The sequence below is a fragment of the Lycium ferocissimum genome, chromosome 10, assembly GCF_029784015.1.
Source record: "Lycium ferocissimum isolate CSIRO_LF1 chromosome 10, AGI_CSIRO_Lferr_CH_V1, whole genome shotgun sequence".
Taxonomy (NCBI): domain Eukaryota; kingdom Viridiplantae; phylum Streptophyta; class Magnoliopsida; order Solanales; family Solanaceae; genus Lycium; species Lycium ferocissimum.
Genome location: NC_081351.1, coordinates 16,665,062 through 16,737,150, shown reverse-complemented (window position 1 = coordinate 16,737,150; position 72,089 = coordinate 16,665,062). Strand labels below are relative to the sequence as shown.

At 34.6% G+C, this 72,089-nt stretch overlaps 5 protein-coding genes and 1 non-coding gene across 12 annotated transcripts in view; 2 read left to right on the top strand and 4 right to left on the bottom strand.

Moving 5' to 3' along the window:
- The first annotated feature begins 11,654 nt into the window (after positions 1-11,654).
- On the top strand, positions 11,655-15,621 carry LOC132032622 (ACT domain-containing protein ACR4-like). Its single transcript, XM_059422275.1, has 7 exons — positions 11,655-11,879; positions 12,271-12,316; positions 12,442-12,556; positions 12,807-12,874; positions 13,328-13,930; positions 14,554-14,658; positions 15,030-15,621. The coding sequence occupies exons 1-7, from the start codon at positions 11,806-11,808 to the stop codon at positions 15,372-15,374; spliced, it is 1,356 nt and encodes a 451-aa protein (XP_059278258.1). The 5' UTR covers positions 11,655-11,805; the 3' UTR covers positions 15,375-15,621.
- Positions 15,622-28,531: 12,910 nt separating this feature from the next.
- Positions 28,532-33,407, bottom strand: LOC132032621 (photosynthetic NDH subunit of lumenal location 5, chloroplastic). 2 transcript variants are annotated; one of them, XM_059422273.1, is made up of 7 exons: positions 33,253-33,407; positions 31,893-32,081; positions 30,969-31,119; positions 30,665-30,753; positions 29,867-29,921; positions 29,633-29,718; positions 28,532-28,965 (listed from the first exon to the last, which is right to left on the bottom strand). In XM_059422273.1, exons 1-7 carry the CDS (start codon positions 33,274-33,276, stop codon positions 28,813-28,815), a joined length of 747 nt encoding a protein of 248 aa, XP_059278256.1. In that variant the 5' UTR covers positions 33,277-33,407; the 3' UTR covers positions 28,532-28,812. The 2 variants fall into 2 exon arrangements, with proteins under 2 accessions (XP_059278256.1, XP_059278257.1); XM_059422274.1 differs by lacking the exon at positions 31,893-32,081 and having other exon boundaries at positions 33,253-33,358.
- A 3,655-nt stretch (positions 33,408-37,062) lies between these two features.
- Positions 37,063-37,136, bottom strand: TRNAV-AAC (transfer RNA valine (anticodon AAC)). Its single transcript has one exon. It is a non-coding gene; the product is annotated as a tRNA-Val (tRNA).
- A 53-nt stretch (positions 37,137-37,189) lies between these two features.
- On the top strand, positions 37,190-42,479 carry LOC132032620 (uncharacterized). Of its 3 annotated transcripts, XM_059422270.1 has the most exons (10): positions 37,191-37,466; positions 37,980-38,051; positions 39,204-39,283; positions 39,593-39,692; positions 39,778-39,831; positions 40,447-40,524; positions 40,715-40,812; positions 40,905-40,962; positions 41,665-41,786; positions 41,897-42,479. In XM_059422270.1, the coding sequence occupies exons 1-10, from the start codon at positions 37,245-37,247 to the stop codon at positions 42,057-42,059; spliced, it is 1,047 nt and encodes a 348-aa protein (XP_059278253.1). In that variant the 5' UTR covers positions 37,191-37,244; the 3' UTR covers positions 42,060-42,479. The 3 variants fall into 3 exon arrangements, with proteins under 3 accessions (XP_059278255.1, XP_059278253.1, XP_059278254.1); XM_059422272.1 differs by lacking the exon at positions 37,980-38,051 and having other exon boundaries at positions 37,190-37,466; XM_059422271.1 differs by lacking the exon at positions 39,778-39,831.
- Positions 42,480-52,557: 10,078 nt separating this feature from the next.
- Positions 52,558-58,380, bottom strand: LOC132032618 (stearoyl-[acyl-carrier-protein] 9-desaturase 1, chloroplastic-like). Its single transcript, XM_059422269.1, has 3 exons — positions 58,188-58,380; positions 56,857-57,312; positions 52,558-53,210 (listed from the first exon to the last, which is right to left on the bottom strand). The coding sequence occupies exons 1-3, from the start codon at positions 58,329-58,331 to the stop codon at positions 52,656-52,658; spliced, it is 1,155 nt and encodes a 384-aa protein (XP_059278252.1). The 5' UTR covers positions 58,332-58,380; the 3' UTR covers positions 52,558-52,655.
- Positions 58,381-65,265: 6,885 nt separating this feature from the next.
- LOC132032617 (protein ESSENTIAL FOR POTEXVIRUS ACCUMULATION 1-like) overlaps positions 65,266-72,089 on the bottom strand; it is a 9,646-nt gene continuing 2,822 nt past the window's right edge. For 3 of the 4 annotated variants that reach the window (XM_059422265.1, XM_059422267.1, XM_059422268.1), the window contains 9 exons: positions 70,365-71,219; positions 70,180-70,273; positions 69,993-70,106; positions 69,146-69,892; positions 66,985-68,984; positions 66,797-66,905; positions 66,622-66,694; positions 66,108-66,253; positions 65,266-65,910 (listed from right to left, as the gene is read on the bottom strand). In XM_059422265.1, coding sequence (XP_059278248.1) covers positions 65,579-65,910; positions 66,108-66,253; positions 66,622-66,694; positions 66,797-66,905; positions 66,985-68,984; positions 69,146-69,892; positions 69,993-70,106; positions 70,180-70,273; positions 70,365-71,219 — 4,470 coding nt within the window. In that variant the 3' untranslated portion in view covers positions 65,266-65,578. The remainder of the gene's footprint in view (positions 65,911-66,107; positions 66,254-66,621; positions 66,695-66,796; positions 66,906-66,984; positions 68,985-69,145; positions 69,893-69,992; positions 70,107-70,179; positions 70,274-70,364; positions 71,220-72,089) is intronic. The other variant, XM_059422266.1, reaches the window with a different exon arrangement.

Here is a 72,089-nt window from a genome sequence, read left to right as displayed (position 1 = left end):
AAACATTGTTTCCAAGATTCATCCCACTATACCTATTTTCAGCCGAGCACAGTTAACAAAAGATAATAAGAGATAAAGAAAACTCGTTAGCTACTTTGTATTTCAGTTATACTTCTAAAACGCAAAATCAAGTAATATTTCATCGTTTAGTTTATCTCAAATGTTTATCAAAATATTGCACAAACCCGCATTTTCCTCTACTTATATGCAAATTATCATATTTTGCCAACTTTATTATTATACTTTCATTAGCAGCGTTTATAAGCTTTATTTTAAAACAACACTTTAAAATTTCCTCTATACAAATTATTAGTCTTATTTTAAAATGGCACTATTATATTTTCACTTAAACCCTTCTTTTACAAGTCTTGTTTTAAATAACATTCTTATTTGAAGCCTTAGTGTATTTTTACAGCGTTATTATATTTTCCTTTAAAATCTTAGTAATATTGTAAGTTCGTTTCTTAAAATTTAAACACTATATTTAGTCTTAATTAATTAACCTAAGTTTGACCGGTAAACCGTAGTTAACGGATTCTAAAGGATGCCTAATCCCTTCCCTTTAGGATAATTAGAACCCTTACCTAGAATTGAAATTAAGCAGACCATTAACAGAGGTTAGTTAGCTTTACCTTAGTCAATAATTAGGTGCCCTAATTCACCTTAAAATCAATTAGGTGGCGACTCCTAAAATAAAGCAAAAAAAATAAGAATCTCTAATATGTTGTACTCTAATCTAACCCGTTTAAATGGGGTATAACAGGTTATATATTTGATAACGACTGTTTTATATCCATTTAAATGTGTAATTTGAGGGACATCAATCCACAAGCAACATTCGATCATGGATGACTCACATGCTCTAAACTCGATCACTGGATCATGGCCAACCCACACGCCTATAACTCAATCTGTGTGGCCAACCCACACACCAAACTCCACATGCCAAGGTGATACACATATGCAAAATCAATATGCATATGTATAGTACATGATTAAATCTGTCCAAATATGTGATCTGACATAAATGTAAAATATATATGTCAAACTAGTATGTAATAAATGCCTATACATTATATTAGCATATATAAGATGTGTATTTAGTCATGTCATAGATTTAGTTAATAATGCACAATAAATAACAACAATATGTCTCACATATATACTCATCACCTTATTTATGCAGCATCCTCCATAGATGTAGTATATGTAAAACAAGCTCAATTTAGAAACTCCTCATTGAGATCAAAGTCTTAACTTACCTTGGTCCAAGCAAACCCATAACTTTCCAAAACTACCTTTCCATGCCTGTAACTCTTGATACGCCTAAATTACATCTTAAGATTGGTATAATACGGTCGTTATATCAAAATATGGAACCCAACAAGATTGGAGTCGAATCTCACAGAGTACAATAAAGAACCGTATTCGTTCAGTGTAAAACTCAACCTAAGGTCTTAATTTCTAAGGAAGGGGGGTAATAATTGATGATTGAATTGTCACACTTGAACTTGTATTAAACTTATATTACCAATTGCAATAAAGGAATTTGTATTGGTTCTATTAATCGATATGAGAAGGGACTAGGGTTGCGGTTCCCAAATAATAGTAATGCAAATAGGTATAATATTACACTCGTGTTGATGTCATGATGAAATGGACATTGATTTCGTAAATCTCAACAAGGTCTCTCAACTTGCTTGCTGAATTTCACTCTGAAGCTCTCTCGAGTCTTAATGTTTTTATTAATAACAACCAATTTACTCAAATAGGACTCTCCATATTTCTAGTTTGAGTCCATTAAATCAGGTGTAAAGTCCCAAGTCCTTGCTATTAACTCTTATAAAACCCCAACTCTCTTTCTCAAGTAGAAGTGTATAATGACATTGTTTAATGTTTGCAACCACTAAAGTTGAAATAATGCATAAAGAATTAATAGAATTCATTAATAACAACAAAGCAATGAGTTCTTTTTTCTTTTTCTTTTTAATATAAAATCAAACACATAACCACATCTTGATCCCACAACCCTAGCTAATAAACTTACTAGTCATAAATACTAAAAATAGAACAATAACTATGGTGGAAAACATAAGTAAGTACAAGAAGATGACAAAAGTATAAGGAATATTCTCCTCAAATATTTCGACAATGGAGTACTCCATGCTCCTTTCAAAGTGGGACAAGTATCCAATCTAAATAATGAATAAAAGCCCTAAAAGTGTATTTATAACATCAAAAATCATGTATCAAAACTGGACAAAAACATCCCTTCAGGCCCGTATGTCGTCGCATATCGACTAGCAGATTAAATATGCTGTCCGCATATCGTATTCTTCTTCTGCAGATCTAATTTTAACATCTTCGAGACTTCATCCGCATATATATCTTGTTAGCGGTCTGCATACTGCATCCTACAACTGCATATTGGTTCAGCATTTTGGATGCCAGAAATTCCAAGTTTCTGTCTTGAATCTTGATCTGCGGTTCAGTTGCAGCAGCATAGCATGAAACGCGATCGCAGTTTGAACGCAAACTGAGCTTGCTTCAGTTGTCTTTTGAGCTTCATACATGTAGTCCGCATATGGATCATGCATTCAGCATCTTCAATCTGCGGCCGCATATTGTCATTTTCAGCTTCTCTGGCAATGTTCTTCTCTGGCAATGTTTGTTCATTCTTGGCAGTTGGATTAAACAATTCTACAACAACATAAAACACATAAGAAACGACATAAAATGCACATAAGAAGTAGCAAAAGCTCATATAAATGATATCAAATGGGCCGTAATTTCTCGAGACATCAACCCTCCAAAACGGCTCAATCTATTCAAAACAATACTTGATGGCGTCAACTATTGTCATTGGGATAAACTCATAACTTAATATGTGGTCTAAGTCAAAATTAGCTAAAAGTCAACTCCGAGCCCACATGGTCATGATCAAACATCAAAATAAATTTCGCATCCGGGTCATTACCCCCACGGGTCCAAATCTATGCTTAGATGTTTATTTTACGTTCATCTACTAGCCCAAATCATTAATTTACTAATTCTATGGCTTAGACAAAAGACCTCAAATTCTACCATCAAATTCCATGCATTAAGGTTAAACCGTGAAGATAATCATGTATAATTATCATGGGTAAGTGTAGAATCATTACCTTAAGTTTTTATGATGATCCCGAATACCCATCAATCTCGTAACTAGTTCATCCAAAATTAATGAAAAATGACGAAATTCTCGAAAACCTTATATTTATACCAAATGTCCTTCGCTGTTGTAACAAAAGGGTGCTATCAGGGCTCAGGCAGCCTAATACGATCGCGCGGCTGCCAACGCTAGCGCTAAGGATCTAGGCGACTCACTTTCTTTTCACAATCGCACAATACATGTTATGATGGCATATTGACCAGATTTACTACACTACTATCACGCTAGGGAAGCCGCGATCACAACCATGTGCACCAACAAAAAAAAAATAAAAAAATTGCAGCATTTTCTTAAGGGAAAAGAGTCAAAAATGCCCCTCTACTTTGGGAAAATGGTTTAAAATATCCTCCGTTACACATTTGGGTCAAAAATACCCCTCCCGTTATTAAAGTTTTCAAATATATCCCTATCTTAACGGAAATTCCCAAATCCCCCAAAATAACCCAATTTCATTTTTAAACCCACTCCATTTAAACCCAACCCAACTACATAAAAACTCATATGCGACCAACTTGTTCCCGAGTCCTACATATGGAGCTACTAGGCACAGGACCGGGTAACCCATATGCGCTTTTATTTAGTTGGGTCGGGTTTAAATGGAGCTGGTTTAAAAATAAAATCGGGTTATGTTGGGATTTCCGTTACGACAGGGATAGATTTGAAAACTTTAATGACGGAAGGGGTATTTTTGACCCAAATTTGTAATGAAGGATATTAACCCCTTTTCCCAAAATAGAGAGGCATTTTTTACCCTTTTCCCTTTTTCTTAAAGTAATATGTGATGAAACACATCCGAGTCCCTTGGATCCCAGGTTGGGTTGTACCAAAAAGGATTTCTATGCTAAAATATGCAGATTCCACATATGGAAACTTGCGTAGACGTTAGGTGGGAACTTCAAATCTTTAAACAGTTATTCTAATACAATAATGTGGAATGTTAGAAAAAGTTGAAATCTAGTAAATCTCCAAGCATCTTTGAGGTCTGCGTTATCCCCCAAAATGTCAAATGACTATTATTCATCCTAGACCTACACCCTCTATCCACTTGTCCTTTCTCTCACACCAAAAACCAAGAGTCACATATATATGATATTGTAAGTTTGGAATTTTAATAAGTTGTTAACATTTGTCGTTCTGCTGTACTAATTCTTCAAATTTTTATTAACTAATTGACAATGAACACATCATTGAACAAATCTAGTTTGTTCGGATTAATTTTTCAAATCTTATTTGGATCAGTTTGAATAAGTTGATACTATATGTTTAATGCATTCTCAACTATTGTTTATGAATTTTAAATCAAGCGAGCTAGCGGTAGTGATTGTCAATACATATAAACTAAAAAAAAATTAGTAGGAAAAAAAGAACTCAATTGAAGGAGAAAATATTGCAGATACACTTAAACTAAAAAGTGCCTCTTCTAGGAGCAAAGATTCAAATTAAAAAGTGTGTCATAGACATGTATAAACAGATGGAACATATAAAGATATGTAGCAACAACAACACAATAAACTATGCAACAGGTACGACATATAGAGATATGCAACAAAACGCGACTTGACCTTTACCAATTAACACCGGTACTGCCAATGCAATAGTGCACACACTACTAAAAAATTCTATTTTTTCACTAAAAAATATTCAATAGCTATTTTGGAAAAAAAATTAAATAGTAGTGTTTTCACACACAAAAATTAAGAATTTTCCTAGCGTTTTAATGAGAACCTGTTTCCCACCATGCGTTTTTCCATTGAGCTGGTTCGATGAGAACGAGGTGGGAAAATCCTGTTTTATAACACAAATTTCCCACTGAATGTCGGTGAAAAAACTTCTATTTCTAGTAGTGCCACTGCCTGTGTGGCCTGGGTGATGTTTTGACTCATGAGGAACAAATCCATATCCACACGTTATACGGGCAACTCACGTGTTAAACCATATCTCACATGCATGGAGCATGCTATGAAATGATGAAATACTGAAAGTAGATTGATATTTTGATAGAGAATTGGCAATGCCAAAGTCTACTGTAAAAGACTGGATTCTCTGTGTGTTAATTGCTCACAGAAATAGTAATACTATTGTGCGACTGATGCTCATCTAGTATCCTTTATATTCATAGCTAAGAAAAAGTCACGTGGGAATCTGATTCCATTCGGCAAGTAGGCAATAGAATAAAGTACAGAAACAACTATATTTCCTCCTTTCCATTTTAGGCTATGAGGATTTGGTTAAATGAATCTTCGTAGCTTTTAAAGTACCTTTAAGTTCATCATCATATTATACATTAGGAAAGTCAAACCAACTCTCTTACGGACGAGTTCCCAATGATTTATTCACTCGATTATAAATTAGGATCACTTTTGATCTGTGATATATTTTATTTATCAATTACTTCAAATTCCTTAATTTCATCCTTATACGTAATACGATGATGACGATTATATTCCATAATAGTTCATTCCAGTTGAAGAGAGTTATATACATCCACTAATAATAGCATGGATCGAGAATTGATGTGCTTCCCACATGAGCTAGCTAGCATCGATATGCTCAAACGACATCCTTGTTGTGTGATTGAAAGAATACTTAATATGCCCTTAGAAAATTTTTAGTTTATGTATTAGCATGAGAGAAAATGAAAGAGTATACTAATATATTAACTGAAATTCAATATAATATAAAAATACCGCATTAAAGTTTGAAAGTTTGACAAGTATGTGAACTTGTAGTAACTTAAAAATTATTAATATTATATGATATAAATATTTATAAATGAAATTGTATAACTGGATGGGTACGTACGTGCTTGCACAACATGTCCACCAGTTGTCGCATCAAAGCCGGCTGTAGTGGACTCCACAACACTGTGGACCCAGTCAGTGTTTTCATTAAGCAAATCAAATGAACGGATTTTGAGGACTGCAATATTAGGATTTAGGCATCATTTTATTCACAAATTAATTATAAAAAAATATATAAAATACATGAAATATTGTACTAATTAGTTATGTAAGCACTGTTACGCAATAATTTGGTAAAATATTATAAAATATTTTCTTATATAAAGTGCATATTTTTTCGAAAAAAATCACTTTTAGTTGCTCATGTCACGTATTGTTTTTTATATTCTATTTTGCATAAAATATTCTAATTTCTAAATGTATGTAAGTACTAAAAATGATAAAAACTAGCACTAAAAATGATAAAAACTTACTCGCATTGAAATTATTATGCAATGATTTGGGTGAATGTTAATAAAACAAAATTTCTTACATATAGTACAAATTTAAAGGAATCTTACTCTTATAACATCTTGTTACTTTATATTCTATTTCGCATAAATATTTATTAAATTTTTGTATTGGGCTAAATTCGTTAAACATAACTGGACCAGTATCATGATGACACGTGGCAAAGGACAGGAATCATGCATGAGTCAGCATGTAGCTTTTTCGGAGAAGCTCTTTAATTACGGAGGCGTAGCTGGTTCCGGAAAATCGTTGGAATAGCTCCGGAAGAGAGACCAACGGTCTGCTATTACGAATAAGGTTCTACGCCTTCCGTGGAATGTTAATGGGTTTTACTGTCCTCTTTATTGCTTATCATTATTAAGGCATTAATTCTCATTATTAGCATAGGCACGATTCATGGAACGTGTACCCCAAATCTCATATATAAATAGGACTTGTCATTCCATTATAAAGGACACGAAATCCAAGAGGAATACGCAACATATAATACACATTTGCCTCATTTTAGACTCATTTTACTTTATTCGCTAATTCACCAAGGTCCTAAGTGCAAGCTTGACCGGAGACATAGGCATCAGGCTACGTCAAGGCCCAGGCCATTCTTAACTTTATTTTGCTTATATTTCGTTTATACTACTTATAGCTACATATTACTGATCATTTTAATCCACGTGTCCTTGACCACGAATACAAATTCAACTGAATCGTTTTCGAGGTAAACAATTCCCAAACGTATTTTAGTATTAGCAGTGTGAAATTTAATGTTATTAATCAAATTTTGCATAAATTTTGCAAAAAGATATTTTCTATTCGATTAAAAACAAAAAACAAAAAATGTATTCACCAAGAAATAAATATTTTTTAGAATAAGAAAAACACTCGTTACTCCCCCCGCCGCCGCCCCTAGCTAGGGCCTCACTAGAGAAGAAAAATAAAATCCTGTTAGATTTGGCATCCATGTGAGACTGTTAAAAATAATAAATAAACACTACCCTGCAATTTAAAAGCCAACAAAATCTCTGAAAAGCCAAGCTGAAATCTTGCTAGATTTTCAGTCCAAAAGGAAAAACAGTATTTGCATTTATTTTACTTTTCCTGAACTAAAGCTGGAAACATCAACTTTATTGTCTAGTAATATTATTGTTTGGAGGCATTAACTGAAACGATAGGGTAAAATTAAATGAACGGTTACAAAGGAATTGTTCATGATCTTAAATTGTCATTTATTCGAGTCAATCAATATAATTATATAAGTTAGGTCAAATATGAATTTAATTGCAGGTTGTAACGTAATTTTTCCAACTAAGGACTGGGGTGTAAATGGTCTTTCAAAAACCGACTTAATCGACTGAATCCAACCGATTTTTAGGTTTATTACGGTTTTATAAAAATTTATAACTGTACCAAATAATTTGGCAGGTTTTTAATTTAAAATAGTATACTGAAAAAATGCCGAATCGTACCGAATAAATATATATGTATAAATTTAACATATTTTATATATTTAGTTTAAAAATAGTGAACTATTAAAATTTTGCCGGGGTGATGAAATCGACTACAAGTCGGCACTCCTATTGAAACCAAATTCGTTCTAGCCTCTCGAATAGTAACTAATAAGCTACGCGTATTCCAACGATCTTGGGTAGCAAGTTACAAGGTATTAGATATATTTCTTCTCGCATGATTAAAATTTCTCTTATTGAATACTTATTCTTATTTCTTAGTTGAATCAGTTTTTGAATCTCCTCTAGATTGATTTCTTCCCGCTTGTGTGATCTAAATTATATTTTCTCGTCTTTGCTTAACATTGTACATTATCGTAAAATAGTGGGATGAATCTCTATTCTTGTCGTCCTTCATCTTTTCTTGATTCATCACCTTTTAGACAGTAAAAGTGTCTAGAGAGTTTTTGCAAAATCCTAAAGAAGTATGCATGGTATCGTGTTCTAACTTTTACTAGTGACTTTTACATGATGTTTCTAAAAATTCACCGAAAATTAACCGAACCGTACTGATACCAAAAAGAAATCGAGATGAAGAAACGCTATCGAAAAGTCTAATTTTTGTTATACAAAATAAGTAACTGAAAAATAAATGGGTATAAATTTTACAAAATAATCGTCTAAACCGTACCATTGACACCTACTAAGTACCACCTAAAATTTTTGTTGCAGTTTGATCACAAGAAAAATTAATTTTATATATTTATTTTGATCTTTTAAGGGGAGCATTAGAGCAGCGGGAGTTGTGGAATAAATCAATGATATTTGTTTGACAGAGTAGGTTAACTGTCATATTTCCTAAGGGGTTGGGGTATGATCCTTCTATGAACCCTGCATAAATGCAGAATATTTCGTACGAGTTAAACACATATCATGGTACTTATTGTGTTGAAAATTTAAAAAGAAAAAAATATTTGAAACTTATAATCTTAAATTGTGTGTCAAATATTTTTTTCTTTATAAACTTACAATCTTAAAAAATGCATTGGGAGGTAACTATAACTAATAATAAGCGTATAATTACTTATCCGCATTAGATGTTTACATCAAATAAATGGATGCATGACATGCATAGACGTATCTAGGTAGAGGAGTATCAGTTCACGTGAATTCGCTCTTCTCTCCCTAGACTATATATATCAATGGTATAATTTTACAAGCCTGCTTTAATATATACTCCTATTTAATTTTACTTGTCATGTATATATACTAAAAATAGTTGTCAAGTTTGTAAAACCAAGAGATAATTAACCCGTTTGTTTCTATTTTATTCTTATTATTATTTATTGAGTTGAAAACTTCAATAAATTGTTACTGGCAACACATCTTAAAAAATATATTTGATTGATTTAAATCATTAGATGACTTAGTAGTAATTAGAAGTGATACAGTAAATTTTTTATTTTATTTATGGCTCCTTAATGATGTACTAAGTCAATACAGGACAGGCTAAAAATGGACGGAGGGAGTACGTGTGTATTCAAGCTCAAAGTGTTCTATGGCGTAATAATTATTGGGTGCACCTCTAATTCGGCGGTCCAAATTCCATGTCTATCTTATTATTTTTTCCTTTATTTTTATAAAGGCTAAATCCGTACAATATAAATTGTAGATCTGCGTTTTTGTAATAGTGTATCCATCATTTGGATTGTTGGGTCCGCCTCTAACGACATGTGTTTGAAACACAACTATTACTTAACCTCGGTTAGTATATATATTTTTATTTTATTAAATTATATAAATTAGACTTATTTGATGTAAATATTCGATACGGGTAAATTTTCACTGTGTAAATGAAAGAACAGAAAGATGGGAAGACAAAATAAGCACACAGCCTTACGCGGTCAAAATTACATTCACATCCAATATACATATGAATATTAAAGTTAGTCGCAAACAAATGATTTTGACCGTGCAAGTGGCCTCAAATAATTAACTACAGAATCGAACCCTATGATTTGTTTATTAATTAATCATTAAACACTGTCGTGTTAAACGTGCTTAAATATGCACTTTTTTAAAATAGTTAATACTAAAGACATGAAGATTTAATCGAGAAATAGTGATTGGATTATGAGTTATTGCAATTTTGACTCTTTGGAATAGTTAATACTAAAGACTTGTGAAGATTTGATCGAGAAACAGTGATTAGATTACGTGCTATTGCAATTTTGACTCTTTGAAATAGTTAATACTACAGACTTGTGAAGATTTAATCGAGAAATAGTGATTAGATTACGAGCTATTGCAACTTTGACTCTTTGAAATAGTTAATACTACAGACTTGTGAAGATTTAATCGAGAAATAGTGATTAGATTACGAGCTATTGCAATTTTGACTCTTTGAAATAGCTAATACTAAAGACTTGTGAAGATTTAATCGAGAAATAGTGATTAGATTACGAGTTATTGCAATTTTGACTCTTTGAAAAAGTTAATACTAAAGACTTGTAAAGATCTAATCGAGAAATAATAATTAGATTACGAGTTAATGCAATTTTGACTCAAAATATTACATTGAAATTGTGATATTTTTTATCATTTCACATGACATCTAACTTGTTGCAAGCTAATATTCTCATTTTCATCTAAAACCAAGAATTTGTACATGGGAGTGCGCAGATGAAAAATGCTTGTTTACATCATGTTATTTAACAAAGTAATTTATTTTTAAGTTATATACGTCATTAGCTTAAAGAGTATTTTCCACTTTCATATCACCTCAAAAATATTTACAAATAATTTTTTTTTTTTTAAAACGTAAATTTGTGATTTAAGAAATAAGATGGTTTGACCTAAAGTAGTAAAATTTCATTTTATTTATGGTGTATATAACTTAAACTCTAACGTGAACTCAAAAGTTGATCTTGAATTTATAGTTCATAAGTTCCTACAGTGATATTAAGTTAATAATAATAATAATTATAACAATAATAATAATAATAAGAACAACAACAACAACAACAACAACAACAACAACAATAATAATAATAATAATAGGATCAATAGATTGCAAACTGAGCTAAATATTTTTATACATTTAATAAATTTCTTAATACAAATATAAAGTTAAAATAAAAAAGTTACGAAGTTAACGTAAACTCAAACCTAATACTATAGATCTGCCCTTGCGTGAACCCTAAAAAATATATCATGACTAAATGACACATATTTTGCGTTCATTATCTTTGACATAAAAAGTCATTCTCTCTATTTATTTTTACATGCCCACTGTACTAAAATAGATGTCCATTTTTACTTATTTAGTTTAAAAAATCAACAGAGTATCTAACAGTTAGTTCCTAATTTACCTTTATTATTAATTATAATTATTTATCAATACATTTCTCAAAACATTATATTTATTATACTCAAAGGGTGTGGGTGATATAAAAATTTATTATTTTATTAATTATTTTTCTATGGGACATGTGAAGTTAAATTATGGACAAGTAAAAATTGACTGAGTGTGTATTTTTTTTTTTTTTCGACAGTGCAGGGGTGGGCGGCTATTTTGTGATAGAGGGGTCCCAGATGAACCCTGACCAAGTGACCACTGACCAGCAATTTCTTTTTTATTTTTATTATTTATTTTTATGTAGATAAACTGTAATTAAATTGTAATGTCCAAACAAAGAATTATTTAAGCAAACTCTTGGTACATCTCAAGAGCCATCCAGTCACACCTTTTATATAATATAAATAATAATAACACCAGTAACAACTCAGATCCTTTATTTCCTACATATACACACACCAGGTGACACAACAAGCTCTTTCAAGAAAAATTTTGTGAGAGCTAAATCATTAAACAGAGCAAAGAAATTTTGATCCTTCATAAATGGATGATTGGTCTCATTCTTATACTGTTGATGATGAATTCAAGAAACTTGTTCTTAGAATGAACCCCCCAAGGTACCTTCTTTCCTTAGTTTTGTTTAAAATGGTGTGAATATAATTGGATATAGAGTCAGGATTTGAAGCTTAATTATGAGTTCTGAATTCTAATCCTTTTAAGTTGCTAAATTGTAAAATTAATAATCTGTAAACAAGACTGTTTTGAAAGGAGAGTCTTGGAGCAACGGTAAAGTTGTTTCCGGGGTTCGAGCTGTGAAAGCAGCATGTTTGCATTAGGTAGACTGTCTACATCACACACCCTTGGACGTGCGGTCCGTCCTGGACATTGCTGACGCGGGATGTTTTGTGTATCGGGCTGCCTTTTTTTGACCAAGATTGTTTTGCAGATAGTGAATGTTATGCATCCTTATGCTAATTCAATTGTCAATTTTTATTGTGGTGTTTATAGGGTTACTGTTGATAATGCTTCTGACAAGAAAACAACTTTGATCAAGGTATGGATGTGTTTTGTATTTGTTAAAAATCTTCTTTTTTCTTTTTGCTAAATGTATTGAATCAGTTTTACTCTTGGTACTATTGATTTGTAGAATTGACCGATAAAATGATTGGAATTTTGCAGGTTGATAGTGCAAATAAAAGAGGAAGCTTGTTAGAAGTGGTTCAGGTTCTTAATGATTTGAACCTTATAATCAAAAGAGCTTATATTTCTTCTGACGGGGAATGGTTTATGGATGGTGAGTTCTTTATTCTTCCTCAATTTGTTTTGGAGTATACCCTTTCACTACCACAAAAAAAAAATAAACTGGAATTAGCTACGAACTTCGTCACCAATTCGTGCTAAATTGCTCGTAGCTAACAAATTTTTTTGATAGTCCTTAGGATTAGCGATGGATTTTGATGTTTGGTGACGGATTTTGTCCATTTCTAATTCCTGATTTTTTTAGTAGTGTTTGTTCCTACTAATTGGTCTTTCCCTTGTTTCAGTATTTCATGTTACTGATCGATATGGAAATAAGCTCTCTGGAGATAATGTTGCTGAACGCATTCAGCAGGTATATCTAATTACGGATTGAGACGTGCTTAATTGATTGATTTATTAATTGAGCAGCGATGATTCGCCCCTTTTAAAGAAGTTTTTCAATCATCAGTTCATTTTTAGTATAACGCTCTTTAGGGTCAGTGTACTGACATAAGTAATTTTGAAACTTTGTCACCCTAATGAGTTCAACTTTTAATATTTTTAGTATTAAACTTGTTGTATTGTTAAGATTATGGGTTCATAACTAATATTGGTTGAGATTTTAGTAGGTTTTACATGTATATTTATACTCAGTGCCAAAAGTTATGGGTTCAGATGAATCCGTAGCCGAAAGACTACACCCACCCCTGGTAGGAAGTGGATATCACTGAATTAAAGAAGATGAAACAATAAATGTTTTAATACAGATACTGTTATGGTGTGAGATTGAGTAACACTAAAGAGCGAATATTTTCTTGTGTTGCAGTCATTGGGACCGAGGGGCCGCAGCTTCCGGTCTATGGAAAGATCTGTGGGCGTTCAATCTGCAGCAGAGCACACAACCATTGAACTGACGGGGCCAGACAGACCCGGATTGATTTCCGAGATCTTTGCTGTTCTCGCCGACCATAAATGTAACGTCGTAGCAGCAGAAGTATGGACTCATAATTCCAGAATGGCGTCGGTTGTTTACATAACCGAAGAACAAAGTGGATGGGCAATAACTGACCCCGATAGGCTTGCCACAATCAGGAAATTGTTGTTTTATGTTTTAAAAGGAGACAGAGATAGGCGAGGCGCCAATACAGCAGTTTCTGTTGGCTCGACTAATACTGAAAGGAGGCTACATCAAATGATGTATGCTGATCGTGATTATGATGAAGATGAGTATACAGGTTGCGTATCGGTTGACCAGAGGAAGAAGCCCTCGGTAACTGTAGAACGTTGTGCGGATAAAGGGTACACGGTTGTGACTTTGAGATGTCCGGACCGTCCGAAGCTGCTCTTCGATGCTGTGTGCACGTTAACGGATATGCAGTACGTAGTGTATCATGGTACCATTATTGCTGAAGGACCTGATGCTTATCAGGTATTCTTCTAAATGCTTGAAATTTTCCCAAAATCATTTTTTCCCGCGTTATACTACATGAACCTGCTGAGTCTTTTCTTTGCAAAAACCGTGACATGAACCTGGTGAAAACTTTTACTCCCTCCACAAAAACAATTGATGTTTTATCCACTATAAGTTGGTGAAAAAACAATTGATGATGTTCACAATATCAAGAAGGTATTTTAATCCTTTCTCCCAAATTTGCCTTTGACACATCCCTAATTTAATGATGTATACAACACGTTCTGTTATGTACTCAAAGCATTTGATATAAAATCTTTAATGCTTATTGTTTCACAGCATTTGAGAAGCATACAATTTAGGGTATTTTATTCAAAACCCCTCTTAACTTTTTTCAAAAAAATTGAATTCCTTAATTCATGTGCCAAAGCCTAAAATATCAATTATTTTGGACTGGAGGGAGTAAATCTAAGACTGCATTCTCAAAGTTCATAACTAGAATTTGTAGAGTAGAAGCTAGTCGCTAAGAAATGCCAAAATCCACTGTCTTGGTCCATCAGTAGCCTCAGACTATGAAAGAGTTGTTACTTTTTTCTCTTTGCTAAACTGCATTCGTGTTGCTTGCTTTGGTTTTCGGTTAGGAATATTACATTAGGCATATGGATGGGTGCCCCATTAGTTCTGAAGGGGAGAGACATCGTGTAATACACTGCTTGGAGGCAGCTATCAAGAGGAGAACTTCTACGGTAAAAACTCGTTCCAATGCAAATTAAGTAGGTGTTTGGCCATAGATTCCAAATATTTTTCACTTTACTTGTAATTTATGAAGTTGGAGTTGAAGATGGAGTTGTCTTTAGTTATACCTTTTGCAAAGGAGAGATAGCACTTTATTTGGAATTTAAGAAGATGGAGTTAAAAAAAAGGTTTGGAGCACTTTTCCAAATTTGGAATCAAACTCCAAGTTGGATTTGGAAATTTTATAACCAAACACTGATTTTGAAATAAAGTGAAAATTATTCTGGAAAAAAGTGAATAATTCTCATGGCCAAATGGGTCCTAAGTGCTCAATCTCCACACTTCTAAGCTTATATTCTTTCTTTTTGGTCATAATATGCAGGGAATAAGACTTGAATTATGTGGAGATGACAGAAGCGGGCTTCTATCTGATGTAACTCGCATATTCAGGGAGAACGGTCTTTCCGTTTCCCGAGCCGAGGTCATGACGAGGGGCTTACAAGCTATTAACGTCTTTTACGTGACTGATGTATCAGGCGGTATGGTTAAAACTGAAACCATCGAAGCAGTCCGGAAAGAAATAGGTCTGACCATTCTTCATGTCAAGGACGATCTCTACTTGAATTCACCGCCACAGCAAACTGGAAGGTTTTCTTTAGGTAACATACTTAGATCAAGATCGGAGAAATTTCTCTACAACTTAGGATTGACAAAGTCATATTCATAAGAAGTTCATAGATAGGCAGGGGCCTTGCCAGTTTCTGTAAATGCTTAGATATGTAGGTTGGCAGCAAAACAAAGCATTAGGTAGTGAACCCCTTGGTTGATCTCAGTCTTAGGCCAAAACTTTAGGTTCTATTTCAAACTTGTGAAGTTTCTTTCAGCCTAAACAAATGTACATTGCATGCTTTCACCTTCCCTTTCAGGGGGCATAGTAGATGACATACCATTTCTCCCTTTAACAGCAATGTTTATATGATCCTGTCTGTTTGTTTGTATTGTAAGTAATTACTAGTTCAAAGCAACCGCAGAAACTAAAGGGGAAAGAAAGAAATTTTTTGTTTTGTATCTCAGGTAACTGACATTAGTTGTGTGAGACTTCTTTTTGTCTCCCAAGTTAGTGGACTCTAAAGATTGTGGACCAAAAAATGTAAGATTTTGATTCACTTGTGAGACAAAAAAAAATGCCTCACACAACTAGTGTCAGCTATGTGAGGCACTGAATAAAACTTTTTTGGGTAGATAGGAGAAGTCACAAGAAGATATCAATACCCTATCAACAAGAGCGGAGCTAGAAACCCGGATATCGGTTCGGCCAAAGACAGTAGCTTTTGCTCAAAAAATATATGTATAGTAAGAAATTTAGTGTATATATATGTACACATATTAAATTTAGAACTCAGTTATCAGTACTTGAAGTCGTTGTTCTAAAATCGAGAACTCATAAAGTTGAAATTTCGGCTCTGGCTCTCCCCATCAAAGAAAGAATTATTATTCTTCTTAAGATGTTGAATTGACCAACATGTGAGAGCTGTATGAAAAATGCAGCATGAGCACTGACTGCGGGATGACAAGGACATGAAAGGCTTACTTTTTTCTAGCTTTTAGCTTGCAAAAATTCAACGGCACTATTTGTGATTCGTTTGCATGAAAACTGCTACCTGCTTCTTTATGGAGCACAATATATGAGAAATGATCTCTTGGTGATAGTGATCACTAGCCATTTGTGTAAAACGACTGCATTTCATTTGTTTGTACTTGATGAAGATTTTAACCTTAATTGTTCTAATCTCAATCATTAAATCGGCTTGCTTTTTAGGTTAGAATCTTAATCATTCACATCTAAATTATTATATGCGTTTTTTAAAATAAAGCTGAATTATTAAGATCTGTAACAAAATCTTAATATTATTAAAATGTCTATTCAAGGAATTCTACAAAAATGAAAGTTCCTTAATTCTATCTATTCACAGCTAATTGTCATCTTACAGTTATCAACTATCGTTGCCGCCGTTCACCATTATCAACTGCCACCACATCTGTTAATAACTATAATCAGCTATTATCATCACTAGCCACCTTGCATTCATCACTACCAACCACCAATCAATAGGACAACTACCACTGGTCATCACTATATAGGATCGTCATCATTTACCATCACCATTAGATATCAATATCATCCACCACAACTATCAGCTGCAATCACCAACTACCACAATTATCAGTCATCACAATCATCCAACACTATCCCCAATCAGCACCCACAACTACCAACTCTAATCGTCTTATAATATTTTAGTAATAAGTAGTATATAATTAGAACTGAGGTTATATGTGACAAGGTCGGAGTGGCCTTCGTGAAGAACAAGATGAGGGAAATGAGGCTGAGATGGTGTGGCATGTGAAGAGGAGGTGCGAGGATGCGCCAGTCATGGTGTATAGGTCGGCCATAGTAGGAGTTAGAAGAGGTAGAGATAGGCTGAAGAAGAATTGAGAGGAGGTGATTAGACAAGACATGACACAACTTCAGCTGATTGAGGACTTGAACTTAGATAGGAAGATTTGGAGGTCGAGGATTAGGGTAGAAGGTTAGTGAGTAGTTGAGGAGTTCCACACTTTGTGTAAGAGACGTAGGGGCTAGCCTCCTCATGCTCTCCTCTTCTCCTTTTCGGTAGCATTATTTCTGTATGGGATAGCTCATTATTTTTTAACGTGTATTATCATTTGTTGCTTCATTTGTTTTTAGTATTTTGTTGTCCTATTTTTCTTATCATCCTGCATCGATCACACTTCTTTTGAGCCGAGGGTCTATCAGAAACAACCTCTCTACCCCAACAAAGGTAGGGGTAAGGTTTGTGTACATCCTACCCTCCCCAGACCCCGCTTATGAGACTACACTGGGTATCTTTTTTGTTTGTTATTATTATTCTATTATATTAATTTAGTATTTTATCAAAATTTAATATTTTTAATTGTGGATAAAGACAAGCTTTATACATTGGAAAAAATAAATAGTCTTAATTATCTAATATTCATATTGTAATACAAATTTTTAATCTTTACGCGTCTATTCAAATTCAAATATCTAAATTTTAATACACATCTTAATATTCAAATATGTATTGAGATTCAATTTTTAAAATTTTAATGTAAACAAATCAGGCCTAAGTAAGGTGTGACCAATACTGAAAGGAACAAAGAAAGGTAATTTCAAAAGGTGTTATTTTGACAAATGATTAGAGTGTCTCCATGCAGAATAGAAATACGAATCAATGTCTCCAAGAGGTGGTGGCAAAGGATTAATTTTACAAAAATATTTAGTAGCTGTATACATTATTTCTTTATTAACCTTCATTCTACTTTATTTAACACTATTTCTTTGTTAATCTATTCGAAGAAAGAATGATATATATTATATTTTCTTAATGAGAAATTTTTATAGCCATATATTTGTTCTTTGTTAAATTTCATATTGAATCAAACTATGTTAAACAAATTGAAACGCAAGGAGTAACGATTATAGTGACTAATATAATAATTTAAATAAAATTGCGACTAATTAATTAAAACAATAACAGCGAGCATTAGAGCAATGGAGAATTTGATTGACAGCGAAATAACTCAGACCCAACAGTACTAACAGTCTTATCTTTGCCCGTCCAAGTGTCGAGAGCCGAAAACGTGACAAAATATTTTACACTAAAAAAGTAAATTAAATATAAATTAGTTTATATTCCTTCTGTCTCAATTTATGTTGGCACAATTTGAATTTCGAGAATCAAACATTTTAAATTTTGAACATGAATTCGGATGTGGAATTTTTAAGTTTTTTGAAATTAAATTTATATATTTGAAATTTACGTAAAACATTCTATAAGTCACATTGATTGATAACTCAAAATATTTAAAAAGTATTTAAAAGATATATGACAAAATTGAGGTTAAAGAAAAACTCATTTGAATCTCGAAATTTAAAAAGTATAGACATAAATTGTGATTGAGGGAATAAGAAACGAAATGTGAAATTGTTTATTGTGTGGGTAGTCTTTTTCTGGAATAAGAAATAAAATGTTTGGCCATGAGAATTATTCACTTTTTTACGGAAATTCTTTCACTTTATTTGAAAATCAGTGTTTGGCCAAGAAATTTCAAATACAACTTGACGTTGTATTTGGAATTTGAAAAAAAAAAAAAAAAAACTAGAATCACATTTTCACTTTTTATACGATTAAACAACCATATATTCTTTACAAAAACTTAACTAACATAGCTTCATTTTCAAATCTAACTTCAAGAATTCCTACTTATCTTTTGGGGTGCAAGTGGCCAATATGCCACCTATTTATTTGCCTTTGGAATGGGACCAAGTTGAAATGGGGCACTTAGTCCCCACCACAGAGTCACATGTCCAAGATTTTGTCAAATCCACATAGAAACAAGATCAAGGATGTGGCAGAAAAACTCTGACCAAAACCTTAAAAAGAGCCTTATCATTTTGTTGTTCAATCAATTTCATTTGAAAGGATAGAGTCTTGGCCTCAATTAGATCCTCTCATTCATCCATAATAATCATCAAGTTGTGTGAACTCATGGACCACCTCCAATAAGCCTTCTGTTTTACACACACACACACTCTGCATAATGGAGTAGTCCCTCTATCTTGTAATACAGTTCGAATTTTGAGAATTAAATTTTTTTTATTTTAATTATGACTTCGGACATACAATCTTTAAGTTTTTTGAAAAATGATTTAGATAGTTAGAAATTATATAAAAAGTAGTATACGTCACAACCATTAGGAATTTAAAATATTTAAAGGTCATAGGAATAAATCGCAGTCAAAGAATTTCTTATTTGACTATCGAAATCCGAACTATATCACATAAATTGGGACAAAGGGAGTATATTTTAACACTTTGCCATTCCAAATCCAAATCCAGATAACAGCCAAAAGGATGTATTCCTCCTTCACATATAATTTATCTGGAGCAACTTTAAAAATTTAGAAGGTTTAAATTAATTACACAATTATCCCTAATATTTGAGCTAGAAGAGTTCGTCTCAGGCAGTGGTATCAAACAAACGGACAAGTTGGGTTAAATTTAGGCGGGTTAAATTGAATTAAATTAATAATTAGGGGATTTCCCCTTTATGCTCACGAGGCTAAAAAAATTACCCGAAAAATACACATTTTGAAACTATTACACTGTATACCTATTTAGAAACAACATTTACAAAATACACACCAGGTATGTACGTTATATACTGTATACATATAACGTCGGGTCACACATTTCACATTTTGTATATCAAAATGGTATACAATGATGCAACAGTATATTATGATAGTATACAATATACTGCAACAGTAAACTTTAAGGGCATATTATAATTTCAGTGAAGCTATATCATTAATAGTGGAATAATCAAATTTTCAATGATTTCTTTTCCAAATTTGTTGCCTTCTCATAATATTTGCTACACCTTTTTCGAATTACTCTCAATTTGAATTTCTACTGAAAGCCTTGAAGTTATGTTCTTCCATAATAGTATAAATTGTCCAATACATTAACCTTTGGAACACAGTACACTAACTTAAACCATGACAATACTTGACACGAAACTTTCCTAGGACCTCATAGAAGACATAAATAGTAAACCAAAACCAAATGCTTCTTTTGAACTATTCATTATTTTGCAATGTACTTCAGATTAGCTTTACTGATTAGCAAATAATTAAAAGTAATTCTCCGAGTATAATTACCTCATCACCCTAGGACCCAAGTGAACAATAATAAAGTTGAATTCTCCTTTCTGGAACTAAGCAGGCGTTTGGCCATGAAACCAAATATTTTTCACTTTATTTGGAATTTTGGAGTTGGAGTTGAAGCAGTGGCGGAATTAGGATTTTTACTAAGGGGTGTCAAAATATAAAAGAATAAACATACGACGAAATTAAGGGGGTTCCATACATAGTATATATACATAAAAAAAAATTCCTTTTACGTATTTACAGGATTTAATCCACGGAGTTGAAGATAGAGTTGTGTATAGTTATAGTTTTTGCAAAGAATAATTGATTGGTTGAATGTATTGAAAGTGAAAACATGATTTTATGTGTTTTTTAAATTCCAAATACAACTCAGTTGTATTTGGAATTTTCATGGCGTACGATGATTTTCAAATAATGTGAAAAAAATTCAAGAAAAAGGTGAAAAAGTTTCATGGCCAAACCGGTCCCAAGACTCTTAACGCCCACACATTTCGGTGTAAACAAAGTAAATGGCCACAGTCGGGTAATAAAATTTAGCTGCATAGGTACTTAGTTTAAAAGTCCCATTATTCTTTGAAGTTCTTCGGGTAATTTCATTCCTCTAGGAACCTTCTATAAAGTGCACCAGGGCTTGTTAGCTGGAATTTTTATCAGTTGAAAGGTAAAAAAATTAACGTACAATTTGAAATGCAAAGAATACTTGGTGCTTCTAGCAGCTAACTTGGCACACAAAAGTTTACATGCAATAGGAAAAAATGATTTTGACTTTGAACTCTGCCGATAGACGATTGGATTCTACTCATTTGTGGAATGATAGTAACTTTTTTGAGAGTACGCACGGTTGGAAACTCAATGGATAATGAGTCCATCCCTCCACCCTTCTTCACTTAAATAGCAACTTTTATATGGCAAGATTTGAATCACGACATGCGCCTAACGCATGCATCACAAGTTGTGCTCTCACCACTAGACCTAAGTTGCACTGTCATCGCTAGACCAAAGCCCTAGGAGCAGTATGATTTGGAAACAACTCTTTTATCTTTTGGTAATTGAATATAGAAATACTCTATGCTGTGCTTATCAAGTTTGCAAACTTACCGAACATATAAACAAAACAAGTTTTCTAATCGTCCGAGTAGCAGAATTTTAAAATCTGTCACATGCCGTAAAAGTTTTGCTGTTGGGCAAGTAATGAAACTAGGTCTCAAACTACTTTCCCTCCGTCTGAAAAAAAACCCTTACCTCGAAGCAAGAATGCAATTGGATTTGCCACATTTCTTTAACAAAATGGAACCCTCTGGTATGTGCCCACTGCAGTCTGCTGTATAAGTTCTGATTGTTCGGGTACTGAACCAAAATGCCCTCAAAAAAAATAATTTCGACCAAAATACCCCAACAAAAAAAAATGTTACGAAAATGCCTTTAGCGCAGTAAATTACTGCGCTAAAGTGTTAACGGAGACGGCTCCGTTAACTCCTATAGCGCAGTAATTTACTGCGCTATAGTGTTTTTTCTTTTTTTAATTTCCCTGCTCTTTTGGTTAACCCTTCTTTCGTTACACTTTTTAACGTACTTTGACCATAGATTAATCATGCTTCGGGACCCCGAAATTTCAATATTTTATATAGAACCCTACTTATTTTTGTGCGTTTAATTAGGTAGGATCAACACATCAAGGATACACAAAAGTTCGGATGACCGTTTTAGAGGTTGAAAAGTGCTCGAACGCCATTTTCGTTCAAGGATCGGTGACATTAGCTTGAAGTTCTTTACGAATACTTAAATTTGTTCATTAATAATTAATCAAAATGGCAGCGTTCATGCAAAAAAAAAAAAAAAAAAAAAAACTTAATTAAATTGCATCATTCATAACCTTGAGTAGATGAAAATACTTAACACACTAATTCATTCATTAATAAGAAACCCATGATATGTTAAAAATACAACCACAACATTCTTGAAAAAAACTTAATACTTAATTTAATACATCAATTAATGCTCTTGAGTTGATCTTCCGCCACCACCGCGAGATGTGCCACCACCCACTAGAGGTACTTCCACCACTAAAGTTTCCTCCACCCCGAGAGGTACTTCCACCGCGAGATGTAGTTTGACCACTATGCCGTAAGGGACACTTGCGCTTATCATGACCAACATAATTGCAAAATGAGCATTTTCGAGTGTATCTCCCGGTGGAACATCCATTTCATTATGAATACGTGAGTATGCATTCTTTCGAATTTACGGATAAATGCTTTATTTGCAACCATTGAAAATGGATCGGTGGCCAATAATTCTCACTACCAAGTGGATAGAACCTTCAAAGCATACGTTTTTGCATAATTTTCAACCGTATATTCCTCAGCCATGTAAGAGGAGGCGTTCTTTCCCATTGTGATAAAACACTTGAAGGCGTGAGAACATGGCATGTGATATGATTGCCACTTGCCGCATGTGCACGTTCTTGGAATCTCACAAATTGTGTGAACGTTACCTCCTTTACCTTGGTGCACACTTGTTGTGAGTTCAAATATGCGCTCTGCAGGGTTGTACTCCATCCGATCATGTTTTTGAGCCTTATATTTGTGGTACTCGAATAGTTTTAACGGTTTTGGCATCCATCTTAGACCTTCTTGCATGTGCTTTGGCCTCTTTTGATCTCGACGAACCGCTCCACAACTCGCTTAAATGTCATTCTCACCATTGCGGTGACGGGTAGTCCCCGTGCGATTTCAACAAGCCATTGAATGACTCGTTTGTTTGTTGTCGGCATACCCCATCGTCTATCTTCATCCTTGTGTAATGTCCATTTGTCTTTATCAATTGCATTTAACCAGTGGAAGGCTTCCTCATTCGCCCGCCTAATAATGTCCATTTGCAGGTTAAACTTCTTCTCCTGATGCTCTGTTGCGGCCGCCCACATCCAATTGCAAAGTGCTGGGATTGGATATGCCTTTTGGAAGGTTGCCTTAAAATGCCTTAAACAATAACGATTGTAGGCAAAGGGTGGCTGCCACCCCTGCAAATTGAACATATTGTGCAATATGCCGGCATTTCTATACGATATCACACATATTCCCATGCGATCCTTAATAACGTGTTGCCTTAAGTAGTCCAAAAACATACCCACGTACTAATGCTCTCATTAGCTGCAATTGCAAAAACTAGAGCGAATATAGCTCCATTTGCATCCATTCCAAGCTGCTATTAGCAGCTTTATGTCATACTTCCCGTACACATGTGTTCCATCTATTGATATTACAGGCCGACAATGAGCAAACCCATCAATGCATGGTTTGAAGGCCCAAAATACAAAATCGAAAATATTACCGGGCACACCAGGCTTCGATTTGAGCTTCCATTCAACAACAGTACCATGATTGAAGTGTTGTAGAGCCGCCATGTATCTCGGCAACGTCTTGAAAGAGCCCTCCCAATTGCCGTAGACTATTTCATGTGCACGCCTACGCCCAAGATACGCCTTCCTCGTAGTGACAGTTTTGTTATATACTTTCAAGACGGCTCTAATACAGTCTTTAATAGGGTACACGAAAAATTTGAAATATCAGCATATAACAACGAGGAACATTATATTAACACAAAAAATAAAAGAAACTTAGGCGAAGGGGATACCTTGGGTTTTCTCTAATGTCGCCAACTAATACACGCGCAATCAAATTAGTATCTAGATTGCAATGATCATCGGGAGGTCACCCATCTCACAAGTGTGCTTTGTGTAGAACTTTGAAATAGTCCACATCTTTTCGGCGGTTTCTTACCACGGAGCATCCATTCGCGACCTTGATACTTTCGCTTGCAGACCAATCGCCAAAGTTTTCGTGTGGAATCGTCAACTTTAAACTCCCTCATCCCCTGGATGCAATAAATCTTAACAGCCCTTTGCAATGTTTTTTTCGAGATGAAAATCATCCCTTTTTCAATATGAGCCTTTTGTTTTACCGGATCCACCGGCTCTTTCCACAAATTTTGCCGAATATGATCATCATCCCTAGTAAAGACAAAGGCATACGGGCGATCTTGAAGATGATCAAGATATGGGATCTCATTGGAATGCCACCGAATCGGGGTCGACTCTTTCTTGTTGAAATTGGCTTTGCGGCCGAACCGGAGTCGATTATTCTTTGTTCAAATGGTTCTTTGTGAATTCGAGTTCCTCCTCGTGTGCTTGTGGACTTTTGTTCATCATGTCTTGCAACGTGAGTTCTACTTGATGTTGACGATTAGTTCCAACCTCAATCTCATCGTCACTTTGCTCATCGTCACTTTCCTCCGCATTAGGTATTTCCTCACTATATTTGGGTGATGTCACTATATAATTCGGATAATCTGGACCATCCATAGCACGCCTTTGCCTATAATTTGGTGCAACCACCATCTTCTCCCTGCACAAGAAATTAGGGTGTTTTAACTACTACACATCAAATAACACTATTGATGTAAAAAAAAAATAGACGTACCGATAGTAATCAATTGCACCGAAACTTGAGGAAGGACCATCGCTTTGAGTTGTTGGATAGGCTGAGGATGTTCCAACCTGATTCATCCATCCCGATTGAGGAGACCGTCCGATATGATCCATATCAGGTGTATAACCCCTAAATAATATAATCAACGTCATTAGTAGCATTCAAGTGCCATTACACATAATAATAATAATAATAATAATAATAATAATAATAATAATAATAATAATAATAATAATAATAACAACAACAATAACAATACTAATAATAATAATAATAATAATAATAATAATAATAATAATAATAAAAAATATACTATAATACTATAATAATAATAATAATAATAATAATAATAATAATAATAATAATAATAACAATAATAATAATAATAATAATAATAATAATAATAATAATAATAATAATAATAATAATAATAATAATAATAATAATAATAATAATAATAATAATAATAATAATAATAATAATAATAACAACAATAACAATACTAATAATAATAATAATAATAATAACAATACTACTACTACTACTACTACTACTACTACTAATAATAATAATAATAATAATAATAATAATAATAATAATAATAATAATAATAATAATAATAATACTAAAAAGAATGAATATTTAATAATAATAATCAAATTGATGACTTAAACTATCTTAAAGAGGCATTTGGCTAGTCAAAATGCTTTGATAGGTACTCATGTCAGGGTAATTGTGTTGATAAGTAGGTTCCGCTTGAGTGACTTCGGCCTGAATTATAGACGGGGCTTCGAGGAGCCCTAGCCATGAATTCAAGTCGATTAATGGGGACCTTCTCTATATACATTTCAAGGACGTTTAAAGTTATGCATTTCCTATAATCATAAGGCGCCTTCAAAAAATCGATCAACGATTCATCGTCTTGAATGTACCACGACCATAACTAGTTACACCTTGCGGCGTAAATGACGTTGGATATTTTCCAATTATATTTAGATCAAAATCACTTCTACTAATTTGTAATCTATTATACAAGGCTTGGAGTAGTTTTGAGAATTTTAAGTCAAGTGGAAACTTAACATGGTATTTTGGGGAAGAATCATAGCGCAAATTATTTTCCTCGAATATAATTTGTCCGTCCCAGAATAAAGAAACTTTAATTCTTGGAACATCTGCCATACTTTGAATAATTTAGGAGGAATACAAAACGCAAAAACTAGATGAAACTTTGAATTTTTTTACTTTTTTTGCGTTATGCGAACTCGGTATTTATAACCAACCAACGCATGCATGCAATTACAGTGTTACGTCTAATCAAATAAGTGTGGAGAGATGCATAACGCATTATTTTACGGCGTTATGCAAATTTTCAAAGTATAGCGCGATAAAATCATGCGTTATGACGGTATAGCGCAGTAAAATACTGCGCTATGATGCTATAGCGCAGTAAATTACTGCGTTATGCGGTATAACGCATAATTTTACTGCGCTATACGGCTCCTCCATTGTCACCTCACCTATCAAACAGAAAAACGTCATGATTCGAATCAAACTTTATATAACGTAATTTGACGAATAGTTGTTACCAACCACACAACATTTCACACAAAATTGAGCTACTATGTCATTTTTTGATCAATTTAGAGATATTAACCGTGTTATATCATTCACTCGACAAATATATTTGAAGCAATGGGTAGGACACGGGAACTAGATGATGATGATTTTCATTACTCAAATAACCCTAACGATAGATTCAATCGAGAATACAATAATAAAATGACAGAGGAGTGGGATTGGCGTGTTAGGGAGAATTGCAAGACCTCTGGAGCACAAGTTAGCGTCAGTAGGGCTTAAACGCCCAAAAAAACGTGCTATGTCAATGCCTCGCGGAACTCCACAAGAGTTTAATTTGGCTCTTAATCGTTTTCGCGAAGAGAACAATCGGATGCAAATACGTTACCATAGGGTAGAATATGGTATATATGGTAGCACAAGATTTAGATCCAAGTGGGATTCGGACTTTGTGAAATGTCCGATGAAGACTAACATTTTTCTTACAATAAGGTAAGTAGGTAGGGTCATAAAGACCCTTCCCCCCCCCCCCCCCGGGTACTTGGGGGTTTGCAACTATAAAAGTAGCCCTTTCTTTATTATTAGACTACACCATATTCAATGTCGAGTAGTAGAAACTCGGCTTGGTCTTTACTCCTTCCAAAAGAACCAAATAGCGATGACGATGAGAGTTCAAATCATAGCGAGTTTTCGAGCGATACTAGTGATTTCAAACTAGATGAGCTAAATCCCCACCTTCTTATAGAGCGTAATGATGATTTTGCGGTGTGAAATATTCGGATCCGCGGGAATATTATTGCGGTTTACGCCGAGAATGGTCACATCGGCTTGCCGAATCGAACGTCTTGTTCGTGACTTGGAAAATCTCAACGCTCCAATACCAACGAGGTACTCCTTAACCATGCCTCAAGTAGGTGCGAAACTTGCGAGCTTGCCGTGCAAAGGATTAGAAAAGAAAACAACGAGAATGCGGCAAGACGATGTAGATTTTACATGCTAAAGTTGGCCGAAGAACAAGCATCATCAACCGGTAGAGAACTAGCGCTACCGAAAAAGATGTGTCTTAAGAAACCGCCAATATTTTTCGAGGACGATATTGAGGACTTGTACTACGATGATGATTAAGAATGTTGTGATTTTAGTTTTAAGTTTAATATATCGTTATGCTCTTAGGTATTAAATTAAGTATTAAGTTTTTTTCAAGAATGTTGTGGTTGTATTTTTAACATATCATGGGTTTCTTATTAATGAATGAATTAGTGTGTTAAGTATTTTCATCTACTCAAGGTTATGAATGATGCAATTTAATTAAGTTTTTTTTTTTTTTTTTTTGCATGAACGCGCGCCATTTTGATTAACTTTTGATTAATTATTAATGAACAAATTTAAGTATTCGTAAAGAACTTCAAGCTAATGTCACCGATCCTTGAACGAAAATGGCGTTCGAGCACTTTTCAACCTCTAAAACGGTCATCCGAACTTTTGTGTATCCTTGATGTGTTGATCCTACCTAATTAATCGCACAAAAATAAGTAGGGTTCTATATAAAATATTGAAATTTCGGGGTCCCGAAGCATGATTAATCTATGGTCAAAGTACGTTAAAAAGTGTAACGAAAGAAGGGTTAACCAAAAGAGCCGGAAAAAAAAAAAAAAAAAAAACACTATAGCGCGATAAATTCTTGCGCTATAGGAGATTAACGGAGCCGTCTCCGTTAACACTTTAAGCGCTTGATAATTTACTGCGCTAAAGGCATTTTCGTAACATTTTTTTTTGTTGGGGTATTTTGGTCGAAATTATTTTTTTTGAGGGCATTTTGGTTCAGTACCCTGATTGTTCATACACAGGCACAATTATGCTGCGTAACAAGGACCAAATTCTTACTACTGTTATTTTCAATGTTATCTGCTCATCGTTGGCGCAGAAAATATAACCATGCACTTCCATTGTTTTCATGTTTTGTCAATTCTAAAACCTTACCTACTTAAAAATAAACTGAGATCCCCATTCTTACTTCAGCATTAATCAAGACAAATGTAATCCAAATTAGTGGTCATAAAGAATCAACAATAGTCTGTTACCTTCTATTGATATTCAATGTCAACTAAAATCGCATACCGCCAGGTTACACGAAAACAGCATACTCACTGCTAGCAAGAATTTTTGACCCTGTAATTCGAAATCCTACAGAGACCCAAAAAAGGAACAGGAAAAAAGCCTTGGGTTTGGATGAAAACTCACTACTGAGAATCCTCTATATATCTCGCGACGGGCCATTACATATGCATTGTATGCAAAGATAAAGTGCTAATATTTGTATTCTCGCCTTATGCTACGGGTAGCTCACCGCAGTCACTGATGACAACCCTCTTCCTTGGACGGTCACCCCTATCAGTCTCCTGGGACTCGATCAATTTCACAATGTCCATGCCTTCTAAAACTTGCCCGAACACAACATGCTTCTGATCCAGCCATGGGGTCTGCAATGCACCAAAATATAAATGCTTCCAAAATCATGTAAAGTCAAAAATTGACTAAATGTAGCTCCTTTTTCTACAATATGGCATATAGAACATACTAGGAATCAAATAGGATTTGCTCTAAAGAAGGATAATTTGTTGTCAGACAATAAGCACCTGAAGCGACCAACTATAATAGTTAAAATATGCTTCGCTAACCGAGTTATCCTGAAAATACCCAAATTCATATACTTCCATGCATATCTTTCCTTGGACAGGTAAGAATGAGAAAAACAAATAGTACATTTTTCTGACACAAGCAGGCGAAATTTGCTAATCCGATTTCCTTCTTCGTTTTTAGTTTTAAACATTCAAAGTATAAACAATTAGTGTTGCTCAAAACTAAATATTTACAAGCTCAAAACCATGGTTTTGCTGGCAGCTGAGAAAGAAAGAAAGGGAAAAAAAAAAAAAAGGAAGAAAGAGCAAATAACAAAGAAGTAAACAATTGGTTATTTGTTTCTAGGAATTAACTGCAGCTAAAATGATTTCTCAATGGTCGAAATACCACACATGAGCATATATAGTTCTCCTTCATTCATATACCCATTGCAATATGATAGGAGTACTACTTTAATCACGACTTTGCATCCGATATTCAGCTGATTGAGATTCCCACTCCACATACCTTTACAGTGCAAATGAAGAATTGGCTTCCATTGGTATTAGGGCCTGCATTAGCCATGCTAACAATTCCAGGTCCAGTATGAACCACTGCAATTAAACAAGGATTTTCATTACAAAAGAGCATTGTACACAATTTGAACCAAAGGAAGCCATTGCCCACAACAAGGAGCTAGAGGAAGCCATTGCCCACAACAAGGAGCTAGACGCAAATTTTTAAGAAGAAAACTCAACTTACAGTTGAAGTTTTCATCCTTAAAGGTACGACCATATATGCTTTTACCACCGGTTCCCTGCGAATAAAACATCCAATGCATGGGGGAAAGATTAAAATGTATGGAATTGCAAGTAAAATTTTCCAAATTATGAACTGCAAACGCTAGAACTCTGCAATCAATTTATGCATATTAAAAATTAGAACAGTCAAGTTGTGTGGCATAACACATTCCACTTTAACATAACCATCAAATATGCCAGAAGAACATATTCCACTGAGCATCTTGTCTCACAGACTTTTTCACGCATTTAACTAGTGATCAAAGGGAGACATCCTATTCCGAAAAATATAGAACAAGCAAAGCTTATATCATGAAAGTTCATTACTTATCAAAAAGGATAAGTTTATATCATCAAAGTTGATTATTTCAGGATACAAAGATCTTACGTTGCTATGATAATAGGGAAATCTCACAAATACAGAACAGAAACAAACTGGAAAAAACTGAAAAACAACCTTTTTGCATGGTACAATTGGAACCACTGAAGATCCAAAAGACAAAAGGATAAACCACCAAACAGAAAAAGAGAAACCCCTAGGCAAAGAAACCAATTCAAAATCTTGCATTTCTCTCATTGTTCAAAGAAAAAACAAGGAAAATAAAAAGTAAAAGATAAGCATCTCAAACCATACGTCATCCAATGTACTACGGAAAATAAAATGAACTGGGTGAAGGATATGTGTGTGTGTGTGTGTGTCAAGAAGAACGCAATTAGAGGACAAATAGAAAAAGAGCAAACCAAGTATTGAGACACCTACATTTCCCTTATCGAAATCACCCCCTTGAATCATGAAATCTTTAATAACACGATGAAATGCAGAATCCTTGAAGCCAAAGCCCTTTTCACCTGATTGGAAGAAATCAATCCAAACTATAAGCAAACCGTATATGATAGAGATTAACTTAAGCAAGAAGCTCAAGCAAGAAGGCAGAAGATGATAGCACTTATATCAAAAATGATAATGAGAAAAAAAATATGATAAAGGCGGTAGCGAAAGTAGTACTAATATAACAACATCAACGATAATAATAATAATAACATAAAAAAATTTACTACAGAACCTGTGCAGAGGGCACGGAAATTTTCTGCTGTCTGCGGCACATCATCACCATATAATCCAATTACAATTCGCCCAGCAAGCTTTCCAACAGGATTCCCAATGCTAATATCAAAGTAAACTTTGTGTGTCACTTTGGATTGCAATTCGGCCACCTGGAATATCAGACTGATTATCAGATTTTTGGATTGTAATTCAGACTGATTATCAACATCAACTAAGTAATGAACAAAATTATAGAACACGTCCCATACAAAAGGCAGCATAACACCATGTTTGTTGAAAACTGGACCACAAACACTTTAAACATGTTCTAGGTTTAATCCACTGTTGGAATTCACTTTGCTACTTAACGAACGAAAACATTGTATCATGTGACACTTTTCATTTTGGTACATGTCTGACATCATTTCATTTTATTCAAGAACTTTATATAAAAATTATTCAAAAAGCTTCTTCACGAAGGAGCTATTTTCTGATACTTTTCAAAGAAAAATCCTTGTTGCGCTTACAAATATTCATAAAAATTACAATTCCTTTTTTCAGAACCTTTTTAACAACTTCTTTTTCCAAAAATAGTTCAAATTGCTCATATTTTCTTCTATAGTATCAATAATACAATATATAAAAAATTCTAATTTAACATCTTAAAATCAGTGTCCAATCTATTATTGTCATATAAAATCAGATGAAGGATCAACACTCAGCACCACATGCCTTTTACAGCCTATGTATTTATCTACAACTACTACTTAATTCGTTTTACAGACGTTAAGCTATTTATAGAACTTAACCAGACAGGCTATTCCTTACAGAAACCTTAGAAAGCATATTAATATTGATTCAATCGTCAAATTTTGTGGGGAAAAACAAGAAATGCATAAACAATAAAGCAACTAATAAATTAGCTCGGTGAGTGAGCACAGACCTGCACAGAGGCTTGAATGGAGCCAGATAAACCACCAGTTTTCCTGCGAACCAAACTGTTCGATGGAGTAGCCAGACGCAACGAGCCAGAATATAAGCTTGATGATGATAATGAAGATTTCACCAACTTTGGAGAAACAGCATATGTAGGGTTCGCAACTCGCGGAACTGAGAGTGAGCCTAAATTCGACTGTAAAAAAAGAAATTTAAGTCAGCTAAAAAGAGGACAACAACAACAACAACAATGTCTCTATTTTCATATCCCATTTAGGCTCCTTTTGTTAGGACACTCAACAATTTGTGTTATTAAAGACAAACTAGGGTAAACTCAAAAACGAACCTCAAAAGTCGAAATCAGCGCTAAAAAGGAAAAATTTAAGTCGCTAAAAGATGACAACAACAACAATGTCTCTATTATTATATCCAATCCGCTCTATTTGTGTTAAGATAAACTAGGATAAACTGAACGACGAAGCACAAAAAATGAAGGGAAAATTTCAGTAATGTACAATCCAGCATACAAAATTACATTTGTGTAGCCATATTTTTAAATTACACCAGTATTGACGGTATACAATACTATACAATAATATACAACTTTATACACCTACTGTATACAATGTATAAACCTTGTATAAAAGTGTATAATAATGTATAAAACTAGTATACAATATTATACAAACTTATACAAGAGGTGTTTATACATGAGAGGGGTTTATACATAATGTATAAGGGGTGTTTATAGGTTGTACAGTGGTGGCTTGTGGTGGAGGAGCTGGTAGCTCATTTGAGATGAAGGAGGAAGGAAAAAACAGAAGGGTGAAAAAGTGGCTCTAGTGGGTAATTAAAAGAAAAGATGGGCTAAACCGGGTAAATATTTTGCCATAATTGGCATACAGTGTTATTTTCCCAAAAATGAAAGCAGAGCTGCTAAAAAAAGGAGAAATCTAAGTCAGCTAAATAGACGGCAACAACAACAACAATTATGTGTCTGTCTCAAACTAGTTTTGGTTAGGTATATGAATTTTTCAACTCCAATAGGCAATAAATTAGGGTAAACTGAAAGATGAAGCTCAAAAATGGAAAGCAGAGCCACTAAAAATGAGAAAATTAAGTCAGCTAAAAAGACGACAATGACTACAACAACAATAACAATTACTATGTCTTTATTTAAACTAGTTATGGTCAGGTATATGAATTTCTTTTATATCCAATCAGCTCTGCTAGGGCTCCTCCTTTCACTATAATACTCAACAAAATTGGTGTTACTAAGACAAAATAGAGAATAAACTGAATAACGGAGTTCAAAAGTTGAAAAAAGAGCTGCAAATTAGTTGAACTACAGTAGTAAAGAAACTCACGACTGTAGCAAATGTAGCTGCCATATTTGCCGTTTTGAGAGTTAACGGCAATAGAGAGAGAGAGTGGGGAGTGGTTGGTGGAAATGAGGGGCCAAAAGATAGATAAGAGGGAGTGACGGAAATGACAAGCCTCAACCCTCTTTGTATGCACCGATTTAATTAGGTAAGATTTTTTTCGATGGTCACAAATTACACAATAATTACATTTTACAACATATCTTCTACAATATAATTGAAGTTTTAGACTTGAGCACATAAATTAAGAAATTTAACTACTCTTAAAAATTAAGAGATATATTGACTAACATATTCTTAATTAAGATGGATTTTGAAACTATAACATGTATTAAATTTGTTCATTGAATTAAGAATGTGTCAAGAGTAAATTTGGAAAAAGAGAACTAAAAACCTCAATTATTTTGGATCAACTTTTAAATGATAAATCAGTAATTATTTTGGACCGGAGAGAGTACAACATATTCCAAAAAAAAAAAAACACAATATTTTACATTTTACCTTTGTTATTATACTTTGATGGACTAATAGCCTATTTGGCCAAACATATAAAATCAGCTTATTTTGAAAAGCGTTTTTTGAAAAAGTACATTTGGTGAAAAGCAATTTGTGTTTGGGCAATTAAATTAAAAAGCATTTATGAGCAGCATTTAATGTTTGATCAAGCTTTTAAAAAGTATTTGTAAGTATATTTTTCTTAAAAGTGCTTTTGGGCAAAAGTTAATTATTTTAGCTTCTATTATTAACCAAAAGCACTTATTTTTCTCCCAAAAGCTTGTCAACACCTCACTTTTTTAAAATTAGCACTTATTGAAAAAAATAAGCACTTTTGGATAAAAATAAGCTTGGCCAACACACTATAATATGTAAATATTTATTACCACTAGCATCAAATACTCCTCTGTCCATTTTTATTTGTTCTGTATTGACTTGGCACACACCCTTAAGGATCCATAAATATAATGAAAATTTTATTATATCACCCCCAATTATTACTAAGTCATCTAATGATTGAAAATCAATAAAGGGATCAAATTCTACTTTTAGCCCTTCTGATATTTATATAACCTTCAATTACTTGCAATGCACTTTTGATTCCTTTTTGCCTATGAATATTCATAAATTTTCAAAATAATTAACCGTTTCACCCAGAGGCGGATCTAAGAATTGAAAGTGATGGGTGTCATTATTTTCTTCAATATACATCTTGTTAGGAACGTGTATTTGGGTTGGGTCCATCTCTTTTTAGTTTATTCGGGTCAACTTAATAGGCCTTTTTTTATTTCCAAATATGAAAATTACATCTCAAAAATCAAGAAACGAACATAATTAGCATCTTAAAAAAGGAATCACACCAAGGGGTGTCCAAATGAGACCGAAAAACAGATTCGAACCGATAAATCGAGTCAAACGGACTTAATGAACCGAAAACTGGCTCGATTTGATTTGATTTGGTTTTAAATTTTGAAAAACAGATTAACATTTGGTTTGGTTTGGTGTTACACCAACAACAAAAAAACTGAATCAAACTGAACCAAACCGATAAATACATAAATATTTAAAATATTGTGTTGTGTATGTATGTATATATATATATATATATATATATATATTAAAAAAATTATCTATCTTCTTTATAATTTTGGTTCATTTCAAGTCTAATACGAATTCAAATAATTAGAAAGAAATGTCTTTTCTTGGGTGATGCCCTTATTCTGTTTCCCTCACTTTCTTAGGGGAATGAAGCTAAGAGTTTTTTTTTTCCCCTTTTTGGACAGAGATGATTAGACAAATTTGTGTAGTATTTGCTTGCGTTTTCGGTTATGTCTCTCTCTTTGGGAGAGGGAATAAAAACAAAATGGTTTCATAAGTGTAGGAATAGGTTTAAATATTTGATCTAATTTGGAGTTACTAGTCCCTCAAGCCTGGGGTCATATCTAATTCGTGACAATCCAGTAATTCAAGGTTAACAACAAAAAGTTTGTGCAGAACTTGAAGTCTTTAAACAAAAGAAGAAGTCCTCAAGGAAAAATGATAGGGAATGAATGTCTTAGCATTGATGTGAATGAGATATTATTTTCACCATAGTTGTTTATCTCATTTTTATTTTTTGCACCTCACTTGTATCAATTTTTTTTGCATCATAAAACTCTTCCTCAAAACTCGCAAAATCCGAACCAACCAGATAAAACCGACAAAACTGAAACCGATTGAATTTATACTATAATGGTTTGGTTTGGATATCCAAAACATCCGATTTGATTAGTTTGGTTTGGTTTTAATCAAAAATCGAGTCAAACTGAACCATGAACACCCCAAATCACACCCATTAACAAGGTAAAATCAATATTTTCACCAAAGAACTTGCATCTTTTATGTATATTATAAAATGAACCTGCACAAGTAAAATAATATCTTTAATAAGGGAATTACACCAATCAAAATAAGAAAAATAATAGAAAAACTCTTCAATAGGTAATTACACCCCATAAGTAAATGTAGAATTAGATAAACTATAAGTTCTAAAAAATAAATCATAAATTTCATGTGTTTTCTAAGAAATGCTTATGAAATTTTCATCATAATTTAAGTAATAAAGTGATTTAAATTGAATTTAACAATTATAGAATATCGCAACTTTTTATAATACCCTCCCTCCGTCTATTATTATTTATCCACTATACTAAAAATATATGTCCACTTTTACTTGTAAGTTATATAGTTTGAAAAATCAAGACATAATTTACCATTTTATACCTATTTTACCCTTATTATTAAGTATTCCAATTAATTTCTCATTTTATTTACTGCTTATTGAGAGTGTCCCCAGTTAAATATAGACAAGTAAACATGAACAAAGGGAGTAATAAAAAAAAAGAAATTATATATTAAAAAAAATGAATTTTGATCTCAATCCAAAATTTTCATTGAGACCCAAGTTTTTCAATTTAAATACTCACACATTTGAGATTAAGAGAAATGTTTAATTTAAGGGATTTTTAAGTTTCTATTTGTGTGTTCTCGCTAGAGATTACAGATAAAATAATAGAATATTGGAAATACAATATAAATAATAAAAAGATGAAATTGGGAGAGTCGAAAAGGGAATTACAAGTACAAAAGAACTAAAAAGCATAAAGAAAAATGGAAGTCAAAAAATGTTCAAGAAAGATTCAAACTTGTGTGTACCAGCCATGACACCTTTGTCTAATTTGCGACTGGGTGGCAGGATCAAATATTTAGCATAGTTTAAGCAAATTGCAACACAAGTATATAAAAAATTTATCAATTTAAGGAGTGTCATGCCACCCCCCACCCTAAAGTGTGGATCCGCCCCTGGTTTCACCGTTAATTATCTAAATATTATTTTATTGTTGCTCTATATTTGTGGGTAATATACTTCTAAAAGTAATTCAAATATAACATATTCTCTAAATAAAGGGATCAAATGCACATATTTTAATTAATTGAAGGTCAAATGTGTCGAGTCATATATCACAAGGACCAAAATTAAAAGTTACCAATAACTAAGGGACCAAAAATACTATTCTCCCAATATTATTGTATTGTTGCTCTATATTTGTGGGTAATATACTTCTAAAAGTAATTCAAATATAACATATTCCCTAAATAAAGGGATCAAATGCACATATTTTAATTAATTGAAGGGCAAATGTGTTGAGCCATAAATCACAAGGACCAAAACCGAAGGTTACCAATAACTGAGGGACCAAAAATACTATTCTCCCAATAAAAACTGACTATCAAAAGAAAAGGAAAAAGCAAGGAGCAGATTGGCTTCACCCGGACTCGAACCGGAGACCTTCAGTGTGTTAGACTGACGTGATAACCAACTACACCACGAAACCATATGCTCAAGCTTTGGGAGTACATAATTATAATATTCTATGTACAGTTGACCAGATTTAACTTCATACGGTCTCTGTTGGGTTTGAGGACCAAAAGCAACAACAGAAATGGTAGTAACAGTGAGAGTAAACTCACTAAAGCCATTAACATGGACTCCATTTCTTTCTTCTCTAAATAGCTTCAATTGGCCTTGTTCTTTTATATCTATTCCAAGAAAATATTCAAAATCAACACCCTTATTTAGTCAAATGGCAACTAGTGAGGCAGAGCCACAAATAATGACCAAAGTTATTGACTCACATTTACATGTTTGGGCATCCCCACAAGAGGTAGATACATACCACTTATTCCATATTTCACTACAAAAATCTGAAATTAGTTATGAACTTCGTCGCTAATCTGTTGCTATATTGGTTATATGCCTCGTAGCTAACATAATTTTTTGATAATCTGTCTATAAATATGATTAACGACGGATTTTGTTGTTTAACTACAAAATTTGCCCGTTGCTAATTCTTATTTTTTAGGACTCCGTTTGTCCCAATTTATATGGCACAGTTCGAATTTCGAGAGTCAAACAATTTAATTTTGATCTTGAATTCAGGCATGAAATCTTTAAATTCTAAAATAAAATTTACATGTTTGAAAATTACATAAAAAGAACTATAAGTTACAATTATTGACAATTTAAAATATTTAAAAGATATATGAAAAAGTTAGGTAAAAAAAGATTTGTTTGAATCTCGAAATCTAAAAGCTCACAAGATTTGATACTTTCTTTTTTGTGGGGATGTGGCAAGATTATGTTGAAGTATGAGGAATTAATGGTTGAAATTTGTTAGGCTGCAGAGAAGTACCCCTATTTTCCTGGTCAAGAACCTAGTTTGCCTGGTCATGTCGATTACTTGCTGGAGGTACATCGTAAAGGCTTCACCTTTTTCATATTTTAAGATGTTTAATGATCAACTGATGATGTTAGTAGATGCTACTTTAGTGTTCTTCTTGTTTTGTTTATGTTTGGTATGAACTGAAATTGTTCTTAAAATTAATAATTGTTCATGATTAAACATGTTCTGGTGTTTGATTATTTTAACTTGTTGAAAATGGTTTCCAAGATAAATTTTTTACCAAAGGGAAAATCAGTACTTGGTTTAGTGTGGTGAAAAGCATTTCTTTAAGAATGATTTCCTTGATAATATCATTTTTCGCTGGGTATGTTGTTGTTGTTGTTGGTTATATTGTTTTGTTAACTTGATTTTTTAAGGAGAATATGTTAGGATTTTATGAATAGGTGTGAATGGGAAATGGTCCTTTGCACCTTTTCGTGGAGAAGGCTTCACACCTTTTCATTACTTTAATAAATACTTCATTTCCTTCCGGATGAAACAAAATTCTGATCATCTTCTTCTTCCTTCTTTTCTGCACTTCAAATAGTTTCTGTGTGTGATTTCTACCGACTTTTGCGTTCGTTGTTCACTAGGGTTTGAGGTACCGCTATCTTTGGTGAGTTAATTCATTCTATCCTGCGAGGATATATTCCATAACCTCCGGTACTTGAGCGGAATAATTTCCTTATGGAAACACTGTGAATTCAGTGGGCTCGAATTTTCAGATTCTGGTTTAGATTGTTTCCTCTCATTCCAGATTCCGTTTTGGATTATTTTTGACTTCCAAATGTTTCCTTTATCAAATATCTAATGTTTATTTCCTATCAGTTTCTTCCGTGAACACTTAGAAGTTAGTGTCAATTTAATACTCCAAAACATCTCAATGGTGTTTCACCTATTTTAGTACCCAACTAAGCATCAGAAGATGACCCAGAAAATGATTTGCCTCAAATTAAAACATCTCTATTTAAAATATTTCTGATGTAATAAACGCATTTCTTCTGTTGTCACCGTTGAGTCCGGAAACAGCCTCCCTATCTTCCGAGATAGGGGTAGGGTCTGCGTACACTTTACTCTCCCCACACCCCACATTGTGGGATTTCACTGGGTATGTTGTTGTTGTAATGCTTTCATTGTACCAACATTTAAGACCTACCCAAATGTTTGTGTTTCAAGCAGTGTATGGAAGAAGCAGGTGTGGATGGAGCACTTATTGTTCAGCCCATTAATCATAAGTTTGATCATTCTTATGTTACCAGGTCTCTTCATATCTCTCTTCACTAAATTTGCCGCTTCTTTTGTTGTTCCTTAAGTAATATATAATAAAAGATTTGTCAATTGTGAAGACTAAGATGTTTGTTTCTATAACTACTCCATAGTCTTTCAACTTTCAAGGATGTTGCACCTAATGCTATGTACCTTCTTTTTTTCTCCTTCCCTCAAACTGCGTGTGGAAACATATTCTTTTGTGCATTCTTTGATCTTCTAGTCGGTTAATTATCTCTTGTTATTATCAGTCATATTGACTTGAGAGGCTTTTTGTCCTATGCCTAATTACTTCTGTCCAGTGCGCTAAAGAAGTATCCTTCCAAATTCGTCGGCTGTTGCCTCGCGAATCCAGCAGAAGATGGGAGTGGCATAAAACAGCTTGAAGATCTGGTTTTAGAGGTTTGTAACAACTCATTATTTTAGATATTATCGATTTTCATTCTTTAGGAATTATGTTGACAAGAGATACTTCTACTGATTCTAGGATGGTTATCGTGCTGTTCGCTTTAATCCGTATCTTTGGCCTTCTGGTGAAAAGGTATCAATCTTCCTTCCATCAATATTGATCTCAGAGTTTATTTTGCCTTGGCATTTGCATATGATGTTTATCGAATATGAGGCACATTAATTATAGATTCGTTATGTTGGAAGATTCTATGAATTTTTCTTTTAACCTTATGTTCCTTCCTGTATGGTTAACTAACTGTATGAGAAGAAAACACGTGTCCGATCAGAAACTAGACAAAAAACCAGATACATACCTGATAAGTCCTGTACTTAGTTATGCCTTGAAAAGGGTCTCTGTGAGGAAAAATAGAGTCCGAGCGGATATTAAAGTGAGGGGGAAAAATCAAAAAAGGGTTCTTCCTTTTGAGTATGTAGTGGTCTCTTGAGCATTTGACTCGGGACTACCTAATTTAAAATTTCTTACTACAGTGAATTACTTTGGTCCTCTTGGCCTGTGGTTTTTGCCTTGTTCAGAAGGTTTTCCATGTTAAGTCCTTGTTACTCTTTTTATTATTGTTGAGTACCGTATCTTGGTGTTCCGTTTATTGTAGCTATATGTACCGTGAATTTTTTGTGTGCTATTTTTTCCCGACATGAATTTGTATTTTGTAATTACCAGTGTTAATCATTTTTAATCTTTTAGTAGATGACAAATGAAATTGGGAAGGCACTATTCTCAAAGGCTGGAGAGCTTGGAGTGCCAGTCGGTTTCATGTGTATGAAGGTACTTCAGTTACTAGCATTCAACTCTTTGGGAATTATATTATAACTCAAGTGATAATGTGCTATTGTTTATTAGATACAATTACAAGCTTTTCAATTGGGGAGCATGCTTTCAATGATTTTCCTTGAATTTCTCGTTGCGCTTTTGATAATGATGTTAAGGGTAGACTAACTAAGATGGATTGTTTCAGGGTTTGCTTTTGCATTTGCAAGAAATTGAGGAATTGTGCACAGAAATTCCCTCAACTGTAGTTTTGCTTGATCATGTGGCTTTCTGTAAGCCCCCAAAGTAAGCCATCACTTAACTTTTCTTATAAATCATCGTACATCTTCGCAGAATACAGAGAATAGTGTTAGGTGACTTATCTAAACGTCTTGTAGAAATGATGAGGAAAGACAAGGTTTCTTGGAACTGTTAAAGCTTTCAAGATTCCCGCAGGTAACATTTGCTCAAAAAGCATTCTGGATTTCTTTAGTCTACACTTAGTTCGTTCAATATATAATATCTGCAATTTAGCTGATTTGAATCCTGTAGAAGACAACTAAATCTGTGTAGACAAAAACTAACCAATTAACATGTTCTCAAGATTCTAAACCTTTCTAATTGGGGCTCAAGGCATCTAAACTTTCTTTCTGACTGTTAGCTTTAGTCCTGCCTAATCATCATTTTTTTTACATATTACCAAAAAATAAAGATATGGAAGATATTCGACTACTTTTTAACATTATTCTGAAGTATTCTTGACAAATTCTTTCCTAGTATTATCTAAACTCACAACAAATGGGGAAAGAGGAAGGTTCCGTACTTTGAAATGCAATAACCAAACTATTTCCTGCTTACTCTATTGTTATCGCCAACAGATGGTTTAAGGTCATTGAGTTGACTGATATCTGAGGTAGTATTTTGGATGGGCTTTTCTCATTTTTGTCCCGTTGGCTGAAATTAATTACGTGTACTAGCCAAAATATACAAAACACATACACTAATTATGTATATTATATGTATATTTTTGTATCTTTATGTATACAATATGTATATTATATGTATATTTTTACTTAATATACAAAACCTATTCATTTGCTGGCTATTATGTTTTTGAGCGGTCCAAACATGTAATTATCCCTATTTGAATTGTGGCAGGTATATGTAAAATTTAGTGCTTTGTTCAGAGTGTCGAGAAATCCATATCCGTATGAGGACTTGTCTCAAGTTCTTGCCCAACTAGTCTCCAGTTATGGTGCACCTCGCATCATGTGGGGAAGGTAGATAAATAACATTCTTATTGTTCATTGCTCATTAGAACAATCTCAGAACTTCTAAATTGAGGGCCAAAAAATGATCTCTGAATTTTGGACCTATCTACATGGTGCAGTGACTTCCCCTTCATTGTCGCCGAATGTGGATATAGAGAAGCAAGAGAAGCGGTTTCTTATCTAGCAGTTCAGGGGCATTTACCTTCTTCTGCCACAGAGTGGATCATGGGTAAAACAGTTATGCAGCTCTTTGACGGAAAATGGAGTTCTGTAGTAAATTGACAATGAAACTTGACAACTAGAAACAACAGATTAGATGACTTTCAAACATGTCATTGAAACCTTAATTGTACTTGAGTAGACCAAAGGAGACAAGTATTGTAAGCATTTGATTAATAAAGGAAAAAAATATTTTGTGACGACATCACTGGCATTAGTTGTGTGAGACTTCTTTTTCTCTCACAAATTTGTGGACCTGAAAATGTAAAATTTAAGTCCAATTTTTTATGCGACAAAACAAAGACTCACACAACTAGTGTCAGCTGTGTGGAGCACATAGTAAGTTTTTCGTGTAATAAACTATGGATCCACTTTCCTGTTTGACCAAATCAGCATCAGCCACAGTGGTTGTGGATCAGCAGTGGCGGATCCTTTTAGTAGCAGTATTCAATTACCACTTAGTCTCCTATGCTTTGATGTGTATTCCTATCTTTCGCTGCACTTTTTTGTATCTTGATATTTTGATGTCTCCTTTTTGAGTTGGAGGTCTTTCAGAAACAGCCTCTCTACCCCATGGAGGTAGGGTAAGGTCTGCGTACGTCCTACCTTTCCCAAACCCCACTTATGGGACTACACTGGGTGTGTTATTGTATTATAGGAATCCATAAATATCAAATCCTGGATTGGTCTCTGTCAATGTATGCCATATTTAGTGTAGTAGAAGCAGAGGATCCTGGATCGGCCTCTGTCAATGTATGCCATATTCAGTGTAGTAGAACCAGAGCGCCATCATCTAGTTGCTTAGTCCTATTCAGGGCATTGAGGTGAGGGCAATAGTAGGTTACATAGGGGAATTCTTCTTTCTTAGCAAGTCCTGCAAACAATGGAAGAAGTTTAATAAATTCACTTATTTTTTTTCGTCCTGTTTTCTTATAGTGACGATTAGTTATTCACTATTCGTTATGTGAATTCCATGCTGCTGAATATGGCAATTACCGCAGATAAGAGCATAAGATTGGGATGGATCCTCTCCCAAAAGCAATGCTGCAATTCGTGCAAGCAAACCCCCGTCTTGTGTGCTTGAACCTGTTGGATTGTAATGCTAGACGACCTTTTGTTGATGTTGCTTTATACTAAAACCTTCAAGCTGTACATCACGAAGCATTGCACCTTCGGCATGATCCAATACAGCACTATCCGTGCTACCTATTTCTCGCTTGCTTCCTATTTCTCGGTCCAGTGGACTGCATATAACAACTCCTCAACAACGTAGAAATTGTGCAGTCCACTGGACCGAGAAATAGGAAGCAAGCGAGAAATAGGTGGCACAAAAAGAGTGTTGTATTGGATCATCTCGAAGGAGAAATACTTCGTGCTGTGTATGTATCTATAATATGTGTCAAAGTTAAACGTTACAAAGCAGAGAAAAAAAAAAAGCCAGACTGGACAGCCCCAGTTTGACAGGACAAAGCACCTCACCAACGACTAGTTCTACATAGACATCAGCTAAACACAAGCCCTTAAAGGTAGCAGTTTAAAGCTTCTAATCGTACTAGCTTAAAGCAATCTTCATTGAGCCTCAAACATGTACACATTGGATGATCATTCTGCATATCACTTCAGTAGTTCTTTCGACCTGAGAAAGCAGCCTTTGGTCCCTCTCTTGCCAGATATGGTACACACTGCTGTCCAGAGCCATTCAAAATATACTAGCATTTTCACTGGCAACCAGTAGGATCTCTATCAGCACCCTGCCACTGTAGGATTTTCTTCCAGATCAAAGCTGAGAAATTACAATTGAAGAGAATAGGTGTTCCATATTCTCATTTCCAGCTCCACACTAAACACAACAAGTATCTTCAACACAACCCCACCTAGATAATCTAGCCTTTGTAAGTAATCTCCCATGTAAACCGATGAATAGAATGCAAGTCCATATACGTGCCCCAACATTATTGCATACAAGTCCAGGAGTTGTTATATGTTATTTGAATTTTACTGTGATAAGCAGGGTTTAATTTTGTCCTGATGTTATGCAACCTTTTCCTTCTAATTTTCCTGAGAAGAAAATGCAAACTAGACTTAATTATAACTTTCACTTAAAAGTCCATGGTCTCTTTTCTATCTTCTCACACTATCTGAACCACCATTGCCAACAAGTAGAACCAAGCTTTTTCAGTCTTCCCCGGCACCATACTTAGCCATCGGAGTCCATTCAAATAAATATCCAATCAAACACCTTTTCAACAGGCCATTTGTCCTGGATAGGTTAAATTAAACTTTGCAGAGGGTTCCCAACCTTGTATCATCATAAGATGACATAACATCTCCTTATTGCCTTTGATCGTCTTACCAAAGGTTTTTATCATAACATCTCACTCTAGCCTTTTAGTCTGATTTTTTTTTTCCTGAAAACTTCTTTTAAATATGAAGACAGACATTTATGCTATTCACTTATTCATATTAATGGATGATTTGGTATTCCAACTAATTTAAGAAAACAGATGAATTTCATCTCTAGTTTCTTTTAAATCCAGGTAACCATAAATAGAAGAGTAAAGGGTCAAAAACACACCTAAACTATCACGTTTTTTTGTGTTTCATACCTGAACTATCCGAAGTGAGCAAAACACACTTAAACTATCACTATACTGATTAGCAAGAAACACACACCGGATGCCAACTAGACTAAATGTTTGACCTCACTCACCTAAAAGCGTACGAAGCAAAATTTTATCAAAAAATTTTGGTCCATCGGCATAGGTAACAGCTATATTTTGCTGACTCATTATTATTTTTATTTTTTAAAATTTTTCAATTAATTCTTTAAAACCCTAAGCTCTCCCCTTTCTTCTTCATCATTTCTCAACCATTTTTCTTCATTTCTTCTTCTCCTGTGCAGATTTTTTTTCATTTATTTCTTCTTCATTATATTTAAAACCCTAAATTTTTATACAAAATCCCCAATATTTTGTGACATGAAGAACTCTAACTTTTTTTTTTTTTTTTAAAGAAAATCAGCAACTAATATGGAATCCATGATGAAATTGAAGCTTAATGGGGGAAAGCAAGACACCATCCACAACAGAGATGAGACCAATGTTGGAGAAGAAGAGAATATCCGGTGTGAATGGTGTGAATTTAACAAATTTTTTACAATGACCGGTGATTTCTAATTTTACCCAAACATATTACCCCTTTAACTTTAAACCTTTTATTTATCCATGTGGAATAAACTTCTGCCACAGTGGAATTATTTATCCACGTGGAGTGCCACGTGACACTATTTTTAAACAAAAAAAGAGAGTGTAGTACACACACCATAGTATAGAAGTTCAGATGTGTTTTGCTAACTATATAGTGATAGTTTAGGTGTGTTTTGCTCACTTTGGATAGTTCAGATATGAAACACAAAAAAACGTGATAGTTTAGTTATGTTTTTGATCCTTTACTCTAACTAGAAAAAGAGACTCCAGCTCACCTTTTCTCTTCTTTTACCGTGTACTTAGAAGAAAGTTTGTGAGCTTTAGACAAAAAACATGTGGTTGATTTGTGACAACCCTAGCGACTTCGACACTTGTTGAATGCTTGTCTAGTTGGGCTGGGAAGATTTACCCCAGCTGTCCCTTGGGACAATATTCAGTAAATAGTCTCCGTTTTTTTTTTTTTTTTTTTTTTTTTTAATAATTTCTTGCAACATATGAACCCTTTTAAGCCACGATTTAAAGATCTCTTTTGAGCAAATGGAAAATCTTATGACAAAACATTCGATCACGATCTAAAATATTGTAAGTTATCACAAAGGTTAGACGATAGTCCAATGTTTAATTGTATGTAAGATTGAGTAGTATATGAGCAAATAATAGAGCCGAGTCTAACGTTGTTCACAAACGTAATTCTCTAAAGGGTTATATACTTATATTTTCACAAATGTAAACAATAAGGAGAATAACTAAATGACTTAAAAAAAGTCATTTGTGTAGATCAGCCAAAAAACATTCAAATTGAAGTTCATCTAGTTTGGTCGATTCGATCATAATCTTTGAGCCAAACACCCAACAATGAGTCTGATGCTAGAAGAATGTTAAACATTACCCTTTAGATCTTGTACCATGTTCATATGACACGACTATCAATTGGCAACATGAACGACTATCAATTGGCTAATACAACCACCTAATGATTAACTATAATTAGATTTTGAATTTATTTTTCTTGAAAGGACTTGTTGGACGGTCACATCTTTCTATAATGGTGTAGTTTGTCTAAATATTCTTTTATTGCTATAGCGAAATGTTGTTATCGAGAATACAATATAACTTGAAAAATTAATTCTAAGAGAAAAACACTTGGCCGTTATAGGGAAATGTTGTTAGAGAGGATTACTGTTATAGATAGGTATGACTCTATTAACATTTTCGAATATAGTTTATTAGGGAATAAATAATTGAAAAGAAGCTATTACGATTCAAACACAATTATAAATTCAAAGGACTGCTTGTAGACTTCATTTGCAAACATTAACGTTGTAAATAGGATAACATGTGGCTTAGTCTTCAACAATAATTGCCAAAATTAAATGTATTTGTTGTAAACATTTGTTGGTGGATGTCCACAAGGACTTGGCCAACAAGGAACTTGGAGACCAAGTAACGTGGCCACCAAGTTTCCTTAAATGGCTTGGCCATCAAGCATATATTTCTCTTATAAATAGTGGCCATTTGAAGAATTTATATGTACAAGGGTTGATTCACTCTCTATATCTCTTTGTTTACGGTGTATTTCTTTATAGTCTTTATTTTATAATACGTTATCAGCACGAGACTCTGCCTTAAACACTTATTTTGAAAATATTTGAAGAAAGGAAAATCAAAGTTTCCTTTATGCAGGATGTATTAATTGGACAGATGAGTAGACGTTACTGTTTCCTCTCAATATTAACATAAGTACTGAAGTATCATGCTTTTATCTGACTATTTCTCCTTGTTTTTGGATCCATGTATGAATAAGGTGGAAAGGAGAAACACTCCAGGAGAGCATTAAAAGGCGTGAGCACTTCCTTGCCTTATGATTGGGATGAGAAATTACTCAGCTCTACATTAAAAACCAGCCTCATCGATAATGAATATCAAATATCTAGGAGACAGGTATCGATTTTGGTTATTGAATATGAGGAACTTAATTGATTCACTTAGTGGGTCATGCCTACAATTGTTCCCGAAGAACGATACTAATAAGATGGATTAATTATGATATTGATTTCGTATTCCTTAAATGGTTAAGAATGAAAGTTTGCCAGAAATATATGATCACCAGAAGTGGTAATATTTATTAAATCTCGTTATGATTAAATTCATTTATTTCTATAACCACCAGAAGTGGGAGTATTTTTATGGGCTTGTTGTAGCTGCATGCAGGGATATGTAAGAGGGAAAAAAAAAATCTCTAGATTAAATATGTATGCCTCAATTTGCTCCTGTAGTAGCAATATCTTAAACGAGGTTATAAGCTATCACGATTTGATATGCTTAAGGTACATTCAGATAATTATGTTTTATTCCAGAAGAATGAAAACTTTTGATAAATGTTGCAACTACAAATCCATTCTCTGAAGTGAATGTGATAGTATGTATAAGTAAAGCTTATAAATATGAATGTGCATTTGACTGTGAAAATATCATGATTCATCTCCAGAAGAGGCAGAATAATTGAGAAGAAATATTCTGAATATTATATGCTTTACTCCTGGAGTACTAAACTCACAAATTTGCTCCTAGAGTAGCAAACTTTGATCTCTACTCCCGAAGTAATAGAACTTTGAGCTCTACTCACGAAATAGTAAGACTCTGAATCCTGCTCCAGAAGTAGTAAGACTATGAATTTTACTCCTGAAGTAGTAAGACTTTGAATTCTACTCCCGAAGTAGTACAACTCTAAAATCTACTCCCGAAGTAGTAGAATTCTTAAATTTACTCCTGAATTAGTAAATATTTTTAAATTCACTCCTGAAGCAGTAAGACGTTAAAACTTACTCTCGAAGTAGTAAACCTTTAAACTTTACTCTCGAAGTGGTAAAATTTGAAACTTTACTCTTGTAGTAGTAAAACTCTGAAACTTTACTCCTGAAGTAATAAAACTTGAAACTTTACTCTTGAAGTAGTAAAACTCTGAAACTTCAATGGCCAGTCTCCTTGAAGGATATATTTGAAATACTGAAGTTTATAGTTTAACGTTTATTTTTGTAATTTATAGTTGAATATTGTCTTTCAATTTCCATTTGATATTGTCTTCTTTCATTACACCAGTAGTGTCTAACCAAATTTTCTTTCGTGATACCAGAAGTATCTAAAAAAATATTTGTTAGTACAAACTAATAATCAAGGGCACCGGAAGAGCTAATTGTTTATCTACAAGTATCACGACACCAGCAGTGTTCAAATAATAGCTGATTATAGTCGATAAATTGAAGTCTCTCAAAGAGGTTATATGTGATAGCACCATTTAACCGTGATCGTAATTGATACGTTCGGAAAACAAACTATGGTAGACCTGAAGTTTACTAGCAATAAAAATGGTTATCATATTGAGACTACAAATGATTGGAAGATTGAATATCTTCAAGTTACCACGGGTAAGAAATATGTATGTGAAACGTTACCCGAGTTTGATAAGATCACATACCGCAATAAACCAGAAGTTTATTGATATAAAATCTCATACAATAGTAAACCCGAAGTTTACTAAATAAATAACACACGTCATAGTAAACTTTAAGTTTATGAGTACAAATATTTTTTTCAGTTAACATGACCGTTTTGGCCGTCCTGATTTAAATATGATGTGCTAATTGAGTATTCAGAATATATTTAAGAACTAGAAGATTCTTCAAGATTTCTTTTGTATTGCTTGTTCTCGTGATGAGTTGATTACACCAGCTAATGTTGGGACTGAATCCCCTATATTCTTGTGGGCCCCTTCACCTGCGATGTGAAGTCTTAAATAGATGCGTTTATGAGATGGTCACATGTATGTTTATTGTCAACTAGCAGTTTGACATTTACGAAGTTGCTTGCCCAAAATAATTGAGTTGGAAGCACAATTTTTAGAATATGTAATCAAGACAATTCATCTTGATAATGCTGGTTTATATCTAAGTTGGTTTGGCATTGGATGCCTCCATAATATAGCTAAACTATTACTTATGAGAACAGAGCTTCAGATGTTGGTCTGAGATGTGATATATTGCATACAACGACGCTTGTATGCTTGATGTCAATAAATTATGATAAATTCTCCCCTCATAATTAGTTCAGAGTCAAGAACTAGATATTTCCATCATATAACTTTTGTTGTGCATTATATGGTTAATGAATCTACCATGATGCACACAGATGGATTCTCCAAATAAGGTGGGGATATAAATTAGCTTTTCTAACATAAGGGGGAGAAAGATAAGCAGCTAAGAAATATGTTGTGAATTATCATCAGTATGATCCTCATTCAAAAGATAATTCAAGTCAAATGCTGCAAGCTTTGGCTGACCCAAAATTAATCTCATATTTCTGCTGCAAAATGCTACTATTGAATATCCCTGAAGGACAAGTCCACAGATGCATGAAGCATGGTAGACGAATCAGTTCCAAATGTAATAATCCTTGAAAAAGGAGAGGAGCAAATGATCAAAATGATCGTAATAAGGAGGCAATGTGCTCTTGAAGAGCCTATGACATAACACTTCATGAAACCTTATAGGAGGTTCAGGTACTTGAAAATAATGAAGTGATGAGATCTCAGTAAGTTATATCAAATTGAAAACGATACAAATGATATATCGTCGACGATATCTTTGATACTACATAGCGCGCAATACAGTATAGGGTTGTGAGGATCAGAATTCTATGTCTTTTAAAGCATGTTGACGTAGAAATAATTACCAAGTGAAATGATGCATCTTGATAAGCGATTAGAAGATGTCACAATTTATACTAATGGAAGTTGTCACAGCCTATATGGCTTACTTGACAAAATTTATATGAAACTTTCTAAAGGATTCAAAATGCCTGAAGCATATATAATAAATTCTTGGAAAACTTGTTTATAATCCTTAAATGGATTAAATGAATCAAGGCTGATGTACTGAAATCGCCTTAAAGAATATTCATTGACGAAGGGTACACATATGATCATGTTTACCCTTGTCTCTATTGATAATCAGAACCTTTCATATTATTATACAAGTTGATGACTTGAATATTGTTGGAGCTCTTGAAGAGTTTCCAAAAGCATTAGATTATATCTGCTGAAAAAGGTTGAAATGAGAAATTGAATTGGTCCTGAAGTACCATATATTTGTGCAGTTGATGCGTTTATATATCTTGTTATAACTACGAGCATGATATAGTTTTACTCCTACATGGAGATGTTGAAATAGATCAATTGCATATTGCAAATGAAATCCCTTACATGGATGTGTTTATCCTAACAAATCTTGTCAAGTGTTTTGGATATATAGGGCATTCATCTGATCGACATAAGAATTCAATTCAATAGGAGCCGGGCAAATTGCACATCGAAACAAAACTTCAACTTCAAATCAACATGATTTCAAATTATGTCCAAAGGAAGCTGGAAAATGAAGGAAAGGGAAGATATAGCCTAAAAGCACCACAAAGAAACAAATTAGAGTTGCAGTTTTAAATGTTTATTTTTCATGGTATTCGTATAGTAGTTTCCCTCATCGGGAGTTCACTTTCAGTTAGCATGTTGCTCATGTAGCTAGTAGATAGAAGTGAGATTGTAGAGTCTATACAAGTATATACTTGCCTTTGGGGCTATGATGTTTGCCTTCAGGGCTATGATGTTTTCCTTCGGGGCTACAATGTTTGTCTTTGGGGCTATGATGTTTGCCTTCGGGGGTACGATATTTTCCTTCGGGGCTATGATGCTTGCCTACAGGGCTATTGGTCATACAAATGCCTTCGGGGCTATACAGACATGTGCTTGCCTTCGGAGCTATGATTATACATACAGACTGCCTTCGGGGCTACATTGAGTGCCTACAGGACTAATCATGCATGTCTACATGCCTTATACGAGGCTAAATAGTTTGATGTCGTATTATTAGTTAAGTTAATATATGTCAGAGGCAGGTAAGTACAACTAGATTCTTTATTGACTCTTCAATTTATGTTCAGTTATCTTATATTTTAATTCAGCATTAGTTTCAGTCGCCTTACATACTCGGTACATTATTTCGTTCTGACGTTTCTTTGTCTGGGTGCGCTGTGTTCATGCCCACAGGTTCAGATAGGCAGCTAGAGAGACCGCCTCAATAGATTTCCGAGTACCAGTTAGAGTGGTAAGCTCTATGTCATTCGGAGTTACCCAGTCCAGCGTTTTGTGTTTATACAGATGATGGATAGGTCAGGGCCCTGTCCCGACCATAGTACAGTCATTACTCTTTAGAGGCTTGTAGATGTATTTTTGTACGATATGTATGTTAGTGTAACGCTTTCTTTGGCCCTTGTATATGTTCATGTTGGTACTGTTGGTTGTAGACGTTTATGGCGGCCTCGTCGGCCTGCGCAATTATGTATATATGTTTTAGGTGTGTGAGCCCTTCAGGTATGATTGTTGTTACAGACAGATGATTCAGGATACGACCTTGTCGGCCTTGATTGTTATTGTTTGTTTGCAGGGAGGCTTCATCGGCCTAAGTTGAGGGTTACCCCTCCAAAGTCACCGTTATAGAGTGGTTCGCTCAGGCCAAGTACGGCACCGGGTGCCGGCCACGCATCCCCAGCTTTGGGGCGTGACAAGATCCTATGATTAAATTTAGCTCCTCGTATGAATATTATAATCTAATTTTCTCCATTTAATAGAATGTCTAACAAATTATCGAACGAATATGTGCAGTTCCTAATTCATTACTATGTGTACTATTCGTACTCTTGTTTGATCTATTTCTACTTTTCATGATTTCTCTTTATTAATGAGATTTTATAAGAAAATCAAAACAATAGAGGCAAATTATAAAAAAAAATAAGAGGTTAAGGTACTTATCAAGAAAATGTGCACACAATAGGGATGGAAAATGCATAGAACCCTATAAAATTTATATTTATCAAATTAATTAATAGTAACAACCTTTTTCGTAATTTTACCACTTAAAATTACTTTTTGAAATATTGCCAAACACAAATTAACGGCGGAAGCACTTTTCAAATGATTTAGCCAAATACAAAACTGTTAATCTCCCAAAACACTTTTGTTAAAAAAACACTGTTATAAAGAAGTACATCATAGAATAAGTTAATTTTAGTACTCTCTACTTTTACTTTTACTTGTCCAGTATTCCAAAAATAGATTTTCACATTTACTTATCACTTTTAGCATATCAAGATAAGATAATTTATTTTTTCCTGTTTTGCCCATAGTATTAATTATTCACTTCAAATCATTTTTCAAATCCCATAAAACTATGCACCAATTAATATGAATACATTGGTAAATTATGCACTTCATTTATTATTTCTTAAACAGCGTAAAAAGTCCAAAGTGGACAAGCAAAAGTGAACGGAGGGAGTAGCTTATCCAAAAAGCCTATTAGTGAAAGGATAAGCTTTTATTATTTTACATCTTTCTTATAAATCAATTCATCTAAACACTCACTTCTTTGTTGAAAATCCAACTAAATTTCACTTGGCGGGGCTCTGATTTCTTGGCTCGATTTTCCAACTTCCTAACTTTAAGTGGAATTCCGCAGACAAAATCTTGTGCACGCCTCGCCTCGCCTGTCAAGCCTTCAAGCGTTTCCAGGTTCCATCGTGCTATAAAAAACTCTACGTTTTCAGCATAATCTCGACTTGTGTAAACCCCTAGTTTTTGGGAAACGGCAGAGTAGTGCTCATATATATTCGAATCTTGTCCATCATACATGAGATGTTGTGGCATTATGATTCTTTTCTTCATCATGTTTGCAATGGCTAACATAGCTGCATTTGGATCCACTTCTAACAATTTCTCAACAATTCTTGTGTAGGCATTCTCGTGACGCTTCTCATCCGCCGCGATGGTTCCACATATACGCGCTAGCACGGGGTCACCACCCTCTTTAGCTAGCCTAGCCATATTGCCATGCGCCGAAAATGTAGCTCGCTCTTGAAATGATGTATACACAAAGCCCAGATATGGATTGTTCTCTGTTCCGTTGTCCTAAGATACAAGGATCCAAACATTATGAGCAACTTTTATATGTATATAAAAAGAAGTTGCGTGCATGTAATTGCTTACAACAACAACATACCCAGTTAAATCTCACAAGTGGGGTTTGGGGAGGATAGAGTACGCAGACCTTACTCCTACCTCGGGAGGTAGAGAGACTGTTTTCGATAGACCCTTGGCCCAAGCAGTTCAAAGCAGTATACCGTATACGTGCATGTAACTGCTTCTTATTTCTTTCAAATCTTTAATATTTCCAAATTCAAAAACTAGTTAATTACATAGTCAAGTAATTACAACTTAATATTTTCTTATAAAAGTGGTAAAATTAGGAAATCATAATTCGAACATCGTCTTAATTCCAATAGGGTCCTTGTCAGTTGCTTATTCCTTTTTGAACCAGATTAAGAAATGGTGAAACAACATTTTTAAAGAAAAATAATTTCAAAGCTTAACAGAGTTGGCTATTGGGGTGGTCGTTTAATGATCATCTACTGTGAATAAGGTACAAAGATTTGAAGTGTACCGTATAATGATGTTAGGTGTATTTATACGCTTTTTCGCCATCTTTTACTCATATTTATATTTTATTTTAGAGCTAAATGCATTAAATACACGTAACATATTGATTATTTGATATGCGCCTAATTTATGCTTTATTATGGAATCTAGGTACTTTACGTTGAAAATGTTACACTGCAAGAAGGAAGGCTCAAGAAAATTTGGCTAAGGAAAAAAATGAGAGTAGACATGCAATAGCGGCTCAATGATTGGGACATAATTGCTAATGATTGGAGACTATTAATAGACCAAAGGAGCAAAGAAATTTAGAGGAATTTGATATTGGGAATTAAAGACCTACGCGGCTGAAGAGGAAGACAAAAGAAAAGAGCAAAGGAAATGAGAAGAAGCATACCTGGCAGCAAACGAGGCCACAAGACCACAGCGAGGTACTACCTGGCTGTGTGGCTCGCTCAGCGAGGCCACAAGACCCGAAATTATTTCATCTGAGCTTTTTTCTACACCTATAAATAGTCCATAAGATATAACTTTAGACAACTTTGAACCTAGAGATAGTTAGGAGTCGCCGTATAGGTCGGAGATTATTGAATTTCACCTTTTCTTCTCCTTACTACTAGTTTTTATATTTTCATTGGATGATTTGTTGTAATTCCTCCATGTCTATGTGGAGCTAAACTTCTCGTTCTAGGGTTATGGTTCTTTCATGAATGTTGTTATTCAAATATTGATTTCAATTAATTAGTTTATCTTATTGGTTTATTTATTTAATCCTGAGCTTAATTATTTGGTCGCTTGATCACCAATCGAATACTATCTTTGATTCTTAGATTGAACTCAAGAGAGGAATACTAAGATAGAACTCTGGTTATAAAGAGCAGGATCTCAACCCTGGGCATCGAAGAGCAAATTTGCGTCTAGGATAGAGATATACCTAGTTCGCCTTGCTTGGTTGATATACAGGAAATATAAATGCATTTGTGTTAAGGTTCGTGACCATAGAGATATAGGTGTGAAAGTAATACAAATAGGCTGCTAGAGGACTCGAGAGATTCGTAGTTGTAATATCAACCCTGTTAATCAGTAAACTAGATAAATTAAGAAGTTGAATCAATTGAAGAATACAACGTGATTGTTAGATAGCCCATAGCCCTAGATCGATTTCATCTCATTGATAACATATATAAAAACCCACTCTTTCTTGATTGAAGTTCATTATTTGTTTTCTTTTTATTTTAGTTAGTTTATAAATACAACCTTCAGATTTCATCTCTTGTATAGATAATTCGGATCGTTTAATTTAGCTGATGGTTAATCATAAATACTTGTGGGTTCGACATCCGATTTCTAAAATCAATATATTACTTGTACGATCACGTATACTTGCGTGTGCGTTTATGAGCAACATGTAACTCTCATCTAGCATGAGCGTCATTTATGTTTGCTCTGCTTTGATAATATTATTTTTACTTGTTCACTTGAGCAAATCAAGAGATAATTATTATTCTTTTAAACTTTTATATTGATCATTTATAAACTAATCATTTTTCAATTTTATTACTAACAAACCTTAAATTGCAATAGGCAACTATAACATCCCGTTTTCAAAGCTTACACAAAAATACCAGTTCCTTATAAGTACATATTAAGTGATATTTTTACCTTTTCATTTGGTTCAAAATAAGTTGTTCAGAGGCGGGGTTATAATTTCAAATTTATAAGTTCTAGATTTTTGAATAACTACTTAAAGTGGTAATAACCGGGTTCTAAATATATTGATACATACTTAATGAATTTCTTAACGCAATACTATATTTGAGCAAAAGCTACTGGGATCGACCGAACCTGCATCCAGGCTTCTAGCTCGGCATGTGGTGGTGTTTCACATAATCAAGAAGGTATTAATTGTTTTCACTATTTAGATAAGTGAGTTTTATATAACCAAAAAACTATAATCCTTCCGTTCACTTTTACTTGTCCACTATACTAAAAATAAATTTTTACTTTTACTTTTCAAAAGTGAAAATTTGGAGCCGAGGGTCTATCAGAAACAATTTATCTGCTTTCTCAAGTTAGGGGTAACGTTCTGCAGTCACACTACCCTCCCCATACCCCACTCGTGGTATTACACTGGGTTTGTTGTTGTTGTTACTTTTCCCAAGTCCGTTGAAACTTAGACCAATTTATACGGGTATTATAGTAAAATATGCACTTCATTTATTATTTTATAAAGAGAATAGGTAGTCCATTGTGGATAAGAAAAAGTGATTGGAGGGAGTATTAAATAATACTATTTAATTAAGGTGAGAGTTCGATTTCTCACCTTGTAATTTTCTCCATTTCCCTCCTCTTACCCCCAAATTTTATTTTAAAAAAGTACAAGTAATTCAATAAATTAAATATTTAATGCATTTTTAAGTTACCTCTCATGTTGTAAGTCATTTTTACCTAACGCTGTAAAATAATTACTAAACACTATTATTCTACTATTTAAACTAAACACCCATATACTATGACTAAGTTACGGATAGAATCCTTATATTTTAAAATCAAACACTTACATCTCCAGCGCTATTAAAATTCTATATTTACACCCCCTATATAATGTATATACGCAGCTAAATGTATTAAAATATGACTAATTTATCATAGTATGTCGATTATATTGACAAAAGATCGTTTTGTTGTTATGTTGATGTCTATTACCGCGGGAAGCGTGACCGTGTTAATTAGTACTACCTCCGGATAAAAAAAAAAGGGTTCACTTAGCCATTTGCACACCCCTTAAGAAACTACTCACTCCAAGAAAAAAAGGTGTAAATTGACTAGACTACTCCTAATTAAATAGGCATTGGAATTTGATCACATAACAATTAATATGGGCAAATCTGGAAAGATAAGGTTAATTGTTTCTTAATTTAATAAGTGAACACTTTTTTTATCTAAAAAAAAACGGTAAGTGGACAATATTTTTTTTTTTTTTGGAAGTAACATCATAGGTGTAAGTGCAGGATTTTTTTTTTTTTCATAATAACAAGGGGTATATCCATAACAGTGATGTTCAGAGTAGTTAACCCAACAAATCCATAACTTTATAATATATGTTAAGAAGAACATTTACCATTCCAGCTCCCATTTGATATTGAACTGTCTTCTCAATCATCAACATATCAACTCTCCCCGAGAGATAAAGGTAAGTCCGTAGCAAATCTCCATGTCGGTTTTCCTCAGCTGCCCACGCTCGAGACCAAATTGCCCATGGACATGGGCTAGATCCAGTCTCATCACGTACTCCATCCCATGTATTAATCATGGTGAGAAATGAGGGCAAAGAATCCTCACCTAGCATATTACCCACAAGCATCACAAAGTACTCGTCGGGAAGCCCTAAAACTCGTTGTCTTAGGGCCCGAACCTCTTCCATGAATCCATCGGACCCTTGAGAAGGGTCAGGGAGAAACTCATTGGGCTGCCAACAGTTCTCTACGGGCTTTCGGAGATGGAGGACGCTTTCGGAAACCCAAGGTTCTAAAGACTTGAAGACTTCCAATTTTTCTGGTGGCATTGAGTGAGTGACCTGGTGGTAGAGGTGACAAAATTAGCTCATGAAAACATAACCCGTTCAATCCGTCCAAGTTTGGATGGGTTATTGACCGCCTATTTATGGGCAATTTGCACGATTGTCTGCCCCTCAAATTGTTGGTCTTTAATTTTTGCCCTTCGTTTAAAAAAATGACCGAAAATACCTCGAGGTTTTGGGTTCGAACTCCTACTCAGTAAAATAAAAATAAAAATCGCAAGGCATAAGTTCATATGAAACTATGCCTATCGCTGTGTAGTTACATAGAAACTATGTCGGACACGGCAAAGGTTTCTATGAAACTACATCGAACCTATGCCTATAGGCATAATTGCGAAATTAAGGCAGAACTTCATTTCCACGAACCTTTGCCAGATTTAGCATAGGTTCTGTGTAACTTAGTCCGAATTGGCATATGTTCATAACCTATATCTTGTGAAATTATTGTTTTCGACTCTGCTAGGGATAGAACCCAAATCTCTAGTGCGAAAATGGTACTTTAGCCCACAAATTTTCATTAAATGAGAAGTAGGGCCAAAAATTAAAGACCAACAAATTGAGGGACAAAAATTAAAGATCGGTCTGTATGAAGGCCAATCCACGCAATTTTTTGCCCATTTATTAGCTCAGCCCATCAAAAATTGGGCTGATATATAGCCCAAATTAACTCGTGAGAAATCTCGTTAAAATATTTTCAAGAAAAATCTTTGTACTAATAAAATATAAAGCAATTAAAACTTAGTAAGAATTGGGCGGATTGGGTTATGACCCACATTTTAGCCTATTTCAGCCCAAGTGACCAGCCTATTTATTAACTCAGCCTATTTTATCCCACCCAAATTCAGCCTAACCTGCTCATTTGACACCCCTACCTGGTGGCGTGATGGAGCCATCCCGAAGACCAGCGATAACCTTCGCAATGAGGTGGTTTTGCGACGGGTTATGGTGGTTGTAGGGCGAGGTGACGTCCATACATTAGATTGAACGGTGAATAGGGAGAAACTTGTGGACTGCATGGTTAATGAAAGTCGAAGAATTTTATTAGACGTGTGACCAATATTGTTTACAAGGAGATCTTATTTATAAGAATAAATTGTTGATCTTTTCAATTTAAGGATTACCGACTAACATAATTCATATTGGCCCCATAGCACGGGATTTCTTGCTCCCATAGAACACCTATTTTTTGGATTTTTAATGCGCATAAAATTTTGATTAATAAATTTGAGAACTCCAAATTATTGTCCCCCTATCCCAAAAAGATTGTCTTGATTCAGATTAGGAGGGGTCAAACTAACTAATATTCGATGTGAATTCAGACATAGAATTTTTATTTTTATTTTCGAAATAAAAAATACACATTTAGAAACTGCATAAAAAGTACTCACAATAGTTAACAATTCAAAATATTTAGAAAGTATTTGATAAAATTATGATAAAAGAAAATATCCTTTGACTGTTCAAATAGCAACTAAGACAATTTTTTTGGGATGGGGGAGTATAATCTAAACTAGGGGTGCTTATCTGTCAGGTCAATTCAATTTTGTGTATTATCGGTTCGGTTTTTAACCAAATCAATAAGATATTCGTTATTGGTTCCAGTTTATCGGTTTTTGGTCCTTCACGGTTCGGTTTTCAATTTAACCAATAAGAAAATGCCCCTCTAATTTTTTTTTTTTTTTTTTTTTTTTTTTTGCTATCTCTTGTTTTCATTTGTTCATATATACACTGCCTTCATACATAAAAGATTAAGAGTCTACACAAATTATAAGCAGAAGCAAATTCAAATACATTATTGCTATTTGCTAAAATAAACTTCCTTTTCTTTCACATTTAAGTAGCAAACTTGAATGTTGTAGAAGCAAATTCAAAAACGTTATTGCTATTTGCTTTAACAAACTTCTTGTCTTTCATATTAAGTAGCAAACTTGGATGTTGTAGAAGCAAATTCAAATACATTATTGCTATTTGCTAAAACAAACTTGTCTTAAATAATTAGAATTTAAAGTCACTATTATAATTAGGGATAAAAAAAATAATTGTTATATAAGCTTATTGGGTTATCGGTTTAACCATTAACTAAATCCTTAAAATCGAAAACCGAACCGGTAACCCGATAAAAAGAAAATACAAAACCGTTTACAAACCATTAACCTAATAACCCGATAATGATAAACCAATAACATTTTTATTGATTCGATTTATCGGTTAAACCGGTTTTTACACACGTCTTAAGCAGTTTGAGCACACCTTTCACAGAATCGTCTTAAGCAGTTTGAGCACACCTTTCACAGGATAGACAAACTACCACTAAATAAGGAATGTAAAAACTATTTCAATGAGTCTGAATATATATATATATATATATATATATATATATATATATATATGCAGTTTATTCATTGCATTTGAAATTTATTCTTGATAATTTGATAATTCAACTAAAAATCTAACTCAATTGAAAAGTTACAAAAGAAATATATATGGTTAAGAAAATCTTTAAAAAAAAAAAAAAAATCGGGTTAGAAAAAATGCCTCGAAATAGATTTTCCGACAAAAGCTTTCCAATGATGAAATTGCTATAAAATGGGGCAAACGCTAAATGGTCTCTCATAGTAGATATTTGGCATTTGCTTTCTTTCGCATGCTTTCTTCCAAAGTAGTCATTGTCCGTTTGTTTTACCTAGAGGTGGCAAATGGGTGGGTTTGGTTGGATTTGGTTTGGTTGAAAATGGTTTGAACAAAAATGGGTTGGGTTTCAAACCACCCATATTTTATGTGGGTAAATATGGGTTGGGTGATAGATGGCTGGGTTGGTTATGGGTTAACCCATATTATACAAGTGTATGTTTATAATTTTTTTCTTTTGTCAAGTTAAATTAATTTTTTTATATAAATTTCAGGGGTGAGGAGTGGGGTGGGGTGGGGGTAAGATTTTTTTTTTTTCATTTTTTATAATTTTTTTATAAAAGTAAAATATATAAAATTGATTTTTTTTTGGGGGGGGGGGGGGGGGGTGGGGGTAGGGGATGGGGTGGGGTGGGAGACCGAAATTCCTTTCCATTATTTATAATTTTTTTATAGAATAATATATAGGGAAATTATAAACGTGGGGGTGGGGGAGGGGTCATGGATGGGGGTGAGCGGGGGTAAGAATTTTTTTTTTTTTTTCATTTTTTATAAAACTTTTATAAAAGTAAAATATTTGAAATTGATTTTTTTGGTGGGGGAGGGGTTGGAGAGGGGTGGGGGTAAGAATTTTTTTTTTCTATTTTTTATAAAACTTTATAAAGATAAAATATATGAAATTGAATTTTTTTTGGGGGGGGGGGGGGGGGGGGGGGGGGGTATGGTGGGGGTGGGGGTAGGGATCGGAGTGAGAGATAAGAAAAAAAATTCTCCTTTTTTATAAGCTTTTTTATAAAAGAAAATAAAGTATATGAAATTTTAAAAAAAAAAAGTGTTTGGGGGTGGGGGGCATGGCGGAGTGGGTGGTGGGGTAAGGGTTGGGGGGGAGGTAAGAAAAAAATTTCTCCTTGTTTATAAGCTCTTTATAAAAGAAAAATAAAATATATGAAATAAAAAAAAAAGTGTAGGGTGGGGGGGGCATGGCGGGGTGGGTGGTGGGTGGTGGGGTAAGGGTTGGGGTGGGAAGTAAGAAAAAAAAAATTCTAATTTTCAAAATAAGTTGTTATTGCGTCTAGTGTGTTCTTATATGGATACCCATATTTTACCCATATTTGCCCATATTTTTATGGGTTAAAGAGAGAGCTTGTTTCATATTTCCCTTTGAATATGAGTGACCCAACTCACTAACATGTGGATAAAATGGGCTAATTTTCTAAATATTGGCTCAAATTGCCACCTCTAGTTCTACCGACATGCTAAAATGGGGCAAATGCTCAATGGTCCTTTATTTTGCATTCCACATTTATATGATTTTTCCTCTCTTTATTTTCCCTATCATAGGCCCCATAGAAAGGGATTTCTTGCCCACTATGGAATCATTTTTTTGCGCGGATTGTCCTTCAGAGGCATGGTCTTTAATTTTTGTCCCTCAAATTGCTGGTATTTAATTTTTGCTCTTCGCCTAATATTTTGAGGTTCGGGGTACGAATTTTGGCTCAGTCAAAAAAAAAATTGGCAAGGCAGAATTTCGTAGAAAAAATTAGGCCTTAAGGCAAAGTCTTGCAAAATTCTAGCTGAGTAAACAAAAAAAAAAAAAATTGCCTTAATGCAAACCTTTATCTTAAGGTAGAGTTTTGTCTTATGCCTGAAGGCAAAACTCTGTCTTAAGTACAGGTTGCAGTCAAACTCTGTCTGATAAGATAAAGTCTGCAGTCAAACTCTGTCTGATAAGGTAAAGTTTGAGGCAAATTCTGTCTTAAAGTAAAGTTTGAAACTCTGCCCTAAGGTAGATTTTAAACTCTATCTTGCAAATTTTTTACTAAGCGAGGGTTCAAACCCGAAACTCAAAAATTTTATGCGAAAGACAAATATTAAAGACCAGTAATTTGAGGTGCAAAAATTAAAGACCACCCCCGAATAAGGGCAATCGCTCAAATTGCCCTCATAAAACACCTACAACAACAACAACATATTCAGTACAATCTCATAGGTGGAGCCCCTATAGAACACCTATCTTTGGATTTTTAATGCGCATGCAATTTTGATCGAGAAATTTGAGAACTCCAAATTATTAAGTATAATCTTAAGTCTAAGCAGGCACAGTGCCACGGTTAGGGGTGGGCAATGGTGTGACACATACCGATTATCATATCGAAATTGAAATTTTTTATATCACGATTTTGGTATTATGGTATTTGGTACTGGTATTAGGTATGTATTTTTAAAAAAATTGGTATTCGGTATGGTATTTGTTATTTATAAAGAAAATACTGAAATATCGAATACCATACCGAAGTATATAATTACATATACAATTCTTATATATTAATATATATTATAATACTAACAAATATTTAAATTAGTATTAGCACAAAATTAATTGTTTAGACGTTTGAATTTTGACTATTCTTTCTTGATTGAAATGTTTTTGTTGTATAATTGATTTACGAAGGGAATTGTTTGTAATTTCTTTTGAATTTTTCATATGTGAGGTGTTAGTACGATATAATTAAGACGTTTCTTGAGTAGGCGAAGTAATTCTCTACAATATGATTATATGTTCGTTAAAGTCGAACAAACTTTGCTTATCGATTTACCGTATCGTAAAATACCGAAACCGAATTTCAAAATACCAAACCATACCGAATTAATTTGGTATGGTAATGATATAGTATTTTTAGAAATCAAAAATCGAAATTACCATACTGAAGTTTCAAATACCGTAGCATGCCCACCCCCAACCACAGTGACCATGATGCACTCACAAATTTAGAGAGAGCATATTTGAGCTCTGAGTCAAATCGGAGCCTTGTAAAACTGGGACCACTAATTATGATTGTTATAACAAATCTTTATTTTTATTGACTATAATATATATATATGATATTCTTTTTTAGTTGGTTTTTGGATCTGTTACTTTTTTGTTTCTGTCTTTTTTTTGGTCATACTAGGATGGGAATATAGACAGTGTAGTTAGCTAAATTGTCATGTTGAGAGTTACATGTAACTAAACATGACATTAAAAAATCAGTTTCTTAAATGGGTGTGTGGAACAATCAATTTCCTAGATTTGGAAAAAGGAGCAAATTTTAATGAAGGGTTTGATTTAATTGTGTGAGTTCTTGATAGTTGAGGGTTTTAAATTATTTTCTTCGTTTTTATTGACTTTTTGCCTTATTTTTCAAAATGTAACAGGAGCATTCATTGTATTTTGCCATTTCTTGTCATATTGAACTTCATCTGACATTTTTCACTGTTTTGGTTATTACAGGTGGTTGCTGAACAGCATCTTAAGTCTAACCAGTTCCCGTTCGTACCCCTGCCATTAGCCAAATGGCTGGCCCAAATTTGCCATTATTGACTAACTCAAATCGTTTTTCCTATCTAATATATATCTAATGTAATATTTAAAATTTGCGTCACAGTCTGGATTATCAGTTTATGTACACCACATGTAGTTTAAGCTCCTTATCTAGTATCTAGTTACGTTGCAATGTTCTCTGTTCTATTTAAATTCATGATGCGATCCAAAAAATTAAAACAAACATTTGAAATAAAGTCATTAAGAATTATGTTGATTTTAAGTTTCCTACTCCATGCTTCAACTTTTATTCAGTTTTTCAAAAAGTTTTAATTGGCCAGAACAAATACTCAATTTTGTGACTGTTATGGAATAGAAAAAGCGGAAGAGAAAATCGAAGAGAGAAAGAATGAAAACTCTTTGTATTTGATTCTTGCATTGTTTGTTGCATTGAAATTAAGACTACATCATTATTTATAGAGAACTAAAAAAATAAAACAAAGGAAATATGTTACTTTCCTTATAAATACTAAATTAAAAGGAAACTAAATATTATGTAATTAATATAGATCCTAGACATTAGAAGGAAAATAAATATTATAGAATATTCTTAGACTAAAAATAAAGTAAATATTCTATCATTATGTAAATCATAACATCGAAGGAAAGTAAATTTTAATAGTGACAAGGTATATATTATTCCATTAACCCCAAAACAAATCAAAGTAAGTTTCCAAATAAAATTCTTTTTAGTAACTGTGCCCTGCCAGAAATATTAGTAGGAAAAAATAATGTATCCAACATTCAATAGGCTTGGCAAATCCGAATCCTTAAACAAGTGGTATTTGGTCTATTCTACTCTATAAAAGCAGCTGAGCACTTGAATTTAGTTAAACTCTTACCAATTAAGTTTGTCAGCTTCTGCAGATAAACAACCAAATTCGTCTCGTCGTATTAGCAACGAATTTCATAGCTAATTCCAGTTTTTTTGTAGTGAATGGAAACTATGCCGGCCACTCTTGCTGATTTACAATTTTGACGTTTCCTCCGACTACACCACTTTTGCTGAGTTGTATTTGTCACGGACCTATGTTTTAGGGTTCGATTCCATTATAACCGATCTCAACAACTATGCAAATAGGTTTTTCATGTATATTTGCATACCGGAGGAGCATCGACCTAATCTTGTTTCTAATATTGCTTTATTTGCTATTGAATTGGCCGCGAAATTTCCTAAATAGCTGTAGTTTAGAGTGTAATACGAAACGTAGCTATAGTTGACGTATTTTACGAAACATAACTACACTTGCTGTATCAAGCAAGTATTAGTTGTATCAGCAAATACTGTATCACTTGAAATCGCACGAAAGTGTTGTATCAGCACATTTAGTTACGCATGTGTATTTGCTACAAAACCCAAAATGTAGCTACGTTTCGTAATCTTTTGAAACTATAGATATGTATATTATATACGGTCTAAATATTTGCCACGTCTAATGATTTTTATTACTTCAAATGGCACGAGATGGCTTCCCATTCCCATTGTGGTTTCTGTAGTTATACCGGTTGTGGATAATAATCCTACGCCAAAGGAGAGGCCAGCAATGTTGATTATGGAACTTGGGAAAGTGTTGGTGAAAGAGGAGGATGATTATGAACAGTGTCCTATTTGCTTAGACGTACCTTCAGTCGGGGAAAAAGTAACATACATGTCATGTTCTCATTTTTGCCACTCCAATTGTCTTCTCAAAGTTGTTCAAAAAGAAACTTTCTTGCCCTTTGTGACGCTTCCAATGCTGACTGATCTTTTATTTTGGTGAAGATTAGTTTTACAGTTCAAGATATGGTTTATTTCTTGATGTACTGCTTTTGATCTGAACTATATATAGATTTTATTACTGTACCTATTTAAAGAGTTCCTGGCTGCTGCATGACTTTTTCGCAGTTTGATAGTTGAGATGTATTTTAATACAGTACTAGTTCAAGCAGAAAAAGGGAATAATTGATGGTTGGGTGTGAAATTCGCAAAACAATGATAGTGTTTTTTTAATCATTATCTCTATTTAAAAATGAACAAGATTTATTAGGATACATGATGTTACATTTGATCTGTAAAGGTACAATCTATACGAGCTATTTCCTACCTTATCCCAACTAATTTGGTTATCATTTCTGACAAAACTACATCCCCTCATCCGTACACTACGGGGATGTAGATTGGTGAAAAGGGACAAAAAACTAAAGAATAATGAGAGAACTTTACAGAAACTTAAAAATCTGTACAGCAAGAGAATTGATTGGGACAATATATAAGAAGTAACAACTGTACAACCACTAATCTTCTATCCGCTGTATCTCACCCATCATGATGCGATTGCTTGTGACCTTGAATCCAAGAAGAGCTGGATCAATTTGTCTTCCTTTCTTCCCTTTCTTCTTGCTGCCGCTACGGGCACCCTGTGTTCCATCTGATGATTCTGAAGCATGAGCCTCTTGGGCTGCTGTTGGCTTCTTGGCATTACTCCTAACCATGTCACTGAATGATGTCTCTGAAACATCAGAATCGCTACACGAGGCAGTTCGTCGAAAGCGCACATCTTTCTTTCCAGGTGCCACATTGTCAGGGGCTTGTTTTGCTGTGCTGCCTCGAACTTCCATTTTCTCCCCTAGTGAAAAAAATTTGAAGGTGTTAGAAGAAAGGCTGGATAGCAATTACCAGTGGAAAGCACAAGTGCATGATGTTACAAGAGATAAGATATATTCCTCCAGACATCTTCAAGGTGCAATACAGGTTGGAATCATTACTAAATCATGACGCTACAGGAGATAACTAGCAGCAATAAAGGCAGAAAGACAAACTTACCTTCAGAAGCATTCGAAGGATTTTTCCCTCTGACAAGTGAATCAGAAGTCGGTTCAGAAAACCCTTCCAAGGTAGATGAAACTCGCGAGACAGGTGGACGCTTCAGCAAAATGCTTTCTGGCCTTTTTGATGTGGCAGCAGACACTCTGTCCAAAAAAAGAACCAAAATAGATGCATAATGCAAGCATTACCAGATCTTCATTCTCATATAGCAATAGCAGACAGTCCTGGTTGGTGGTCCATCAATGCATAACATACACAAGAATGTCATATTTCATGAGAAGTTTCTTTAATAGTGAGGAGGAAACAACAAAAATGGAAAAACAACAATTGTATCACCGGTTTCCCAAACAGTGGTTAGGTAAAAACAAAACAAAATAATTCAGATTGATAAGAGTTACAATGCTAACCACATTTCTGAACAATCAGAATCAATGAAAGTTTAAACTTAGAGATGGTATGCCAAAATAAACATAGGACCTATACTGGGATAGTAGCGGAAGATGTTCCTTACCGTTCTCTAGCAAGTTCCTCTTGCAAAGAGTCACCTGTCACAATCTTTTCATCACATAAGCCAATGTTACCACCTGAAGTTGGGTTGAAATAGTGGTTATTAGTCCAAATTTGAAAGGAAAAAAAAAAAAAAAAAAAAGAGCAACCAGGAAAATAGAGAGCAGAGACAGACTAACCTCCAGTCCCCCGAGAAGCAGGCCTGCGGAGAATATTTACTGGGATGTCCCCTGTTATGGCCGTCAGACCAGCTTGCTCAACAAGACTTTCTCGAGCCTCTAAGTGCCTCTGCATATAACCACCTTGAAAGGTAAGCACTCACCTGTACTACCTAAATATAAAGAGCACCTCTAGACAGGTATCATACCTGGGAGGCATCACTGATGCTGGAGAAGACAGAATCAGTTTCTGCCAATGCTCCAGAATGAGATTTGAAGAGCAGCCTTTCACCATCATCAAGACCATGGGACATCTGATCCACTAGATCTCTTTGTGGTAGCAGACCTGAAGTAGAACCAAATGACCCTACAGAGAAGGCTTGGTTTGGAATCGTATCCTGATTCAACAGAGGATTGAATGAGTGGTTTGATGAATTTGTTCCAGAAATTTGATTGGACAGTGAGCCCATCTCATATGCAATTCCACCGGACAATTCTACTTGCTCAGTTGACTGCTGGCCATATTTGGGATGAAGCAGTTCCATAAGCAATCGCTTTGAACTGTCATCATTTGTGCCCGCCGACATCCACATACTTGGATCTTCAGAAGGCTGTTTGACGTCAAAATCCCTTTTTTCCCTCTCACCATTGAGATTCAGTTGCTTCATATGGGTTTCCATCCAATCAACAGGTAACTGACCGTTGGTTTTAGACCATTGTTTTTCAATGCCATCTGAATGCAAAGCATGAAACTGGTTGGGAACCATAGGGTGGTGAGGGGATTGTGAGTAGACATCGGTTGGGAGACCAGCCATATGACCACCTGAATGCATTCTTGAAGTCTGATCTTGCATTTCTAAACCTTGTTGCCGCACTAGAGAATTTACAACATCCATTTTTACTCCAGGACCACCAGCTGGTAATGACATTGACCGTTCAAATGGCAATAATCCAGAGTCATACAGACCATGTTGGAATCTATCTTGTACAGACAAATTCCGTTCAAGGTGACTTAAATGCTCTTCCGGAGATGGTATTTGTTGCTGTGGATAAAAATCTAATGGTCCAAATCCAGAGTTGGATCGATGGACATCAGTCGGGATTCTAGGAAACTGACCAGCTTCATCTCCAGGCCACACAGAACCAGAATGCCTATTTTCCTCCATTTCAAATTGTCGCCTTAATTCAACAGGCAACTGCCTCCCATGCAGTTGTTCTTCCTGAAGAATTTGATGTGCCAAAGGGTGCATCTGGCCATGCTTTGCTCGTGATAGGAGCTCCATCAAATCAGTTTGATGCCCTTGATGCGGCATTTGACCAAGTTTTGCTTGAATGAGATGCTCAATTGATGGTTCAGTATGTCTTGGATGAAGGTGAGAGCGTTGTTGTAGTTCACTTAGAAGTTGCTGCTTCATCAAAAACTGTTCCAGAGCATTGTTAGGCCTTGCATCAAAACGAGAATTTGCACGGTTTGTATCAAAAGTTTGACTCTGCAACAGTTGTTCAAGAAGCAACTGTTTAGCATGAGACTCTTGCTGTTCTTTCATTAGAATCTGATGTTGATGGAACTGTTGCTCTCGCTGCATCTGCTGGTGTTGTTGAAGCTGCAGCTGTCTTTGGTGCTGCAGCTGAAGCGCCATAACGCGCTCCAGATCCTGCTCCATTTGACTGGCCAACTGTGGCTGGTGTATTGAATTATGGCTTGCCCCTCGTTCTAGCATTGTTTCATTCAAGTGGCTACTATGAGAAGACAGTAAACTATGTGGATGTTGTTGTTGGAGTTGCTGGGAGAACATCTTCTCTGCCAATTCGAAGTGATTCGGTTCACGGTCCATGTGCGTTAGGTGGTGACCATCCATGGCATTTTGATATAAGTTGGGCTCAGAAGGAGCATTTCTTCTATAAGCATCAGTCCACATCTCCGCTGTGGAGGTTGACTCGGTCCTTGAACCAAACGGGGAAATCCTTGCTGCTACAGGGTTTAGAATTTGATCCTGACCGCCTCCACTAAAAGGAACATTTGAAATTTGTTCGTTCCTTCTAGAAGTGCCTTCGAGTTCAGACCATAACAAACCAAGTGGGTGCATTTTATCTTTCTGAGATGGAGCCCCACGCTCCATCAATTCGCTAGGAATTGGATGGTTGATGCCCCTCAAAGTGTTCCCAATAGGATTGCCACTACTTCCAGGTCTTCCTGGAAATAAAGTTTCTGCAAAATGAAAAATCTTCAAAGAATCAGATATTAAAACTATGTCATCCACAATAAACAGCGTCCAGGGATGAAGAGAATTGTGACACCCTTCCTATAAAGTTATGCCCCACTGACAAATAAAATAGGAATTCAAGGATAAAATGCTGACAAAGCTTCACCTTGACCAACAAATTCATTGAAATCTTCACTTTGAGAATATGACACATCAGGTACTTTTGACTGAAAATGATGTTCAGCAAGACCATCAAAATCAGATGACGGCCAGTTTAATCCATCAAGGGGAGCTGAAGAAACAAGCTCAAAAGCAGCAGAACTGCATACACCAGACTCTAACTTCCCCTCTAATACATCAGGTTGATCTACATTAGAGAGATCAGCATTACTGGAATATCTATGTCCAAATTTTAGATGCGGCATTACGTCACCCAACTCGTAAAAAGGGGAATCCTCAGGAGCACCTTCCAAGCGAACCAACAAGTCAGTTCCAAAAAATCCTTGTTCAAACCATGATATGATGTCAACTCCAAGAAATGGTCCCTGAATTTCTCCCTGAGGATCACAGTAGTACAAACTCATTTCCTCAGGTGGAATACCCCTCTCTGATTGATTTTCAATACCACTGTGTCTCGAGCTGCTGATATCAGAGGGTATGACGTATACAGAATCTGAATTATCAGGAAGCTTTGCACTGACATCAAAAGTAACATTCTGTTCAATTTTCTCAAAGAGAGGTTGCCGAGTTGTTGCAGAATCAGGTAACTTGATTTCAGAATGATCAAGTTGAGATCTACCACTATCTTTCAATCTGCCTATATTGTCAGCTGTCTTCCTGATCAACAAATTCTCATCCATAGCGATATCTTCAGAAACTGTGTCTTTCTGTACTTCATGATTTCCATCTCCTTCTAGAGAGAAAACAAATTGCTTTGTCATATCAACAAGAAAAGCAATCTAGATGAGCAACACTCAAAAGAATTCCAAAACAAAAGAAGTTAAACAGATTACCACTCGAAGTGATATTGACACCATTTCCACATAAAAGGCTATTAGCATTAGCCTCTTCAACATCTTTTAATGTTTTTGGAAACCTATCAGCTATCTCCTCTGCATCCCCTATTTCTGGAAAATGAACAAATTCAGTGATGGTCCAAGCAACATAGCAAGAAACTGAGAGAGTGATCAAGAAAATTACCTGTAACAGTATCCATTGATCGGCCTTTTCTGTAAGAATTGTACGATACACCACTACCAGTAATTTTACCTTTCCATACATCATTGAGGATAGCCTATAAGTTGATTAAGCAAGATAAAATTATCAATGACTTAATCACTAACTATAGGCAAGAGTCCAATAATAGAGTAATCCACACAGCTTACCTCCTCCTCAGAATCAGGAACAACAAAAGCTAATGGTTCAATGACGCTTAGTTGAGTGACAGGGGGTACTTCTTCCATATTTACAGGCAAGCTACAAATAGATTGGTCCAGCTTTTGCTTGCGGTAAATATCCAGAATCTTCCCCCTCGGATAACAAAATGCGTGAGCTGAGATGCTTGGTTTCCCAGGGACAGAACTGTCAAATTGTGCAGCACAAACTGCAGACCCAGAAGGAGGTCTTAAGATAGCCACACTAGATCTACCACGCCCTATGGCAAATCCCACATTTGACCCCTCCACTCTTCCTCTTTCCACTCCAAATCCTGGAGCAGCACGATAGGAACCAGGAGCAGCAGAGCTAGCCTCCAATCTATGCCGGGGTCTCCACTTATCTCGAGTATCTGACTCCCGCTCGGACACAGTACGGTTAGCACCAAATGTTTGAACCTCATTGTGAACTTCATCCTTGTCTACACCTATCCTTTTCTCACTCCGCACTTCCTTTTCTCTGTCATCAGGACCCCACCTAGAGGACCACTTGGTATCACGCCTGGAATCATGCCCTGAATTGCGGTTATTAACGTCGTTCCACCTGTCAGATGCAGGTAAAGCTCTAGCATCTGTGGTTTCTTTGGTAGGAGCATTATTATCAGCACGGCGATCTGTTTTCCTACGATCTCTTCTACCAAGCAAGCCAGTTTCCCTCTCTTCTTCACGCCAACGACGGGCACTCTCTGTCTCTGCTGTGGGTCTTCTCCAATCCTTTTTGTCATCGGACACATCTGAACGCCGAGCGTCCTTCTGACTTGTATCAGCAGAACTTCCAAGAGAGAGAGAACTTGGTGCACGCATTTCCTATGTGAATAAAATAGAGTAAGAAACAGTTATAAATTAAAATAGAGTGAGAAACAGTTATAAATTAAAATAGAGTGAGAAACAGTATTGCATTTGAAGAACTAATAGCAGTGGTGAAGTTGGTAAATGGACAGGTATCACATCCACTACTTGAAATACCTAGAGAATGAACATAGAAAATCAGAATGCAGTAAAAAGATTATTTATCTATTTAAGTAAGACTAATCCTTCGTGAAGGTGACACATCAATAGGACTCAAACTCTGTCTAGGACAACCAAAGCTGGCACAAAATGGTATTTGAACAATTTCTCCAAACATGGTCTAGAAGGAAATAAGAGACAGTAGTCAACCCAATATGAGGCTGAAACGTGAAATGGATATACAGCCTAAGTAAAATAGCGAAACATTTTTTTTTTTTTGACAAGGTAAAATAGTGAGATATTTCCCAGGGAATTTATCTAGTTGGTTTGTATACAATTAGCCCGGCGAGCAGAACCAATAGTGACGTCCAAATGTAATTCCTAATGAAATGCAATGTCAAGAAGGAACATTCATGAAGAAAGCAATTCCTATTATATTCATGGGTGGTTAATACTATGAGTAACAAAAATCAATTAGTCGTCAAAATCCTAAGCAACTCTTTACACCAAGTACATTCCATTACATTAGAAAGCAGAATTTACGAATTGACCAGACATCTTGGAACTGCAGGGTTAGCGGGCAATGTCTTCGCTTCTTCAACATTATCTACACACCAGTCAGGCTGCTATAGGAAGTATGTACTCTGATAATACAGTAATTCATCTTCACGTGGCCCCCAAGTAACTTGGACAAGGGAATTTGGAATCTTTTGCTTTTTCAAGTTAGTG

Excerpts from the sequence above, each read along its gene's own strand:
- LOC132032618 (XM_059422269.1), bottom strand. The coding sequence starts at position 58,331 with ATGCAGTCCACAAGTTTCTCCCTATTCACCGTTCAATCTAATGTATGG. Across the intron at positions 57,313-58,187 it reads TGGCTCCATCACGCCACCAG|GTCACTCACTCAATGCCACC; the intron begins GTAGGGGTGTCA and ends CTCTACCACCAG. Across the intron at positions 53,211-56,856 it reads ATCAAATGGGAGCTGGAATG|GACAACGGAACAGAGAACAA; the intron begins GTAAATGTTCTT and ends CTTGTATCTTAG.
- LOC132032622 (XM_059422275.1), top strand. The coding sequence starts at position 11,806 with ATGGATGATTGGTCTCATTCTTATACTGTTGATGATGAATTCAAGAAA. Across the intron at positions 11,880-12,270 it reads CTTAGAATGAACCCCCCAAG|GGTTACTGTTGATAATGCTT; the intron begins GTACCTTCTTTC and ends TGGTGTTTATAG. Across the intron at positions 12,557-12,806 it reads CGGGGAATGGTTTATGGATG|TATTTCATGTTACTGATCGA; the intron begins GTGAGTTCTTTA and ends CCCTTGTTTCAG.
- LOC132032621 (XM_059422273.1), bottom strand. The coding sequence starts at position 33,276 with ATGGCAGCTACATTTGCTACAGTC. Across the intron at positions 29,719-29,866 it reads TAAGGATGAAAACTTCAACT|TGGTTCATACTGGACCTGGA; the intron begins GTAAGTTGAGTT and ends GTTTAATTGCAG. Across the intron at positions 28,966-29,632 it reads TCTTCATTTGCACTGTAAAG|ACCCCATGGCTGGATCAGAA; the intron begins GTATGTGGAGTG and ends GGTGCATTGCAG.
- LOC132032620 (XM_059422270.1), top strand. The coding sequence starts at position 37,245 with ATGGTAGTAACAGTGAGAGTAAACTCACTAAAGCCATTAACATGGACT. Across the intron at positions 37,467-37,979 it reads TTTGGGCATCCCCACAAGAG|GCTGCAGAGAAGTACCCCTA; the intron begins GTAGATACATAC and ends GAAATTTGTTAG. Across the intron at positions 39,832-40,446 it reads TTTGGCCTTCTGGTGAAAAG|ATGACAAATGAAATTGGGAA; the intron begins GTATCAATCTTC and ends ATCTTTTAGTAG.